General features: G+C 38.2%; 2 protein-coding genes and 1 pseudogene across 2 annotated transcripts in view; 1 reads left to right on the top strand and 2 right to left on the bottom strand.

Moving 5' to 3' along the window:
• Nucleotides 1-11911: 11911 nt before the first annotated feature.
• On the bottom strand, nt 11912-25429 carry LOC133765137 (UDP-glucuronosyltransferase 2B16-like). Its single transcript, XM_062198756.1, has 6 exons — nt 24700-25429; nt 23462-23610; nt 18082-18213; nt 15369-15456; nt 13891-14110; nt 11912-12191 (listed from the first exon to the last, which is right to left on the bottom strand). Exons 1-6 carry the CDS (start codon nt 25424-25426, stop codon nt 11912-11914), a joined length of 1596 nt encoding a protein of 531 aa, XP_062054740.1. The 5' UTR covers nt 25427-25429.
• Nucleotides 25430-40948: 15519 nt separating this feature from the next.
• On the top strand, nt 40949-42439 carry LOC133765696 (E3 ubiquitin-protein ligase XIAP-like; annotated as a pseudogene).
• Nucleotides 42440-64902: 22463 nt separating this feature from the next.
• The window catches only part of LOC133765133 (UDP-glucuronosyltransferase 2B16-like), a 15645-nt gene continuing 8458 nt past the window's right edge, over nt 64903-72089 (bottom strand). The window contains exons 4-6 of the mRNA XM_062198753.1: nt 71874-71961; nt 70132-70351; nt 64903-65815 (exon numbers count right to left, since the gene is read on the bottom strand). Coding sequence (XP_062054737.1) covers nt 65536-65815; nt 70132-70351; nt 71874-71961 — 588 coding nt within the window. The 3' untranslated portion in view covers nt 64903-65535. The remainder of the gene's footprint in view (nt 65816-70131; nt 70352-71873; nt 71962-72089) is intronic.

The following is a 72089-nucleotide window of genomic DNA, read 5'->3' as shown; positions in this document are numbered from 1 at the left end:
TGAGAGAGAGAAACAGAGAGAAAGGATTACATTATTTCTTATAACCCCTGAACATGGAAGATTTTTCCATTTTTCCAAGTTTTCTTCTATAATGTTATTCAATTTCCACTGTAGAAGTCTTTCACATCCTATATTAAATTTATCCTAAGGCATTTTGATTTTTGTAGATATTTTGAACGGGGTTAATTTTATCAAATCATTTTTATGCAGAAACAAGAGAGAGGAACTCCTTCCATGCCACACTGTTTGTGACTAGGAGAGATGGAATGTAGAAAGCTCCTTCCTACTTTCTTCAGTGTATTTTTTTTGACAGGCAGAGAGTGGACAGTGAGAGAGAGAGACGGAGAGAAAGGTCTTCCCTTGCCATTGGTTCACCCTCCAATGGCAGCCGCGACCAGTGGACTGAGGCCGGCCGGCGCACCGCGCTGATCCGATGGCAGGAGCCAGGTGCTTCTTCGGGTCTCCCATGGGGTGCAGGGCCCAAGCACTTGGGCTATCCTCCACTGCACTCCCGGGCCACAGCAGAGAGCTGGCCTGGAAGAGGGGCAACCAGGACAGAATTCGGTGCCCCGACTGGGACTAGAACCCGGAGTTCCAGTGCTGCAAGGCAGAGGATTAGCATATTGAGCCGAGGCGCCTGCCCTTCAGTGTATTTTTTGTTTGCTTTGCTAAAGCTAGGTACTCTGACAACCCAATTTTCCTTAGCTCTTCTGGAGGTACTTTGTTCTTGAAATCGGTATTTCCTTAGGTAGTAAATCTCTTAGGAGGAGGTCTAACCCCAACATCTTGCATTGTTCTTTTTCCATTTAACATTTTTGATGCATTTCTCCAAATGTCTTATCCTTCAAGTTATACAGAGGAAATCTGGAAGTGGAATAATTAAGGGAAAATCGATTACATACTTGAAGATGAGATGATGGACTCCACAGTTCTTGCTGTGGATTCACATCTTGTTCTGCATCTTAAATACCGCAGTTACGAATACCACTGATCCCAGCCACACTGCTATTCTGCCTTCTCCTTCACCTCCTGCTTCTCTCTCTGCTGCCCCTGCCGCTGTCCCCTAATACAAAGGGGAAGTCTTTCCAAGACAGGGTTTTATTGCGTGGACTTTTCGTTAGTCTTACGTTAGCTTTTGTACCTTTGGAAGTTACCATTTTTAATCCCAAAAAATATTTTAGAAATAGATTTGGATATTAAACTTTGAATAAGCTCTTGGTTTTATATGCTGTCAATAAGAAGGCAGACAAAAATAATCTCTTAACTGGTTATTTAATATGGAGTAAAGAATGATTGTTGGAGCCAGCATTATGCCCAGCAGATAAGATGTCAGTTAGGATGCCCGTATACTGAATTTTAAATGATTACTTAATGTAAGATAAAAATATTTCCTGGTATGTTTCTAACTCTACCATTTGGGGCAAGTCAGCTTGAGCATGTCCAAAATTGTACATCTCTTCCCTCTCTTATTCCCACTCTTATATTTAACAGGGATCACTTTTCAGTTAAGTTGCAACACTTAAGAGTAACTGTGTATTAATTATAGATTTCAACCAATAGTATTAAGTGGAACAAACAAAAAATACTAGGAGGAATAGAGTATTAAGTTGTTGATCAACAGTCAGGGCAAATGCTGATCAAGTCACCATTTCACTTCAACAGGTTTCCTTTTTGATGCTCGATTAGTTGTCACCAATCAGGGAGAACATATGATATTTGTCCCTTTGGGACTGGCTTATTTCATTCAGCATGATGTATTCCAGATTCCTCCATTTTGTTGCAAATGACCGGATTTCAGAAGCATACCAGTGGATTCCAATTCCATCCCATGAAGGTAGCATGTACCAATGCCATCTCACTAGTCCAAATGATCAATTTCTGTTCACAATTGTTCATAATGATAGAACTAAGAGTTCAAAGAGATCACATAAACAAGACTAGTATCTGAAAATACTAACCAATAGAATAAAAAAGGGAGAGAAGGCCGGCGCCGCAGCTCAATAGGCTAATCCGCCACCTGCGGCGCCGGCACACCGGGTTCTAGTCCCAGTCGGGCGCCAGATTCTGTCCCGCTTGCCCCTCTTCCAGGCCAGCTCTCTGCTATGGCCCAGGAGTGCAGTGGAGGATAGCCCAAGTGCTTGGGCCCTGCACCCCATGGGAGGCCCGAAGAAGCACCTGGCTCCTGCCATCGGATCAGCGCGGTGCGCCGGCCGGCCTCAGTCCACTGGTCGCGGCTGCCATTGGAGGGTGAACCAATGGCAAAGGAAGACCTTTCTCTCCATCTTTCTCTCTTTCTCTCTCTCTCTCACTGTCCACTCTGCCTGTCCAAAAAAAAAAGAATGGTGGATGTCCTAAACAGCACTTGGGCCTCAGATCAGCCCTTAAGGCATTCGGATCTGGCTGAAGAGCCCAGGAGAGTATTTTAGGTATGGAAAGCCAAGACACTCTGGCAAAAAAAAAAAAAAAAAAAATGACCTAAATTAAAGATCTCTGCGAGTGAGATCCCAGTGGAAAGAACAGGTCATCAAAGAAGGAGGTACCCTTCTCTGAAGGGAGGAGAGAACTTCTACATGACTATGTCCTTGTCTAAATAAGATCAGAGTCAGTGAACTGAAAATGCTTCCATAGCCTTGTCAACTCATGACAAGAGCCTAGGGTGATTACTGATGCCATAAACAAGAATGTCAATTTGTTAAGTCAACAACAGGAGTCACTGTACACTTACTCCTCATGTAGGATCTCTGTCCTTAATGTGCTGTACATTGTGATTTAATGCTATAACTAGTACTCAAACAGTATTTTTCACTTTGTGTTGCTATGTGGGTGCAAACTGTTGAAATCTTTACTTAATATATACTAAACTGAACTTCTGTATATAAAGATAATTGAAAATGAATCTTGATGTGAATGAAAGGGGAGAGGGAGCGTGAGAGGGGAGGGTTGTGTGTGGGAGGGAAGTTATGGTGGGGGGGGAAGCCATTGTAATCCATAAGCTGTACTTTGGAAATTTATATTCATTAAATAAAAGTTAATAAAAAAGATAAATATATTCTCCCAGTTTCTTTTTTGAATAATTACTGTAAACAATGATGTTATACATAGGATTTTTTTTACTATATTCAGTTATTTGAGCATGATAAGAAGCCAATGGCTATATATTTTTTTAAGAATATTAATTTACATTTGGTCTTTGAGTATTTTGCCAAATGTGTTATTTCTCTTTAAACAATAATATTAACCTTGAATATAAGGATTAATGCAAAGGAAAGCAAGATGGCGAGAGATAAAATCCAAGTCAAAAAGCCTAATAGGACAATGCTTCCTACATTGACCTGAGTCCGATTTTTGTTTCTAGAAATTATTAACCACAGTGTTTAATACTCATAATTTCAAGTAAACTACTACTCAACCTCTCCTTGTTCTCTTCTTCCTCATCTTCTCTGCCAGTTTCCAGTGACACTCTTACTCACTCTTTACACAACTAAAGAGACATTTCAAGAACCACTTCATATTGCTTCAAACTTCCTTTGTCTTACCTGTGATTTTGTACCTGGTCGTTACAGACTTGGCAAGATGTGTCCCCTCAAAACTCATGAACTGCTTAAGCTATAATGCCTTACCACTAATTCTTGATTAAGAATGGACACTTCACCTAATGATGGCCTTGATAGGACCTGTGTACGGGCTTTGGATAACTATAGACATGCTTGTGGAGAGTGTTTTGTGCAAGAGGTTTAAGTATTTTTGAGTTCAAATTCTATCTTTTTCCTTCCTGGCACATGGTGACCAATGCTCTCACACGTGACATCATAAGCCTCCACAACCATTCAGATTAAGGGTCTGATTAATCCTGTAACTTCCATTGTAAAATGAAATAAACCTTCCTCCCCTCAAAAAGCAGATCTTTAAATTTTAGTTAATGTAACAAATAGCAGACTAACATTGTGGTGAAAGCTGTACAGACTTATAACCTAACAATTAATCTCAGAATAGTTATTGTTTTTGAAGCCTTTAATAATATACCAGATTCATAGTCACAGCACACGGAAGTAGACAAACAGGATCTTTTAAGATGCACATAGTAGTATAAGAATAAAATCTTGCTTACTCCGTATTTCAGAAATTATATTAATTTAAAATGTGTTAGATTCCCATTTTCCTAAGACATACCTTATTTGCTATAGAAATCCATGATGAATGTGAACTAAAGGGTTGTTTTCAGGTACAAGTGGAATGAATTGCTGGATCCTCATTCCAAACGCAGTGGACACTTTCCCTGTACTCATGCTGTGACACAGCTATGATGTCAACACCCATAGCCCTCAAGGGAGCTTCACTGAGGTTGCCTGTTGCCTTGGGCCAAGACAGAAAACTTGTGCTCTGTTATGGTAAATGATCTCTGACGTTCTCTAAGATGGAAATCCTGGAGCTCCAGGGAGAAATGCTGTCACTGTTCAAGTAAAAACAAGGACATACTGAATTTTGCTGCTAACGTTGTTGCAACCTCACTTATGCAATGTTCAGGAAATGCTTTTCTTTTAAGCTAAAACACCCCTAGAGCACATCAAACCTCACAATAAAGTTTTAGTATTTTATTTGCTAACTCAATTTCCAGACCTCAAACATCTGTTTTTAAATGAAACAACTAGAAATCTCCTCTATAAGAGTTTGCTTTTGCATGTAGTTTTGCTCTATTGGGAAATCAACTCTTACATGATGTGAAATTATATCTAAGGTGTGTGGCACATGTCAGCCAATTAATGGTGTTGTAGTAGAAGAAAAAATGGGTGAAATTAAAATGTAAATTAAATTGTGCTAGAGACATTTTAAGTGTTTGAGCTCTATTAAGAATATGTTTTCAAAGAACACAATATAAGTGTATGAGATTGGACTACTTAAAACAGTAGGCCTTGTCATCTTTATGAACATTTTCATTTAGGTTTCCATAGTCTGTTCCCCGAACTTTTTCGACAGCATCCTACCTTTTCCTCCTTTCCAATTTGTCACACTATAATTCAACTCAGTGACTGCATTTTGGAGGTTTGTTTTGGTCAGGAAAGCTGACTGTCTCTTCCTTGTGGGACTCTCTTCTTAGGTTTTGATTTCTCTTATTAGATGTTTCTGGCTCTTTATGATGGACTGGCTTCAGAATTATTTTCCTGTTTGGAGCTGTGTTATTCTTCCCTTTGCTTCCTCCTCTCCCCTCATTTCTTTTTCTGTTCCTGCACTGGGTTCAAATGTCAATTTCTTTATCAGTATTTCTGGGAAATTTCCTCTGATTCCCCTGGAAGTATCCTTGGAATTGTGGTCTTTCCATATAACATTTTCTTCCCTTCCCTTCCCTCCCCTTCCCTTCCTTTCCACAGGCAGAGAGTGGACAGTGAGAGAGAGAGACAGAGATAAAGGTCTTCCTTTGCCGTTGGTTCACCCTCCAATGGTCTCCGCAGCCGGCGGGCTTCAGCCAGCGCACCATGCTGATCCGCAGGCAGGAGCCAGGTGATTCTCCTGGTCTCCCATGCGGGTGCAGGGCCCAAGCACTTGGGCCATCCTCCACTGCATTCCCGGGTCACAGCAGAGAGCTGGCCTGGAAGAGGGGCAACCGGGACAGAATCCGGCGCCCCAACCGGGACTAGAACCCGGTGTGCCGGCACCTCAGGCGGAGGATTAGCCTATTCAGCCATGGTGCCAGCCTTCCATGTAAGATTTTCACATAATTCTATTTGCTTGCTTCAAGTCTCTGTTTCCAAGTGGAATGTGAGATGTGTGGGGCAGAAACTTTTCACACAGCTTTTCTCCAAATTTCTTACTTGCCTCTGGTGTATGAAACTATTTTATAAACACTCTTTGAAAAAATGACTCATTCTTTTTGAGATGTTGAATAATGAAAGCCTTACTTTAACTTAACCGACAGTATTCTCTTGGTCTCTATTATTCCACCTCCTTCTGTATTGGTAATACATGGAAAATGTGTGATTCTAATTAACAAGGTACTTTACCCCACCTCACATGTCACTCTCACAAGGACTAAAAAATTGTGAATGCAGTATCCAGAGTGTTTCCCATTGAGCATACAAAGAAAAAAAAAACAAATTGGACACTAAGGTAGGTATATCTTAGGTAGGGTTTTGGCAAGTAGGTTATAATGTCCTTCAAGAACATAAAAATTTTAGAAGAGTGTACAATAAGTTCGCATCACTGTAAGGTAACGTGAGCCATATTTCAGTCTTTCCCAATTTAATTGGTCTTCCCAGAATTAAAAAAAAAAGAATAGTTAAGCTATAGGACATGATACAATTTTCAGAAAGGAGACAGGGTACAAACTTGCAGCCAGAACAAATTTATTCAGAGAAAATAAGTCTGCAGAGATGGCTGAACAACTACCAGTTTGCACACAGACTGAACATGTGGCAGAGGGCCCAGACCGCAGCAGGCTGGGCCTTTTTAGATCATAGGTGGGCTAGGGAGAAGGGTGGGGGGCAGTAGGTAGAACTAAGTTTCTTCATACAGGTTCTTCAAGTTTGGACCACTGGCTTTCAGACATGGATAAGAATGCAGGAGGTGGGTTAGGAATCTATACAGGATGTGAGACTGAGCTGATCTCTTGAAAGAAGGCAAGTGAGGGCGGCGTCAAAAAATTCTAAAATACTTATCTGAGACAAATCTGTATATAGTAAAATAAATTGAAAGATAATTGTTTAAAAGGAAATTATCCACCTCCAATTTTAGAATCCCATTCAGTGTGGTAAGTAGATCCAATCCTTTCCTTGTGCTGTTCCAACCACATGCATGTTCACTATCAAAAAGAACATTCATAGTTATGTGAAAACCAACAAAAATATTCACCAATTATTTCAGCAGATGAGAGAGGTCTATGGATAAGATCATTGTAAGAACTCTTTTTTTTTAAGGGGAAGGGTTTATTGGGGAACACCCTACAGATCAGAGTGAAGGGGCGGCGAAGGAAAAAGAGAAAGAGAGTATAAGAGAGAGAGAGACAGAGGAGAGAAGATAGAGTAGAGAGACAAGCCAAGAGAGAGGAGAGAGTGCAGGAGAGAAGAACCAAGAGCCAAGAGAAAAGAACCAAGAGAGAGCACGTGTTCAGGAACAGGCCCTTTTAAAACTTCACCTGAGGGCAGGCAGGGAAGCAGGAGCAGTGAATCCCATTAGGATGAGGGTGAAGCCTGGCTCAGGTAGCTGGGCAATGCAGCCACCTGGCTAAAACTGCCCCAGTTTCCTAACATTCCCCCCTTTTGTTTTTTATAAAGCAGGATTTGTATGGGATTACATTAGTCCCAAAAGTCCAGGAGGGGTAGAGGGACGATGATCTGTCTTTAGAGCTACTTCCTGGTGACACGGGGCAATGGAGGTACTCTTCGCTGGCATGGGGTGATGTCTCAAGTTGCTGTCTCCTGGGTGGGGAGCCGAGTAAATCCTTGTAGCAGCATTTGTGGACTGCCTGGTTGTTGAAGGCCTTTGTTCGTTCCCTTATCACCTGCTGTAAACACTTAAACAGACACTGTAGTATAAAAGACAGGGTGAGACTAGTAACCAATGATCGTAAGAGTAACATTAACCAGGTAATGAGAGGATTTCATAGAGGAAATGGGGGGGGGGTGTCTCTGGACCCCTATGGGGACAGTCTGATGGATGTGCTTTAAGCTGATTCCAGCCAAGACTGGGAGAAAAGCCACTCATCTTTTGTGGGTAGAGGGGTTGTCTGTAGAGAAATTATGAACAATCATACAACATTAAGTGGGGAAGAGGACCATCAGTACACAGGTTGGGAGTAGAGCCATTGGTGGTAGAGTAGAGGTTATGATTACGAAGGAATGAGGCCCAGGTGTGCTAGACAGGGTCTAGAACAAAGGACAGAGTCATTATTAGAGGAGCTAAGAAAGGTGCTGTCTAAGCTACAATTAAGTTTTCTGATTGAGAGGCAAATAGAACCTGATAGAAGGGGCTTGATAATAATCAGGTGGGCTTTAAAGCTTTGTAAATTATGAGGCCCAGACTCATCCATCTATCTCTTTATATAGCCTACATTCTAAAGGAGGTGTGAACCTCCTTGGGGAAGGCACCCTGTTGACTTACATTATCTAGCTGGCCTGGGAGGAGAGCTGGCCAGGTAAAGGCATGTGGCAACTCTAACAGGAAATTTACAGTTCTGCCTGCAATGTTACTGACCCTACTTGGCCGTCCCCTCAGCTTTAGTGGTCACCTTGGAAGCTGGACTCAGTGAAGGGCTTTTCAGCTTAGAACCAATAAGATCTGTGGCTCTGACCGGGGCGTCCTTCAACTCCAGGGCAGGTCCATTTCCAGTGACCGAACTCTTGGCTGGCAGAGTTGCCAGGGCTCATTACAAGCTGACTTCTGCTGAAGCCCAGGCTTACCACATTGAAAGCCACTGCAGTGGACTGGCCTGTGGTCTCCTTGAGGCAGATCACTGTACAGAGTAGCCTTTATAAGAACTATTTTTAAAAAGTAGCCTTTAGTAGGAATCAAATGAGACAAAGGCCTTAACACTAGGGGCTAAAATTTTCTCACTCAAAAATGTGGTGTAACCTTTATTAAAAATTAAAAGAGGAATGTGTGTGTGGTACAGCAGTCAAGCTGCTGCTTATACACTGAGGTACCATTGGAATGTTTGATTTGATTCCTGGCTACTGTACTTCTGATCCAGCTTCTTTTTAATGTACATCCTGGTACTTAGTAGGTGATGACTTAAGAACTCGGGTCCCTGCCACCCTCAAGGGAGACTAGTATTGAGGTCTAGGCTCCTGATTTTATCCTCTGGATCGGAAGTGGAGCAGCTGGAACTCGAACCAGTGCCCATATGGGATGCCGGCACTGTCGGCAGCGGCTTTATGTGCTACGCCACAGCACCGGCCCTGTTTCGTCAACTATTTAATGTTAAACTTCATTGGTAGAGTATACTTCAGTGACCCTGCAAGATGGTAGAGGTAAGAAGATATATTCTTTCCAACCTTCCAGTCTTTAAATCATAGTTATTGAGGGAGGGTGAGAGGGAGAAAGGAAATATGATTATATTCTTAGAATTGTATCTATGAACTACTTTGAATCTGTTAAAAGTCTAAAAACTTCTAAATAAATTATAAAAAGAAAAAGGATAAAACCAGAAAAAAATAAATTTTAGTTTTGCTGAATGTTAAGAACATATATGTTAAATGCTATACTTAAAACATCAAAATATATTTAAAGAAAACAAAATAAACATTGCTAGTTATCACATCTCTATGATCTGTCCCCTAAAAACGTATTCTATATGGAAATTAATTGAAGAAACTCCTACTTATATAATTAGTCTCTGCCATACAAAAACAGACTGGAATTTGGTTTTAGCAGTGCATGTAGAGCTTCATCGAGTCAGAGTAAGGATAAAAGAGATTTTTCCTCTTTCTTTAAAAAAATACCTCAAAATAATTAAACATCACCAATGCATTATATTTTTCTCTCATGTATTTTGCTCTGTATTATATAATTCGCTTTTTTATTTTTTATTTTTATTTTTATTTATTTATTTATTTTTATTTTTGACAGGCAGAGTGGACAGTGAGAGAGAGACAGAGAGAAAGGTCTTCCTTTTGCCGTTGGTTCACCCTCCAATGGCCGCCGCGGTAGTGCGCTGCGGCCGGCGCACCGCACTGATCCGATGGCAGGAGCCAGGTGCTTCTCCTGGTCTCGCATGGGATGCAGGGCCCAAGGACTTGGGCCATCCTCCACTGCACTCCCTAGCCACAGCAGAGAGCTGGCCTGGAAGAGGGGCAACCGGGACAGGATCGGTGCCCCGACCGGGACTAGAACCCGGTGTGCTGGCGCCGCAAGGCGGAGGATTAGCCTAGTGAGCCGCGGCGCCGGCCTGCTTTTTTATTTTTTTATAATTCCCTTTTTAAAAATGATTTTTTCATCTACTTGAAAGGCAGAGCAAGAGACAGAGAGTGAGACACATGTGTAGAGTCCTCCCATACTTTGGTTCACTCTCCTAAATGCCCATAATATCGAGGGCTATGCTAGGCTGAGGGCAGAAGTCCAGAACTCCATCTAGGTCTTCAACATGGATGGCAGGAGCCCAAGTACTTGTGCTATCACCTGCTGCCTTCCAGGAACAGGATGTCTTCCATGTGGGATGCTACATTGGAAGCAGAGTGCTGGGAATTGAACTAATACTCCAATACGGAACACAAGAATCCCAAGTGACAACTGAGACCATTGCACCACAAAATCTTCCCCCTACATTTGATTCCTTAGTGGTTTGATTATTTGTTCAAAGTTTAATAAAAGAAAGTATACATTGTCTATTTTCTGAACATTATTATCATAATTAACTTTCCTGAAAATAAATGCTAAAAATAATTTTATATAGAAGAGTGTTATAAAAATATTTCTGTTTTAAAAATAATAAGGAAGCCTTTTTCCAATCTAACTATTTTAATATATCTCCTGTCAGGCAAAAGCACATTTTAACTGGTTTTCTTTCTTTTTCTTTTTTTTTTTTCTGTTTGATTTGCAATCTGTCTGTTGTCCAAAGGCTGTACTTAACAATATATAAAGGTAAGAATTGGAGATACATTTTCCATTTAAACTGCTCTTTCCAGAATGGGCTTGAAAAATTGCTGCACATATTTGTCTCTTTATTCCACCTACTATATAATTTCCTATGTATTATGAGGGGAGGCTACATAAAAAAGATGATTTAAACTGCTGGTTTCCATATCTTCAGTATCCTGGATGTTAAAGCAGTTGAAAGCATCCAACTTGACAAAGCCAGGCTTTGAAATGGGAGATCTTACGTAGGAGATGGGAAATCTTAGTAAAACATTCTAGGAATACTGGACTGAATGTGCTGGTTCTGAGCTACAACTCCTAACTAAAAGAAGCTAGTTTTTCCTTTTATATCCTCCCATACTATCTAAGTCACATAAGATCATTCAATAAAGGGAAAATGTAACTCAAGCATGTTCAAAGCTTCATATGGAAAATATATTTGTCTTCCTAACCAAATAATTTACAATATCACAGAGATTTTGATATGAAGCAAATAGAGCAACTCTTAATTTATATATAAATAAGTTTACATGATAACTCTTTTTTATTTCATGAAAGATGTAAACAGTAAACTTCATCTAGACTCAAAACTTGCCTACCAAGGCTAAGATCGTCATGAAGCCTGTCTTCCATCTGAACTGGGTCATGAGTTGCATTCACACTTATTCTGCTTAAGAAAACCCAACCCTGTCAAATTTCACAATGTGCTATGTTTAACCCACCTTGCAAAATCATTTTTACTATTTTTCCAGTTCATTATTCTGTAATTTTCCACTTACATAAATTTTAGTATTTAATTTTATATACATTCTTTACTAATTAATTCTCACTTTTCATTATTTGCAAAATTACAATCACTGTTGTCCTAGTTGAATTTGAGGCAAGCTCATCTTGGAGTCTTTCATCCATCCCACAGAAGTCTGAAAAAATCTATCTTGTCACCTACAATGAGGCTCCAGTTCTAGTTCTGTTCAGCAAGGACACATAGGCTTTATTTGACTGCGTTGTGTTAAAGTAGATGCTGTTTCTGAAAGTTCACAGGAAAAAGTCGTCGTGACTTTTCTGAAATCAATAGACTGAAGATCCAATGAATCTCATTTTCAGTTATTATTATATGTATATATAACATACAATTCTACATGAAAGAGAAATACACAAGGATTTCTGAAATTGGAATTCATAAGAATCTACATTCTTAATATAGACTCAACAGTAAAACATTTGGATAAATCAGGAAGACACAGATCTAAAATGTGCAAAAATTCTTCCCAGCCCTGGATCCATATGGGTTGAATTAAACGGTATGTTCTCACCTTTCAGGGCTGCTACCCTGAAGTCTGAAAGAGCTCTAATCTCGCTTTGTTTTATTTCCTGTTGTTATAATCTTTTGATAAGCAAACAAACAAAATTTTATGAAAAGGTAAATAACGATTGTCACACAAGCCAGCAGGAACCCAATCACATCCAGACAGTAGTACTGGAACCAGGTGAGGTCGTGGGCTGCAACCCGAAGGTGTTTGGCTCCTTTGTGGCGCATGACGTACTCAATCCAAAAGACTGCTCGGTCCAGGGGCTTCATGAGCTGATCGTGGTGAATTCTTGATAACTTCCTGACATTCTCTTTATAGCTGAAGAAAAATCAATAGACATCAGCTTATAGAATGCACAGAAAAGTAGGTATGTGAAATTTTTACACAGATGGTGAAGATGAGTGTTACATTTAAGTGGAAGAAAAGTTAATCATATTATCAAGATCTGAGTTTAGAAATTGGAATTAGTTGGGTGGATTGGATTATAAGTCATGAAGGAGAAATTGGGAGAGAACAAGTATTTCTTTTTTATTTATTTATTTATTTATTTTGACAGGCAGAGTGGACAGTGAGAGAGAGACGGAGAGAAAGGTCTTCCTTTTTGCCATTGGTTCACACTCCAATGGCCACTGTGGCCAGTGTGCTGTGGCCAGCGCACCACGCTGATCCGATGGCAGGAGCCAGGTGCTTCTCCTGGTCTCCCATGGGGTGCAGGGCCCAAGCACTTGGGCCATCCTCCACTGCACTCCCTGGCCATAGCAGAGAGCTGGCCTGGAAGAGGGGCAGCTGGGACTAGAACCGGTGTGCCGGCACCGCAAGGCAGAGGATTAGCCTAGTGAGCCGCGGCGCCAGCCGAGAACAAGTATTTCTAATATGCCAAACTAGAAATTGGAATCAGTTAACTCTCAAAGGCAAACAAAAATAAAATCACCACTGAAGTCCAACTACTTTCAAACATAAGGGTCTACAGTACTATTATTAGCAATACATTCCTTCACAGTTCTTTCATTTCCATTTAAGTGACATATATCAAGCATTATTGACTCCAAGAGTATAATGGCAACAGCAAAACCAAAAGTAATTTGTATACCAGAATAACTCGAAATGTCAATATTTCTTGTTACAAAAGTGTTCACTATCAAGCCAGAATGTTCCAATTTATCCATTTAAAGTCAATTATGTCTTTGTTTTATAATTATTCAAAATAAGACTAAATTAACCATAACCATAAAAATCAACAGTATGCCCTTATTTATAAGAAGTATTTTTTTTGTTGTTTTCAATTGGTTTTCATTTAATAAATTTGAAAGTCCTAGTTATTTAATTATCAGTCACAGAAACAAATATCTGAATAGGGGGGGCTGGCATTGTGGTGTAGTGGGTTAAGCCACCGCCTGTGACATGTTCATCCCATTTGGGCACTGATTTAAAATCCAGCAGCTTCGCTTCCAATCCAGCTCCCTGCTAATGTACCTGGTGCATGGGAAACAGAGGTTGTTTTACGTCATTCCAGTTTACTGAAAACATGTAATTTAGAACAATGTTTAAAAAGAAAATATGTGAATACTATCAGAGATAACAGATATGCTAATTTGTTCCACTATAGTGTCTTTTCTTACTATCTATATAAATTGCATACATCTTTTTATCTAAAATATGCACAATAAAATATATTCAAAATAATAGTTTACAAATTCTCATGCTGAAAGTCTTAACTGGGCAGAATGTTATTGGAGCTAGTGCAGTATTCCACACTCTTGTAACATGGTTACCTTCTTCACTGATTCCACATCCCACTTACTAACAAATTCAAAATGTGTGCACTAACTTCAAACTTCTGAAAACAGTTTTATAAAACCATTGGGAAAAATTATTATGGCACTCATCATGAATTATTAATGAGAGTCTCTTAATTGTAACCAAATTTGTACACAACATAATGTTCATTTTTAGAAAAAATTAGTCCTTGAGTGAAAACTCATCTATAAGTACTATGTAGTTAAAAAATAGTACTCACGAAGGATCATTAATGACTGTCTTCAAGGCATTGAACAAATCGGCACTTGACATTGTTCTCCAGTTCAATCTAAGAGCTGCTCCCTTGGCCGTGATATGAGCGATATTATCAGGTTGCTCCCCAAACAAAGGAAGACCCACCATAGGGATGCCATGGTGGATAGCTTCATAGATGCTATTGGCTCCACCATGAGTTACAAAAACTTTTGTCTTTGGATGACCTAGGATTGAAGGATTTTCATAAAATTATGAATGATAAGCCTTAAAAATTAAATGAAAAATGTACCATAATAAGCACTAAAAGGACAAGTGCCCTCGACATAACAGATCATAATAGTTGTAAAACTGCATTTAACCTGCTTTCAGATAAGAGGAACAGGCAGCTAAGTCCACCTGGTAGATAAGTGAAGGCTGAATGTAAAGGGTGATGTGTGGCTTGAAACTTGACAAGCGAACTCTTGATTAACAAGGGGGCATGTAAAAAGGCACATACTGGTAAAGGAGACTACATATAATAATAACAACAAAAAAACTCAAGTGAAAGGTAGACCATTTTCTTTTAAAGAAACAGTGTATTCAGTGAATCTGATATGTAGGATGTGCAGCACAGCAAGAAGTGGCACAGTGCAGTGCTGTAATCAGGGAAAGGGGAACCAACACTTCATCTTGAAATGCACTATCACTTCATGAGAGAGGCTGCGGGTTTTCCCAGAAAATGCAGAGTTATTCATATCAATATGCTAATTATTTTAGTGGCATTTCAAATTCCTATATTATGTGAAAAACAGAGGTGATGACTATAATAGGAAACAGAGATAACCCAGGAAATTATTTTAATTATTTTAAAAAGTTTATTTGAAATACAGATACAGAGATGGAGGGAGGAAGGAAGGTGGGAAAGAGAGAGGGAGGGAAGAGGGGAGAGAGAGAAAGAGATAGAAAGAGGGGGGGAGAGAGAGAGAGAGAGAGAGAGAGAGAATTTCTATCTGATGATTCACTACTCAAATGCCTAAAATGAGAGATGAGTAGCATAAAGCCAGAAGGCATGAACTCAACCCAGGTCTCCCATGTGGGTAACAGGGACACAGGACTTGAGCCTGCTACTTCCCATGGTACAAATTAGCAGGAAGTTGGAATCAGAAGCAGAAGTGGAACTTCAACCCAAGTACTCTGATATGGAATGCAGGTATTCCAATTGATATTTTAACTACTCTGCCAAATGTCCTCCCACCAGGAAATTATTGAAAAAATTCTTTGTATCAGATAACATCATATAAAATAAGGATATTGGACACGAAGAATTTATGTGTACTAAAGTGGCAACTGTTATAATTATTATAGTTCTCATGGGACTAGAAAATAAACTTAGAGGTGTTTGATATTGTTTCTCAGCACTAAATGGTCATCCAGTTTCCTGTTGAACTGTTATTCTGATTGTCTGCTGCTCGTCTTTTCAGCATTTGTTCTCCAGGATCTTACCAAGAAGGTCATTCTGGGGGATCCACTGATAGAGTCGAGTATTAGGTCCTAAGGTTTCTGGTTTTCTGCCATCAAATCGCCAAAGAACCTGTTAGGTAAAGAAATTATTTCATTACTTGAATTTCAAATGAGAGCTTGAGAGAGGTTGAGAGATCAGCTAGTTAAATGTCTTCCATAGGAAAGTTAAGGGAAGGAGGACAAAAAAGATAAAGTAAGGAGTACTAAAAGATTCTGGTAGGTAGAATAACATTTCTGCAGTGTTTTTATAATCAGTCAGGCATGGAACATAATCATGAGATTACAATACAGTATATTAGGTGAGATGAGTGAAAAATTCATTATTTTACAAATTTATTAGGTGATCAAATTTCTAGTACAAAGAAGAGTAACTCATTACTGGCAATACACCCTTTTAATTATACTAATTGCTATGTTGGCCTAAAATGCCAAACAATATCTTTTTTATTTAAGAAATAAATATTTCATTGTAATTTGACATTTTTGAGTTCAAACATATAAATAAATCCATATCATAAACTATGTATGAGAAACAAATCAATTCTATTTAAGAAGTATATTTAACTTGTTTTGGATTACAAATGATTAAGCTCTATTTCTAGAAAAAAATTTAAGTTACATTTTTAATATTTATTTATTCATTTATTTGCTTAGCAATTATTTGAAAAGGAGAGAGAGGGAAGAAGGGAGGAACAGAGAGAGAGAGAGATCATTCACTGGTTCACTCTCTATAGTTGTGGCTTGGCTGGGCAGAAGCAAGGAACTCCACTTTAGTCTTCCATGAGAGAAGAGGCAGGGGCCACATATCTGAGCCATTACCTGCTGTTGCTCATAAGCAGGAAGCTGGATTAGAAAAAGAGGCAGGGGTCAAGGATTGTGGTGCAGTGGTTTGAGCTGCCACCTGTGATACCAGCATCCCATTTGAACATAGGTTGGAGACTCAGCTGTTCTGCTTCTGATCCAGCTCCCTTCTCATGAGCCTGGGAGGGCAGCAGAGGATGGTGCAAGTACCTGAGAACCTGTCACCCATGTGGGAGACCTAGATGGCTGGATGGAGTTCTAGGCTCCTGGCTTTGGCCTGGTCTACATCCTGTCATTGTGGCCATTTGGGGAGTGAACTAATGGATGGAAGATTCTCTCTCTCTCTCTCTCTCTCTCTCTCTCTCTCTCTCTCTCTCTCTCTCTTTCTATTTCTCTATCACACAGACATACACACACTCTGCCTCTCCTCTATCTGTAATTATGCCTTTCAAAAAATAAATCTTTTAAAACAAGGAGAAGCAGGATTCCAACACAGGCCCTCTGACATGTGTTGAGGGACTCCCATATCAAAGGCTTAATCCACTGAGCCACAACACTCAACCATAAAGTGGCATTTTTGAAAAAAATCCAGAGTATTATCTTATTGCTAGGATTGGGAACTCTTTAAATTAGGATGTAAGAGTCAGTTTGTAGTCATTCAGTGGCTGAAAAAGTCCCAAATTGTGATGGTGCTAAATTTTGTTCAGCTGATTTATCTCTTCCATGATGCAGTATAAAACACTGATGGCCAAGATTACTCATTTCTGCTATAGCCAGATAATTTCCATACCCAATACCAAAATAAGGTAATGACCTTGGAACTTCCAAGCTATTCTCATAAGCTGAAGTATAGTCCACAAGTATTTCATTTCAGTTGGTTACGTGAGTGCAAAAAGCAATTTCAGATTCTCAGCAAAAAAATTAACATAGATGATTATTGGAAACCTGTATCATATAAAAATCTAAAAAGTATTTCATGACTACCCAATGATCCAAGTCAATTTGAAAATGAGTACGTGTTATATATTTCAGGGGGACATCTGAAACTCTTCCCATGCCAAGCCAGCTTCTGCTAAACTCCTTTCTGTATTCCCTTCTCCTCCCTCAGCTGGAAGAGCTGTTAATCTATTGAGCAAGGACCCCAATAAAGTGGGGTCACATATTACAATGCACAGGATTCACAATTAGAGTAGGACCCATTTCACCCTTTCTCTTACACCTTCCTGCTTCAAACACTGGTAGGGTCCAGCCTGCAGGACAGTCTCTCTCTCTCTCTCTCTCTCTCTCTCTCTCTCTCTCTCTCTTTCTCTAAACTACTTAGCTGAATTGAAATCTGAGCTTAGGGCTGATGAGCCTTGATTTTCTTTCTCTAAATAGATTCCTGAACAGCACCTAGAATGGGGCTAAACCTAAATCAGGGGAAATAAAGAGTCAGATTCTTTGGAAATCCTTAACTACATGTCTCACTTCAGACCTTCCAATTCTGTTGTGCTTGTACAGTAATCAACTACAATCTAATTCCTTTCTGATAACACTTTTTGTGTATACAGTGACATCAATAAACCTGCAAGGGAAAACAGCACATGACATTGCAGATTTTAGTGATTTCTTTGTCCCTGCCTGCAATGTCATTATGATAAGAAAAGTTCCTTCTGTGCGTGTTAAATGTATTTTTTCTAATCAAATATTAATGTCAAAGTTATTTACCATTAAAATCACCCTCTATGCTATTTTAGCACATGTCAAGCCAAAACATTTCTGAGCGAATATCTGAGATAAATATCAGCTTTCATAACAGGTTACCTTTCATAGGGGGCATTTCTGTAAGCAGTCACTTTACAGAGTTTGTCAGACTCACCAAGTCGCTGCCCACCCTTAGGACACTTTTTCTTACCTTTTGTGGAAGCTGGGCAAGGGCTGATGTGATCACATTGGTCCTTTCTTCTGTCATGTTACTGACCATGGACCCCAGGGAAAACACCACCACTCCCTCTTCTCCAGAGCTCTGCACAAAGTCTTCCATTTCCTGTGAAAAAAATAATTTACTCCAAAATGTATAGTACATTAAGGACAGAGATCCCACATGAGGAGCAAGTGCACAGTGACTCCTGTTGTTGACCCAACAAATTGACACTCTAGTTTATGGCGTCAGTAACCACCCTAGGCTGTCGTCATGAGTTGCCAAGGCTATGGAAGCCTTCCAAGTTTGCCGACTCTGATCATATTTAGACAAGGTCATAAAAGACAGAGTGAGGATAGTAACCAATGATCCTAAGAGTGGCATTTACCAGGTCTGAACAATTCTACAGCATTAAGTGGGGAAGAGGACCATCAGTACACACAGGTTGGGAGTAGAGCCATTGGTGGTAGAGTAGAGGTTATGATTACGAAGGAATGAGGCCCAAGTGCGCTAGACAGGGTCTAGAACAAAGGACAGAGTCATTATTAGAGGAGCTAAGAAAGGTGCTGTCTAAGCTACAATTACATTTTCTGATTGAGAGGCAAATAGAACCTGATAGAAGGGGCTTGATAATAATCTGGTGGGCTTTAGGCCTTGTAAGTTAAGAGGCCCAGATCTTCTGTATATAAAGAGAATTGAAAATGAATCTTGATGTGAATGGAAGGGGAGAGGGAGCAGGAGAGGGGAGGGTTGCGGGTGGGAGGGAAGTTATGGGAGGGGGAAGCCATTTTCATCCATAAACTGTACACTGGAAATTTATATTCATTAAATAAAAGTTAAAAAAAAAGGTTAATTGCAAATCGCAACCAAAAAAAAAATAATTTACTCCATCACAAAAGAGCTGCAGCAAACACAAGTGAACGGATTTGTGCAATCAACTGAGCAGAAAAAATCAAGTCTTATCAGAAATTATTGCAGTGGTCATTGTGTTTAAAGACATGGCTGACAAAATTTTTCCATCTTATCCATTTGTAAGTATACATATGTTCTTGTTAATTACAATCATATTGATTTCTTTTTCTTATAAAATTGAAACTTTATACTCTATGTACATTATAAGCTACAAAGGTAGGGAATGGTAATCCTAATTTATATTCTATTTGTCCTTCTATGGGAAAAAATCTGATCTGATTTGTCTTCTTTGCTCCTGTTTCCAACTAAACATCCTATTATGACTGATTTAATGCTATTAAAGGTTTTTGTTAAACCACATGTAATGGTGTGATATATACATATATGTTATTTGTTCATTACTAAAATTGGATTTAACATACTTTCAATGATTATTTTTATAGATAACTGCTATAAACACGGATTTTGCACATCTTAATTTCTTCTCTCTGTAAAGTTCAATGCCAGTATCTTTTTTAAAGGTTTATTCATATATTTGAAAAGCAGAGATACAGAGAGAGAGGAGAGACAGATTAAGAGAGATCTTCCATTCACTGTGTCACTCCCCAAATGTCCACAATGGTGGGAGCTGGGCCAATTTCAGAGCCAGGTGCTAGGAGCCTCTTCCAGGTCTCGACTGTGAGTGCAGGGGCCCAAACACATAGGTCATCTTCCATTGCTTTCCAGGGTGCATTCACAGGGAGCTGGATCAGAAATGTAGCAGCTGGGACTCAAACAAATGCTCAAATGGGATAGCTGCACTTCAGGCAATGGCTGTACCTGCTACGACACAGTGCCAGCTCCACTAATATATTTTAAAGCCAAAAGTTCTAAAAGTTTTTAAATGTATTCAAAAATCTGTCAATTTTCTTATTTCACTTTTAAAAAGGGACAGATATTATCTGAGACTTTAATAAATAATGGTAAAGCAAGTTGCTAGAGATAAGAAAGATATAGTTAGCATAGAATAAGACAGGTTGTACAATCTGGGATTAAACTGTATCCGTACAACCAAATAACAAGACACATATTAATTATCATTACAGTGCTATGATTCTTTTGCCGTCCTGGTCCTGTTCCCCCTTCTCCTATAAATACTGTCACTTTCCCTTTATGCAAATCATAAAATAATTAAGAATAAAGAAATGTTGAGTAGATTTTCTCTAATATTGCCTCAGGCTTTGGACCTGTGAAAGTTACCATATAAAGTCGAAAAAATTCATTCAGAATAGATATTTGGCTCACTAGGCTAATCCTCTGCCTGCAGCGCCGGCACCCTGGGTTCTAGTTCTGGTTGGGGCGCCGGTTCTGTCCCAGTTGCTCCTCTTCCAGTCCAGCTCTCTACCTGGGAAGGTAGTGAAGGATGGCCCAAGTGCTTGTTGCCCTGCACCCGCATGGGAGACCAGAGGAAGCATCTGGCTTCTGGCTTCGGATCGGCGCAGTGCACCGGCCGTAGCAGCCATTTCGGGGGTGAACCAACAGAAAAGGATGACCTTTCACTCTGTCTCTCTCTCTCTCACTGTCCACTCAGCCTATCAAAAAAAAAAAAAAAAATAGCCGGCGCCGCGGCTCAATAGGCTAATCCTCCGCCTTGCGGCGCCGGCACACCGGGTTCTAGTCCCGGTCGGGGCACCGATCCTGTCCCGGTTGCCCCTCTTCCAGGCCAGCTCTCTGCTGTGGCCAGGGAGTGCAGTGGAGGATGGCCCAAGTCCTTGGGCCCTGCACCCCATGGGAGACCAGGAGAAGCACCTGGCTCCTGCCATCGGAACAGCGCGGTGCGCCGGCCGCAGCGCGCTACCGCGGCGGCCATTGGAGGGTGAATCAACGGCAAAAGGAAGACCTTTCTCTCTGTCTCTCTCTCGCTGTCCACTCTGCCTGTCAAAAAAAAAAAAAAAAATAGATATTGGATTTTAGTCATTTAATATCAATTGTATGATGCTGTAATAAGAAGGTAAATTAAAAAGTATCACTTAGGAGACCATAATATAGCAATTATAATACTTTCCACATATGTCTTTATAGTTCAATATGAATTTAAAATAGATTAAATCTTCATGTTCTGTTATTAAAAATGCCATCCTATATACTGAAAGAATTCTATTCCAATTATCTAAAAGACCTGTCTAGATGCAAGTAGTAAGCATTTTTGCTGTTTTCATTCCAAATTCACTGAATGTTTCCCCTGTTATTCTGTCAGGTCGCTGGAGTGCCAAGATGCCCTCAAGGGCCTTTTCCTGAGGTGTCCTGTAAACTCCGTGTAAGGCAGATACCACGTGTTGGTGAGGTAAGCTCCTTTTATGCTGTATGTAAACCTCTAAGATAGCAGTGAAGAATGGTGTAATGCAATGGTGAAAAACAAGTAAACACTGGTTTTGGCCACAAACATTTTGATTGCTACACATTTATGCTGTTGAAGAATGGTTTCATGTGAGCCTAGAATATTGGTGAAGAACCTCAATACTTAAAATTTTAGCTTTCATCTTGTTTATCATCTAGCCAAAATTTATATATGCAATTTTAAATAAGTGTATATTATTTTCTTTTTTCTTTCTATGATTTTGCTTGAGAATGTAATTTGATTCTGTTGGAAAATTAGTTTATATTGAGTGATGTTACATTCAAAGTATTTGGTACATTTTAGGTTATTAATTCTACTACTAATAAAAATAAAAGCAGCAATAATGTCAATGGTCAATGTTAATTTTGGATTACTGACTTAAGTGCTTGGAATTTTATTTTGTTTATTTATTTCTAAGGGCACAGAAATATTTTATACTTATTTGGTATCATGTGATATATTAATACATATAAACCTTTGTAATGTTAAAATTAGAGTAAATGTATCTGTCTTCTCAACATGTATTTCTTTATAGTAAAACAATAAAGATCCTTTATTCTTCTACTTATTGAGAAAAATATGTCAATTGTCATTATGTACACTCACACTATTATGCATTAGAACACAAGAATTTTTCATCTCTGTCTTCCTACAGCTTAGTTTTTGTTTATGAACTTTTCTCTTTTTCTTTCTAGTCTCTTGTAAACATCATTCTGCTGTCAACACCTATGTGATCAATTTTGTTAGATTATGCATGTGAATGACATCATGCAATACTTGTCTTCCCATGCCTGGCTTCTTTTACTTAATATAATGATCTCCGGTTCCATCAAGGTAGATTTGAAAATCATAAGATTTCGTTGTTTTTACAGATGAGCGTATTCCTTTGTGTATATGTGCCACATTTGCATCACCTCTTCATCAGCAGATGCACACACAAGACGGTGCCTCCTTCTTGGCTACTGAGAGTAGTGCTGCAGTTAACATGGAAATGCAGATGTCTTTTTGGGAGACTGAATTTTGAAGCGTTTATTGTAGTAACATTTTTTTTTCAAATCATACACAGGGTGGCATTATTATTATAAGCACATGAATAATCATGTCTTTGAATTTGTAGTCTAGTCCTCATTTATGTTTGCTGAACTCTTATGATGACCTCCTCAATTCTCACTCTCTGCAATATAATCCAGTGACTGCATAAAGTGTTTTGTTTGTTTGTTTGTTTGTTTCTGTTAAAGGTAATCTCTTCATACCTCTTCCTAGGTCAGTTCTTTTCTCTGATTCCCTACCCAGTGAATTTTAAACTTTTTGATATTATGGGATACCAAATTACTTCTCTAACAAAATCAGCCTCTTTATTCAACTTCTCCTCCTAAGCTTAACTTGCTTTAGTAAAAACAATTCTACATGCTTGTCTTTTACTGTCTTATTCTCTCTCCCTTCATCCTTGCCGTGTTCCTGTGCATATTCATATCTGTTTTATTTTCAGTGACGTTGGGATAGTTTCTATATTCTCTACTGGATGTATTTTTAGCATTCTGTTCCTTTTTCAAAGCATTTTCACACCACTTTTATTGGCTATCTTTCCAGAATTAACAAAGGATGTTGGGGAGAGCAAAAACAATATCTACTTTATTTCTATACAAATCTAACATCTGCCTCTCTTGTATCCTAGTCGCTTTATGAATATACACTGAACTAAGCAATATTTTCTTATTGTTGAATAATGAAGTCCTTAATGTAACTGACTCTAAGAGACTACTATGTAAATGACTCTAACAGACTCTTGTCTCCTAGATATTCTGTGTAATTCTATCATGACAAGGAAATCTGGATACATGCAATAGTGCAGAAATATATAAAGGAACTTCAAAAATTCATAAAAATGAACATTATGGTCTAATTCAAAATTTCTATGCTCTTTGTTCAGTTTTCTCATATGAGTTTCTGGTTGGCAGGGCATTTTATCCTAATTCCAGTATCTCTTCCTGTGTGTCAAATGCTCTGAATGAATAATGCAGAGTCATTTCCATGGAAAATGCTAAGCAAACAAAAGAGAAAGAAAGCACACAGGAACTTATTTACCTTGGGCAGAGGCTGGGCAGGTTTGCAGTGGAGCCCTCCAACAAATTCAACATTTGGCAGGAGTGGGCGAGGAAACTCCAGATCCCAGTAGCTTCGGATGAGCCACATAGCAGCTTTCCCCACCAGCTCAGAGAATCTGACAGGTCTTCCTGAATGGAGAAAAAAATGAAAAAAGGAAGGGTAATGAGAGGACTCTTACATGAAGAACCACATGTATTCTCTGTGATGTGTTGGAATTCTGCAGTCAACGATGTAATTAGTGGACACTGGTAGTGTAAATATGCTTACTTATGCATAAGATACATACACAATTTATGCGTTATTCATATAATAGATTCATGCAAAGGAATGTCTCTCATGCCAACTCAGTAGGGTTAATCCTTGTCATTAAAATGAATACTAAAAAAATAAACATACCTTATTTTTTAATACTCTGAAGTTGCAAAACTAGCAGATGCAAACACGAACAACTAGTTTAGCTCTAGAATCAGGAAATCTTACCAAAATCATGAATACAGCTTTCCTAGGAGAATTCAGTCTGTTTTCTACAATTCATCATTTTCCATGTGAATTGAAAGGTTTTTAGTTTGGCTTAATTTATTTGACCTATGACTGCTTTTGGTTCACCCTTGGGGTTTAAAATATTTATTACATAGAAATTTGTATATAAATATTTGCAGATATCAAGTGGAAAGTTTTTTAGTTATGGAAGTAGAGTTTTTACTCACCCTTATTTTGGATCTTATTCGTTAAAAAATGGAGAAACAATTTAAACATTAGAGACTGGTTGCACACATGTTCACATTTAATCAAGATGTATGCCTTACACAAAATATTATTAATGATTTAATGAAGAAATGTGAAACTTTCCAAACCTGAATTTGTAGGTTTCTGTGTCTCCCTAATTTTAAATAATAATTTATATAATACAAAAATTTAAATTTAAATAAAAACAGAAAAAAATTTTTCTCAAGGTCCATTAATCATTGTGCTAGATATGTATGCAACAGGACAATCTACATGTTTTCATCCATCAACAAATTTAAGAAGTGCCCAACAACATTTATAATATGAAAAAAAAGTAAAGTAGATGGGCAAATAATTGGCTAGAGAAATCCTAAGTGGTTTTGTAGTTGCATGACCTCTTGGAATACCCTATCATAGTGACAGGCAATTGGCTTCTAGCTGATTCTGTAATGGAAAGTTAGAAGTCACACAAGCAACTTAAAAAGGCTTACCAAGAGTTTCACTGCAAAACTGATCCCACCTCTTCTCATCAAATGTTTGGAACCAAAAGTCAAAATAAAGCATCCATAGCGTATTTTTTACCCTCTCCATGAACGTCATTTTACCGCTTAAATTGGACCCAATAATAGGTACATAGGAAGGAGGAAACAGAAGTCCACCACTATACTTTTCATAGGTGTAGCCAGGAGTGAAGCGGAGACTGTACACAAGGGGTACTTCCAGAAGCTCAGCCAGCAGCTCACCACAGGGACCAATGGCATCTGCAAGAACAACATCAAACCTTGATTCTTGAATCTTTGCCAGGATTTTCTTGTTCAAAACTAGGTCTTTGCAGAGACTTTCATAAGTGTTAGAATATTCTAAAAAGAATTTATGCCATAATGGAAAATACTCCCAATATTTTTCTCTTGACACATCATTTATCAATGTTTTTATCCAATACATGAAAAATTCTTCCATTTCTTCTTTAGTAGAAGCTGTAGGAAAAGTTTCAAATTTAATCCCAGATTCATTTTTGGTATCAATTAAAACAGAAGCAGAAGATCTCAGAACAGTTACTGCATGACCTCGCTGGACAAGTGCATCCAGGATTGTCTTCATATTCATCCAGTGACTGAATTCCATAGGCCACACCAGCACCTTCCCACAACTCCCAGAGCTGAAGCAGCAACTCAGCTGTAGCAGCAGCAGCAGAACTGAACTGTGCTTCATAGACATCTTGGTCAAATGCACTTCTTCCTCTTCAATCGCTGTTTCTTTATTTCACTACTCATGCTTTTACGCATGAGTAATCAGGAAGTAATTTATCAAATAGTTAATATATAAATTATACTGGTCAAAATAAACACATCATAAGAGCAATCAGAGCTTGTGGACCAGGATGGCAGGTGGAAAAAGCAAGATGGAAAAAGCAATGGAAAGTAAGAGGTGACTTGCATCTGTAGTCTCCCTGAGACAGAACTAAAAATAATTAGACAGCCCATCCACAGTTCTTTGAAAATGTGCATCAAAGGATTGTCTGTGTGTATGTATATAAAAATTTTGATAAAATATAATTCACATCTATACAATTCACAATTCAAACATTATAATTCAGCATTTCACAGGATTGTGTAATTATCAACACTATCAATTTTTGTCACTTCATTGCTCCAAAAAGAAACCATGTACCTTTTATCCTTTGTTCCTCCAACATATTCCATTTTTTTATTCTTCCAGTCCTACATGAGAATTAATTTGCTCTCTCTATCCATAGATGTTCCAGTTGTGGGTATTTCATGTAAATTGAATCCTATGCTGCTTGGGGCAGGTACAGGGGCACAAATCTCTCTGAGTGACATCCCTGCTGGAGTAGTAAGTCTCTAGGTTCCAGTCTTTTCTGGCCTCTCCCATCATGGAACTGCTAAGCTATGAGTATGCTGGTCAATATCTATTTGGTAGTTTTAATTCTCAGTGGGCTATGAATCAGTACAACCTCTGTATTACTTATGATTTACGGAAGAAGTGGGGAGGGAGTGTTCGTCCATATTTTCTTGGGAGCTGAAAGTCCAGTGGTATAATGTGCACTTGCCTCTGATGGAATTGCTTTGACAGTGGGCTAGGAAGATGCAGCAGAAACAGACTCTCATTGTTTCTTTACCATGTCTTTGATAAAGTTATTTCTTCTTTTTTTTTTCTCTTGGTCTCAGTTTTCTCAATTTAGGTTCTATAGCACATAACATACCTGTGCTTGATAAAAAGAGAGGAGGCCTGATGTTCTTTTGTTCCATAGGTGTAGGGGTTATTTCACAAATTTCAATCAGCAGCTATTAGGAGAAGGAACCTGATATCCTTGTCTGCAGTGCAAGTGCTGTTACACTGGACTACAAGGGGCTGAAGAAGATCATATATTAAATGCAACAGACTCTCACTGCTTTCACTAAGTCTTTGATAAGTCTGTCCGTCACTCCTCCCTTCCCCTCTCCCTCCCTCTCTTCCTTCCTCCAGCCCTCCCTTCCTTCCTTTCATCTTTCCTTCCTTCCTTTATCCCTTCCATCCTGTTTTTGATGGTTTGTGGCAACAGTAGCGATATTCAGAGAAAGCCCATACTGATCTCCAAGGCCAGTAAACAAGTGCAGGTATCCAGGGAACCCTTTGCACTCATTTTGTAAATGCACCAATATCTTTTCTCTACCATCGTAGCTTTTGAGCTGTCCATTTACCATGAACCATTACTAAGTTTTTGGCTATCCAAGCTCAGGTGTATCACTTTTTCCTGTTTAACAAGATTGGAAGGGGAGAGAGGAATCTGAGTTTCCCTGGATCCCCAAAGAGAAGCTCCATTGTTTAGTCTCCTCTCAGCTCTCCTGACACAAAGAAATTCCTTGCAGTCCAAGTCATTTGAAAATCCTACATCTGGTTATATCTTTGCTTTTGAGTACTTTGGTTTAAAAGCATTTTTCAAACTCTTATTATTATCCTTCCATTCGTCTTAGTGATAATATCTCTTGGATATTGTATTATTTCAAGAGCCATACTCTTATGAGCAGCCATTAACTGGACCAAGGACTTCCATGTGTACTGAACAACAAAGCCTGATTAACAAGATTAATTCCCTGGCACGTTTATAACTCTACCATTTGGGTCAAGTCAGACTGAGCATGTGCCGAACTGTACATCTCCTCTGCTCTTATTCCTACTCTTATATTTAACAGATATAACTTTTCAGTTAAATTTAAACACCTAAGAATAATTGTGTGTTAATTACAGAGTTCAACCAATGATATTAAGAAGGACAAAAAAATACTAAAAGGGATAAAGTATTAAGTTGTTCATCAACAGTCAGGGCAAGGGCTTAACAAGTCACTGTTTCTCATAGTGTCCATTTCACTTCAACAGGTTTCCTTTTAGGTACTTGGGTAAATGTCACCAATCAGGGAGAACATATGATATTTGTCCCTTTGGCACTGGCTTATTTCACTCAGCATGATGTTTTCCATGTTCCTCCATTTTGTTGCAAATGACCGGATTTCATTTTTTTGACTGCTGTATAGTATTCTATAGAGTACATGTCCCATAATTTCTTTATCCAGTCTACTATTGATGGGCATATGGATTGATTCCAGGTCTTAGCTATTGTGAATTGAGCTGCAATAAACATTAAGGTGCAGATGGCTTTTTTGTTTGCCAAATTAATTTCCTTTGGGTAAATTCCAAGGAGTGGGATGGCTGGGTTGTATGGTAAGGTTATATTCAGGTTACTGAGGAATCTCCAGACTGACTTCCATAGTGGCTTTACCAGTTTGCATTCCCACCAACAGTGGGTTAGTGTCCTTTTTCCCCACATCCGCTCCAGCATCTGTTGTTGGTAGATTTCTGAATGTGAGCCATTCTCACTGGGGTGAGGTGAAACCTCATTGTGGTTTTGATTTGCATTTCCCTGATGGCTAGTGATCCTGAACATTTTTTCATCTGTCTATTGGCCATTTGGATTTCCTCGTTGAAAAATGTCTATTGAGGTCCCTGGCCCATCTCTTAAGTGGGTTGTTTGTTTTGTTGTCATGGAGTTTCTTCATTTCTTTGTAGATTCTGGTTATTAATCCTTTATTTTTTGCATAGTTTGAAAATATTTTTTCCCATTCTGTCAGTTACCTCTTCATTTTCCTGACTGTTTATTTGCAGTACAGAAGCTTCTCAATTTGATGCAATCCCAATTGTTAATTTTGGCTTTGACTGCCTGTGCCTCTGGAGTCTTTTCCAAGAAGTCTTTGCCGGTGCCTATACCTTGCAGGGTTTCTCTGATGTTCTCTAATAATTTGATGGTGTCGGGTCATAGATTTAGATCTTTAATCCATATTGAGTGGATTTTTGTGTAAGGTGTAAGGTAGGGTCTCGCTTCATGCTTCTGCATGTGGAAATCCAGTTTTCCCAGCACCACTTATTGATTAGACTGTCCTTGCTACAGGAATTGGTTTTAGATCTTTGATCAAATATAAGTTGGCTGTAGATGTTTGGACTGATTTCTGGTGTTTCTATTCTGTTCCGTTGGTCTATCCATCTGTTTCTGTACCAGTACCATGCTGTTTTGATTACAACTGCCCTGTAGTATGTCCTGAAATCTGGTATTGTGATGCCACCAGCTTTGTTTCTGTTGTACAAGATTGCTTTAGCTGTTCAAGGTCTGCTGTGTCTCCATATGAATTTCAGCATCATTTTTTCCAGATCTGAGAAGAATGTCTTTGGTATTTTGATTGGTATCACATTGAATCTATAAATTGCTTTTGGGAGAATAGAGATTTGATTGATATTGATTCGTCCAATCCATGAGCATAGAAGATTTTTCCATTTTTTTGGTATCCTCTTCTATTTCTTTCTTTAAGATTTTGTAATTCTCATTGTAGAGATCTTAAATGTCCTTGGTTAAGTTTATTCCAAGGTATTTGATTGTTTTTGTGACTATTGTGAATGGGATTGATCTTAGAAGTTTTTTCTCAGCCATGGCATTGCCTGTGTATACAAAGGCTGTTGATTTTTGTGCACTGATTTTATATCCTGCTACTTTGCCAAACTTTTCTATGAGTTCCAATAGTCTCTTAGTAGAGTTCTTTGGATCCACTAAATAAAGAATCATATCATCTGCAAAGAGGGATATTTTGACTTCTTCCTTCCCAAATTGTATCCATTTAATTTCTTTTGCTTGCCTAATGGCTCTGGCTAAAACTTCCAGAACTATATTGAATAGCAGTGGTAAGAGTGAGCATCTGTGTCTGGTACCAGATCTCAGTGGAAATGCTTCCAAGTTTTCCCCCTTCAATAGGATACTGGCTGTGGGTTTTTCATAAATTGCTTTGATTGTATTGAGGAATGTTCCTTCTATACCAATTTACTCAGAGTTTTCATCATGAATGGGTGTTGAATTTTATCAAATGCTTTCTCCACATCTATTGAGATAATCATATGGTTTTTCTTCAGTTTGTTAATGTGGAGTATCACATTGATTGATTTGTGAACACTGAAACATCCCTGCATACCAGGGATAAATCCAATTCAATCCCATCAAGGTGGCATATACTCACTAGTCCAAGTGATCAATTTCAGTTCACAGTTGATCATAATGATAGGTCTAAGAGTCAAAGGGATCGCATAAACAAGACTAGTGGTCTGCTAATACTAACTGATAGAATTAAGAAGCAGGGAACGATTCAACATGGGAAGCGGGATACACAGCAGACTCATAGAATGGCACATGTCCTAAACAGCACTCAGGCCTCAGAATTAGCGCTTAAATCATTTGGATCTGGCTGAAGAGCCTATGAGAGTATTTTAGGCACGGAAAGCCAAGACACTCTGGAAAAAAAAAAAAAAAACCCTAAATGAAAGATCTCTGTAAGTGAGATCCCAGTGGAAAGAATGGGCCATCAAAGGAGGTACCTTTCTCTGAAGGTAGGAGAGAACTTCCACTTTGACTATGTCCTTGTCTAAATAAGATTAGAGTCAGCGAACTGAAAATGCTTCCATAGCCTTGTCAACTCATGATAAGAGCCTAGGGTGATTACTGATGCCATAAACAAGAATGTCAATTTGTTAAGTCAACAACAGGAATCACTGTACACTTATACCTCATGTAGGATCTCTGTCCTTAATGTGCTGTTCAATGTAAATTAATGCTATAACTAGTACTCAGAGTTTTACACTTTGTGTTTCAGTGTAGGTGCAAACCGCTGAAATCTTAACATATACTAAATTGATCTTGTATGTAAAGATAATTGAAATTGAATCTTGATGTGAATGCAATGGGAGAGGGAGCTGGAGATGGGAGGGTTGCGGGTGGCAGGGAAGTTATTGAGGGGAAAAAGTCATTGTAATCCGTAAGCTGTACTTTGGAAATTTATATTTATTAAATAAAAGTTAAAAAAACAAACAAGAATAATTCAAAGAACCTACCAAGATTCTAGTTTATACTCTAAGAGTGTCTACAGAAAAAGAAATGTATGGTGTCTGAGAGTAATGCTGGTAGTTGATCAGATTTTCCAGTTGAAAAAATTAGCAAACGAGGAAATTGCTGAAAAAATAAAATAAAATTACCATTGTGAACAACTGGAACTCAGCAGGAGACCACAGCGGGAAGGAGGGAACGTTTTTAGCAGCTGCTATTGCTCACATTGCCAGTTTATGCCTGTGTGAGTGAGTGCTAGATGAGGGCCCTCAGGGGTTCCGGGTGGAGGTTCAGAGAAGTCCCCATGCAGAGGGTGGGCATTTGGGCCATCAGACGATGACTGTGCAGAGCTCCTTGCAACTGCAAAGGCTGAAGACAAAACTCGGCTAAAAACTTATGAGATGAAGCATAAGATAGGTGAACTACTCTATAACTCTAACCTTTAATAGTTTCATTCTGTGGTATGTATTATTTTCCACTGTCCTTGAAACACACACAAACAAGAAAAAACAAACAAAAACAGAGAAAAACATACACAGCCAAGTACTAGCATATGAGATGCTCATAAATAGCTTCATGTAGGAATTCTAAAAAAGTTGAGAACACAAATAAGGATATATTTTAAAATAAGAGCCAAAATTTATTCTATCTACAGAATATAATGACTACAAGCAAAAAATAAGAAAGAAGAGAACATTCAAATAAATTGTAATGAAACTGCTGATTCCATTAACACACAGCAGTGGAGATTAAATGAACCATTCTGAAGAGATGCTGCCACAAGGCAGAACACGTTCAATGTTGTCAGGAATCCAGATTAATTCTGAAAACCACAGAGGAAGTAGCAGATCACACACAATAATATCCATGCCCAATGATTATAGACAGAGAAAAAATAAGAATAGGATTTTAAGATAAGCAAAGTAAAAAGTTTTAGAAATGAAAATTTATGATGTAGGAAAACAATAAAATGAAGTGATAAAAATAAAAATAAAGAGAATCATTTGTGGAAGAGGCTTTTGTGCAGTAGGTTAAGTCACCACTTGGGATGTCAGCATCCCATTTCAGAGTGCCAGCTGAGTCCCTGCGCCTCCACTTCTAATTCAGGTACCCACTTAGGCATGGTGGGCAGTAGAGCTTGGGCCTCTGCACTCTTTGTAGAACTCAGTGGATCTTGGAGCAAATTCCCTAAGCCATCATCTGCATGATGTGTAATATTTGGTAACACTGATTCTAAGATGTTGAGATATTGTAAGATGAAAATTTGGAGAAAGAAAACATAAGTGCCTTACACTAATCTATACAGACTATATAAACAAAGGGACAGGATGATAGAAAGCAGGCAAAATCCTGTGATAGGGAAGTCCAGAAAGAGAAGTACTTGCTGCTGCTTGGTCAATTCTACATGCAGTTTGTAAGTTAATTAATGGTGCCTATTCAACATACGGGAATGGAATGAAGAACAAGTTGTTTTTTTTTTCTTTTCTTTGTTAGCTTTGAGCAAAGATATCAGTTTGATATACACTCTTCTATTTTTTGAATTTTTCATTAATGTCTTTATTTTAAAAAACATAACTGAATGACTATTATTAATGAACTACACTAGGTCCAATGATATTAAACTGAAACATAAAACTACTTCAGAGTCTGAATTTTACAGTCATTTTCTTTCTTTTTAAAATATTTTTATTTATATAAGGACATAACTTCAAGTATGTCTTACAGATTTAGTATTTCATATATACAGATTTAGAAGCATAGTGATGCTTCCCACCTTACCATCCCTCCCACACTCCCACCCTTCCTCCTCCTTCTTTTCTTACTCTTTCTTTTAATTCTTATAATGACATACTTTCAGTTTATTTTATAATCATCAGCTTAACCCTCCACTAAGTAAAGAATTCAACAAATAGTAAGAAGCAGAAAAAAGAAAGTACTATTCCTCAACAGTAGAGACAAGGATTGTAAACGATAATCAAATATAAAAATGTGAGTTTCACTCATACACATTACATTGTTTGTACTCTGTTAACACAGATGAGGGAAAACATATATTTGACTCTTTGACTGCCTTATTTCACTAAGTATAATGGCTTCCAGTTGCATTCATTTGATTGAAAAAGAGGAGTTCATTCTTTTTTATGGCTGAGTAGTGTTCCACAGTGTATATATACTTTTTCTATATACAGTCGTTGGTTGCTGGACATCTGGTTTGATTCCGTATCTTAATTATTATGAACTGATCTGTAATAAATATGTGGGTTCAGATAACACTTTTATAAGCCAATTTCATTCCATTTGTGTAAATTTCCAAGAATGGTATGGCTGGGTCATATGGTAGATGTACTTTCAGATTTCTGAGGAATCTTCATACTGTCTTTCACAATGGTTATACTAGTTTACATGTCCATGGTGTACTGGGGTACCTTTTCCATCATACCCTCATCAGATTTATTGTTTTTTTCTGATTTCTGTAATGAGACCCACTCTAACTGGGATGAGATGAAACCTCATTGTGGTTTGATTTGCATTTCCCTGGTGGCTAGTGATTTCATGTGTCTGCTGGCCATTGATTTGAATCGTTTGAAAAATGCCTGTTCGAGTCCTTTACCCACTTCTTACCTGGTTTGTATAATTTGTTGTTGTTGACTTTCTTTAATTTTTTTATTGATTCTGGATATGAACCCATTATCAGTTACATAGCTTGCAAATATTTTCTCCCATTCTCTCAGTTGTCTCCGTATTTTTAGTCTTTCTTTTGCACTGTAGAAGCTTGTTAGCTTGATGTAATTTCATTTGTCTGTTTTTGCTTTTACTTCCTGTGCTCCTGGTATCTTTTCCAAGAAGATTTTGCCTATGTCAATGACTTTTAGAGTTCCCCCAATATTCTCCTTTGATGATTTTCATCTTTGAAGTACAGCTCTGTGACTTAGTGGAGTGTCTGCTCCTTCAGTGGATATCAAGAGGCACGTGCTGGCTCTCAGAAAATGACAATGTCTTTTCCATGCCCTGGCTGCAGGAGTTCTGGGTGGTATCCCTGCTCGCTACTGTGTGTCCACACTTTCCATGCTGCTCTAAGCCATCTCTCTTCTTTCTGTAAATTTCCACAGCAAACCTCTCTCTAACTCTCCCTCTGGGAATGCACTTCAGCAACGTTTCTTCTGCTATCTTCCCCTAGTCAAAATCAGCATGTCTTTTCCCTTTTCAGTCATCTTGGAAAACCATATGATATAAGCTCATCTAATCTCTTCATTCTTTCCATCTTCCCAGCTTTAATTTAACTTATGATATCTCAGAATTATTTTCCTAAAGCTTCTGGATATTTCTTGTTTCTAACTGTGTTCCTTCCACTTTCCACTGATCCTATGCTTTACTGAAGAACTTGTAGCTGATTGCATGTGTTTGCCTCAATTCTGATTTCATTCTATCCTACCCCTTCAACTTGAATGTCCTTACAATGGCAATTAATCCTGCTCCAAAGCTCACCTTCTCTGACCAGGATTTCTGATTAATTTTTAACTCTTTATTGGAACTTCATTGACATTATGTGTTTGCCAGTCACTCTGAGGCCCTATATTATTGACTTGGAATTTTTGACTTGTTAAAAAGAACACATTTACACTTTGTAACTTCTCTGCATCAAGGAAGAGCTGGTATAAAAAAATCACAAAAGAAAGAGAGTATGGGCCGGCGCCGTAGCTAAACAGGCTAATCCTCCACCTTGCGGCGCCGGCACACCAGGTTCTAGTACTGGTCGGGGTGCCAAATTCTGTCCTGGTTGCCCCTCTTCCAGGCCAGCTCTCTGCTATGGCCCGGGAAGGCAGTGGAGGATGGCCCAAGTGCTTGGGCCCTGCACCTGCATGGGAGACCAGGAGAAGCACCTGGCTCCTGACTTCAGATCAGCGAGATGCGCTGGCCGCAGCGGCCATTGGAGGGTGAACCAACGGCAGAGGACGACCTTTCTCTCTGTCTCTCTCTCTCACTATCCACTCCACCTGTCAAAAAAAAAAAAAAAAAAGAGAAAGAGAGTGTGGAATGTGAATAAAATCTTGAATGAATCATGCAATGAAAAGGTAGCCAATTATGTTAATAATTAGCTCATCCCTTTTTACTTACCTATATTCCTGTTTTGTTCCTTATTTGTTCTCCCTTTGAAAACTAAATTCACTTTTGTGTTAAATGAAGATGAACTCTGTTTACACTGGACTATCCTGCCCTATTACTGCATTGTTGCCTGTATTTAATGCCCAGTTGTTTTTCTTGGAGGTGGATACATATGAGGATATGGTGAAGTCTGTAGAAAAATGGAATGGAAAGACATGTTTGGGTTGTTGAAAAAAATTTGCAATCTATGACTACTTTTTTGCCATTAACATTTTGAAGTAATAAATTTTCCATTAACATTTTGAAGAACCCTTGTATATTCCATTTGATTATACTTCAAATAATAAGGTTTTTGAAAAATCTACAGTAAAAATATTAGTCTTCCATCTAAATCCATAGGTTTAATTTCTATTGAATCATATTTTTAGTTATGCAATGACATATTATTTTATAGAAAAATTATTTAAAGAATTCTGGAATTGCAACTGCACTTTGCTAAATGTTCATCAACTAGTAAATATTTAAGCAAGAAAGATTTTATTCCTGTATGCTGTAAAGCATATTCTTGTCACACCCACCACTTAATTTCTAGTGGTTACATTAATGGACTGACCACATCTACTATCCTTGATCTCAAAGAACTCTTCCTCTTTTTCTTCTTTTCTGTCACAAACTTTTGTCAAAGAAGGAATATTTTATGATAAAGAAATTAAGATTACAGGGGCCGGTACTGTGGCGCAGTGGGTAAAGCCACCACCTGCAGTGTCAGAATCCCATACGGGCACCGATTTGAGTCCCAGCTGCTCCACTTCCAATCCAACTCTCTGCAATGGCCTGGGAAAGCAGTGGAAGTTGGCCCAAGTCCTTGGGCCCCTGCACCCGCATGGGAGACCTGGAGGAAGCTCTGGGCTCCTGGCTTCGGATAGGTGCATCCAATTGCAGCCAATTGGGGAGTGAGCCAGCAGATGGAAGACCTCTCTGGCTCTCTCTCTGGCTCTCTCTCTGGCTCTTTTTGTCTTTGTGTAAAACTGACTCTAAAATAAATAAAATTAAAAAAAAAAAACAAATTATGATTGCAACACAGATCAACAGCAACAGTCACATATAAAAAAAAATTAGTACTGGAAACAGGTGAGGTTGCAGGCTTTTCGCTATTGGTGATTGACTCCTTTGCTGATTCAACAAACTGCTAGATTCAGGGTCTTCACAAATGATCATGGAGATTGGTTGGTACCCACCTGGAATTCTCATGATAGCTGAAGGAAAATCAAAGACGTCAAAATATGGAATCAATTAGAACATACAAAAGCAGTGAAATTTTTATGCAGATATTGAAAATACATATCACACATAAATAGAAGATGTAACTATTTTTCAGTTGTGATTATAAGGATATTAATCTACAGGCTATAATTTTTTGGATACACAGCATTTCAACTCGTGAAGACAGAAGTTGAGGAAGAACAAAACTGCTAACCTAAAGAATGGAATGAGTTTAAATTCCAAAGGAAGAGCAGAGAAAATAGCATCATTTTAAAGTGTAGAGATTAAATTATCCACTAAGCAATAGATTAACTAAAAGATTAATACCCTGGTGTGCAAGGTTTAAAACAGTATCAAAATACAGAGATAAGAGGCAACTCGATGATGAGGTTCAGGTACATACTGAAAATTGACAAGTAATACTATTAACTAGGGTCTGATATTATTTTATATCAGTAAATTCATATTTGAAAGTCTGAAAGTATATTATCTTTGTTTGAATCCTGGCTCTGAAATTAATTACTGTTTTTTGGTTCTTCTTGCTCGTCAGTTTTTCATTGTGAAGTGGAATTGATAGGAATATGTGATTATTGTGAGCCCTAAATACTTAGATTTTAATACTTAAACTGCTTAGAATTAGTTTTATTGTACAGTTGACTTGTATATTATAACAATTTCAGTAAACGTTTATTATTTTATTTTTTGTTATTTTTTTCTTGTCAGTATTATTATTTTAGAGTCCATAAATTGTTTAACACTGTCTTTTAGGCAATGCAATCACATTAATACAAATCTTGGGAGGCAATAGCGATGGCTCAATTAATTGTGTTATTTTGAACTCCTGAAAGTGTGCTCGCTTACTCTCACTCTTTTTTTCTTTCTCCTCTTAATCTTTCTCTTTTTCTTTCCTATAAAACTAAAAAGAATAGCAATAACATAACTGAATTTTGTTGTGTTTTGAAATAATTTGGAAATCAAAATTTCTGCTTTCAGAAATTTAGGCTATAAACAAATAATATTCCAACAATTTTTTTTTAATTCTGTAGTTTCTTAAAAATAAGACAAAGATAACCTTAACCAAAATAATTTAGAATATATTCATATTTATAAGTAATATCCATTTGTTTCCAAGATATTTAATTGAATAATTTGAAAGCAGTAGTTGTTTATCTTTGGGCTTTAAAAGAATAAATTTCTTCTGGTGTAGTCTAAGATATTTTTAAATTATTTTCCTTCCTGATTCAAGAAGCAGAAGGACAAAGAGACAATACCCTAATTGGGTTGTTCAGTTTGCAAATGACCACAATGGCCAGAACTATCTGGGCTAAAGCCAGGAGCTGGGAACTCAATGCAAATCACCCACATGGATGTCAGGAATGCACTCTTTGAGCCACCACTCAGGTTCTGCTGAGTAAGGAGCTGCCACCAGGTACTGAACTAAAGGACGCCAGTCTATGAGAAGCAGGTGCCTTAGCTGACATCTTAACTGATAGGCCAACATTCCTCTACTTTACCTGACTTCAGCTTCCTGCTAATGCAGACCTAGGAGGTCCAGTAATTTTTGGTCCCTGCCACCCACATTGGAGACAACTTTTGGCTTCAGCCCCAACTGGGTGTCATTGCATTTATGGAGTAAATCAACAGATGGGAATTCTCTTTGTCTGTTACTCCACCTCTATCTCACCTACTAACAAATAAATAAATTTTTAAAAATGAAAATATCTAATGGAAATTAGTAATCATTACATTCTGCTGATTTTTGAAAATAAAACTATATTGATGAGTTTAAAACATTTAAACTTCTACGAGGTGGTAACTGCATCTTAGTACTCGGTTCTGATATTGAACAATCTTTAAAAAGGGTTGGAAGAGTTGCTATAGAACAGCCCAGACTGGGTCTGCTAGCTTTACATGCAGAGAGTCACTCACTGGCATTTGGTTGGTGATAGAAAGGAGGTGCTGATTGCAAAGACAGAGCAAGGAGCAGTGCACCTCACCTACTGCGTAATCACCAACTCCTTGTGAGGTTATGGGTAAAGGCTATTATGGGTTGAAGTTGGGGATGAGAGTAGTGTTCTCCACTCCTGTCCAGTTCCTGGGTGTAGGCAGTGTCCATAGTCCTCCTTTGATTACTCAGCGATATTGTGTCCTTCAGGAAATTTTGATAATCAAGTGCACTTCTGTCAACCTGGGAGCTACAAGCAGGCGGCAATTGCAGTCTGTTCCTGGCCTACAGTTCCTGTAAAAGAAACCTCCTGAGACAAGAAAGAACATTAAACTGTGATCTATTGGAGAAACAAATGGCTTCATGAGTCTGATTAGAACCCTGTAGGACTTAGCCCTGCCACTCCCTCAATTAAGGGAGCTTGTTTCAGTAAGAGATTGACTTGCAATCAAAAAGGCAGGGCAAGGTCACTTTAAGCTACAGCAAAGAGGCTGAGAGACTGACTGGGTGCTGGTGATGTATAGCATCTGCCCTCAAGGCCCAGTGCAGGGGCTCTGTTTCAACCCCCTACTTTTTTTTTTAACTTTGCTTTTAGTGATTGTAATCCGGCTGTGATCCTCTTAAGCAATTTTTCTCATTCTACTTATTGGCTGTTTTAAAATTCATGCACTGGGAAGAGAGAGTATTGATGAATCTCTTCAAAGCAAAATCGAATCTGTACTTAACATTGTGTTCATTGTGAGGCAAACAATAGCATTTGTTCTTCATGAAAATATGGCTCATGAAAGGTGAGGAAGTCAAAGCAGGGCTGATTGAGGAATTCCTAGAATTCGTATAAAACATCCTGACTTATTGAGTTGTGAAATCCTTTCTTGAGTAATTTGAGTTTTTTTCTTTCTTTTGGCATTAAATCAATGGCATATAATATGGTTTTGAGCTAAAATTATGCCTGCTTTGAGAAATGTTTTGTATCAGTCTGTGGTATATGTACTTGGGACCTCAAGATGGAGAATAATTTCCTTTGAGTGGCATTTAGCATATGTTGGTGGGAATAAACATCAGTACATCAGCCTAACTTATGCCATAGAGAAATGTATACCTTGAAGCAGAGGGTGGGGATTGAAAGGAGTGATGTGTTTAAAAAAATCTACCTCACTTCCTTAAAAATTGTTCAGTCTAACTGCTACTCTATTGGCCTTCACAAGAGAAATTTTATCAGGTTGCTTTTCAAACAGTGGAATGCCCACCCTTTGGATGCACGGCAGACCAGTTCACAGAGGCCATTGGTTCCAAAGTTGGGTATTAGAGCTTTGCTTTTAGGTGACCAAGTATTAGTTGGATTTCAGCAGAATTATTAACTATAAATCTTAGAAATAAAATGTGTAATGTAAGACAATCAAAGGAGTGGCACTCCCAGTGTTGGGTAAGAAGGAAGACTTTAGCCTATGTATGTGAGAGGGCTGAAGGAAAAAGACATACAGCAGGGACTTCTTAGGAAAGATCAAAGAAGCCCTTAGAAGCATGCTTAGAAAGCAGCTTGGCATTTAAACATCAAATGTCCTGTTATGTCCTATAAACCTACGAATCTTCCTGGCTCAGTCCCAACATGGATATTCAGTCCAAAAACCTGCGTAATAAAGCCCCAGGAGGCATGTCACGAATTTCACACCCAGAAAGCTCTTTACCCAGCCATATCCCAGGAGAAGACAGAGGTGAGGTAGAGAAACAACAGAAAAGTTTTGCCCTATACTCAGATAAACCACAGTCTAAATGCAGACTGGGATCTCAGTTCTTTGCTGAGTTGCCAACCTGGCCTAATAGTTGTACTGCTTGTTAATCTTTGCTAGCTTGCTTATTGTCAATCTCTTTCTCACATCAGAAATTCTTTTCTTATGGGGGACAAGAACCTCTGTTCCAGCCATCACCCATAACATCCAGATAACAGACAATTAAAGATCTAAAAGCACATTGAAATTAATTTCATAACTCAGAGCAAAAGGCACAGAAGCTGACTGGAGACGTAGGTGAAGACTCCATGCAAGAAGTTGACTCGAGATTAATAATGAATAGATTGACAGCTGGACAAAATGAAAAAGGCACATTCTGTATAAATAAGCAATATGAGCAAAAAAATGCGGTAATTATGTTCAAAATTTATTATCTTAAATAATAGTAAAGTCAATGATTCTGGTGTGCAGGGTGTCCAGGGTAGTAGACAGTGGATTGGAGCTGAAATTAGAAGCAGAGGACAGAGAGAACATACTTCATCATGAAAATTATCAGTTTGTGATAAAGACTGAATGTTTTCCCAAAGACAATTGAGTCACTGGGAAAAATGAGGAATTGTCATTTTTCACTGGACTCCAGAATATTCCCATAATATGAAAAAGTTTGGCATATATTTGAAGAAAAAAAAAAAAGAGACAGAGAAATAGTCCAGGGGGCAGCTTTGTGGCTCAATTGGTTAAGCGGCCACTTTCAATTCTGGCATCCTGTGTCTGATTACTAGGTTCAAGTCCTAGCTGTTTCATTTCTAATCCAGCTCCCTGCTAATTGCCAGAAAGAGTAAATGAAGACAAGCGTGCTCTAAGTATTTGGATTCCTGCCCCTGACATGAGTCCATGGAATTCCTGGCTCCTGTCTTCTACCTGGCCCAGATCTAGGGGTTGTAACCCTTTGGAGAGTGAACTAGCTGATGGAAAATCTCTTTCTCCTTCTATGCTAGTCTGCCTCCAAATAAATATATAGATTTTTTTCTGGAAAAGAAAAACAAAAAAGCATGGAAAGAATCCATAACAGAAACATTCTCTGTGATAAATAACTAGATTTGAAATAAGATAGCCTGGGGAGGGGGTGGTTGTGGGGGGGAGGGAAGAGGGCTTCGCTTTTTCTGGCTGCCCCCTTCCGGCTCCGGGAAGTGGCGGGACGTTGGCGACACCCTGACCGGGCGAGGCGCTAATCAAGGGAAGCCCTGCTGAGCGAAAAGGTGGACAAGTCCTAGTTTCAAGAGAAGATGACTTTTAACAGTTTTGAAGGATCTAAAACTTGTGTACCTGCAGACATCAATAAAGATGAAGAATTTGAAGAAGAGTTTAATAGATTAAAAACTTTTGCTAATTTTCCAAGTAGTAGTCCTGTTTCAGCGTCAACACTGGCACAAGCAGGTTTTCTTTATACTGGTGAAGGAGACACTGTGCGATGCTTTAGTTGTCATGCAGCAGTAGATAGATGGCAATATGGAGACTCAGCAGTTGGAAGACACAGGAAAGTATCCCCAAATTGCAGATGTATCAACGACTTTTATTTTGAAAATAGTGCTGCACAATCTACAAATCCTAGTGTCCAGAATGTTCAATACAAAGGTGAAAACTACCTGGGAAACAGAAATCATTTTGCTTTAGACAGACCATCTGAGACTCACGCAGACTATCTTTTGAGAACTGGACAGGTTGTAGATATATCAGACACCATATACCCGAGGAACCCTGCCATGTGTAATGAAGAAGCTAGATGAAAGTCCTTTCAGAACTGGCCAGATTATGCCCACCTAACCCCCAGAGAGTTAGCTAGTGCTGGGCTCTACTACACAGGTATTGATGATCAAGTGCAGTGCTTTTGTTGTGGTGGAAAACTGAAAAATTGGGAACCTTGTGATCGTACCTGGTCGGAACATAGGCGACACTTTCCTAATTGCTTCTTTGTTTTGGGCCGGAACGTTAATATTCGAAGTGAATCTGATGTTGTGAGTTCTGATAGGAATTTTCCAAATTCAACAAATCCTCCAAGAAATCCAGCCATGGCAGATTATGAAGCACGGATCATTTCTTTTGGGATGTGGATATACTCAGTTAACAAGGAGCAGCTTGCAAGAGCTGGATTTTATGTAGGTGAAGGTGATAAAGTAAAGTGCTTTCACTGTGGAGGAGGGCTAACTGATTGGAAGCCCAATGAAGACCCTTGGGAACAACTTGCTAAGTGGTATCCAGGGTGTAACTATCTATTAGAAGAGAAAGGACAAGAATATATAAACAATATTCATTTAACTCATTCACTTGAGGAGTCTCTGGCAAGAACTGCTGAAAACACACCATCACAAACTAAAAGAATTGATAATACCATCTTCCAAAGTCCTATGGTACAAGAAGCTATACGAATGGGATTCAGTTTCAGGGACATTACGAAAATAATGGAGGAAAAAGTTCAGATGTGTGGGAGCAACTATAAATCACTTGAGGTTCTGGTTGCAGATTTAGTGAATGCTCAGAAAAACAGTACACAAGATGAATCAAGTCAGACTTCATTGCAGAAAGAAGTTAGTACTGAAGAGCAGCTAAGGCGCCTGCAAGAGGAGAAGCTTTGCAAAATCTGCATGGATAGAAATATTGCTGTAGTTTTTATTCCTTGTGGACATCTGGTCACTTGTAAACAATGTGCTGAAGCAGTTGACAAATGTCCCATGTGCTATACAGTGATAACTTTCAAGCAAAATTTTTTTATGTCTTAATCTAACTCCACAATAGGCATGTTATGTTTCTCTTATTACCATGATTGAATGTGTGGTATGAGCTGACTTTAATCCACACTGAATTCCATTAACATTTGCTACCAATTAGGGGGAAAAAGTCATGGGTTAGTTGGCAGTCTTAAATTTGAATTTCTGGATTTTTCAGGTTATTAACTGTATTATTTTTCCAGTTGTTTTACTGTTATTTAGTTGAAACCTTAGACTAAGAAGCATCACATTATAACTGATCACAGTGTGTATTGCTAGTACACTGACTTAGTTTCTAAGTGTAAGTGAATTAATTGTCTGAGTTTTTCATTCTTTTCAGATAGACTTAGCAAAGGGAGCATTCTGTAGAAACTTGGAGATTAGAACTAATCTCCCCAATCACATAATTTGTTTTGTGTGAAAAAGGAATGAACCGTTCATCTGGTGGAAAGATAGAGATTATTTTTAGAAGCTTATCTTTGTGTTTTAGGATTCTGTTCTTTTTAAAATTATGAACACACACTTGCATGAATAATTTCAAAAAGTGATTTTGCCATTTTTCATAGGGTATTCAATGATACAATGTCATCTGATACATGTACTGACATGGAAAGAGGTCAAAGATATTTTAAGTGTAAAATGCAAGTAGCAAAACACTGTGTATATTATGAGCCAAGTCAAGATATGTGTGTTTTGTATATGTGTAGAACAAAACACCTGGAAAGATAAGCACCAAACTTAAATGTGATTTCTCTTGAGGGGGGTGGGAGGATGGGTCCCACAGAGGGTATACAGGGGCCTTTCACTTTCTGTTTTTTTCCTTTTATTCTGTTTGAATTTTTATAAGTATGTATTACTTTTGTAATCAGAATTTGTAGAAAATATTTTACTGATTTAAAGGCTTAGGCATGTTCAAATGCCTGCAAAACTACTTATGGCTCAGCTTTAGTTTTTCTAATCCAAGAAGGCAGGGCAGTTAACCTTTTTGGTGCCAATGTGAAATTTAAATGTTTTTATGTTTTTCCTGCTTTGTGGATGAAAAATATTTCTGAGTGGTAGTTTTCTGACAGGTAGACCATGTCTTACCTTGTTTCAAAATAAATATTTCTGATTTTGTAAAATGAAATATAAAATATGTCTCAGATCTTCCAATTAATTAGTAAGGATTCATCCTTAATCCTTGCTAGTTTAAGCCTGCCTAAGTCACTTTACTGAAAGATCTTTGTTAACCCAGTAGTTTAAACATCTGTCAGCTTATGTAGGTAACAGTAGAAGCATGTTTGTATACAGCTTGTAGTTATAGTGACAGCTGTCCATATTGAGATTCTCATATCATCTTGTATCTTAAAGTTTCATGTGAGTTTTTACTGTTAGGATAGTTAAGATGTACATAAGACAAAAGGTTAAGTCTTTCTTGTACCTATATTTTTGTTGTTGTTTTGACTAGTAATAGTAATAGATACTTATGAAGTTAATGTTCTCTCAAGATCCTTTAAAGTCTCTTAGAAATTATAAAATACTGACAAGAAAAGAATAGCTTTAAAAAAAAAAAACCACTTGAGTATAACTCAGTGTGATTAAGAAATAGAAGTTTAAAAATGCTTCATAGAGCACCCAAGGTTTACATTACAAGATTTCTTGCATTAGATCTATTACAGAGGTCAATGAGGCATTTAATGCAACGTTTGAGAGTGCAACTTTTTAAAAATGATCTTTTTTGTTGTATTTTCTAAGAGAAGCGTATTGTTATGCTTTCCGAACCTCTGTTGATTACTACATTGTGATATTCATTTAAAACCCTGTAGATTTCAACGACAGTTTAAAAAAATGAAGTGACGATGACTGCCCTGTTTTTGTTTCATTTCTGTAAATCAGCAGTTCTTCACCTTTGCACTAGTTTCCCCTTAGCTTTACTGAGATAGTCATTAAGTTGAATTTGACCTCTGTAGTGTAAGCCTTAAATTTTAGTTTCAATTTAAAGCATTTTATAAGGGGGAAAAGGTGTTCAAGTATTTAAAGTATGTTTTCCAGGACACTTCAACTGTAAGTCAGGTAGATAGTTCAAGCTAGCTGTTAGGCAAGGACTCAAGGACTGGATTGTTTTAACATAAGGCTTTTCCTGTTCTTGGAGCCTCAGTTCATTAAAACTCTTTTTTTAAAGCTTGTGTGCTTTAGAGTTAAGCAACTCATTTTTTTTTTTTCCCTCTCCATGAGTTGCGAAATTTAATGCATGAAGCTGATGTGGCTAACAAGTTCATTTTAAGAATTGTTTAGAAATGCTGTTGCTTCAGGTTCTTAAAATCGCTCAGCACTCCAACTTCTAATCAGATATTTGGAAACCTACCAGTGTGTTTCTGTGTTCGCACTGCAAAAAGCACCATATTCTTTCCAGCTAATTGTGTACAATTTGATTGCTTGCATGATCAGAACTATAACCGCATCTGAATCTACACCTCCCCTCTTCTGTCACCCCCATTACTCCCCATAGTTATCAGTATTTCCATGTAGACATTACCCTGCTGTATAAAATTCACTCTAGAGTTTCAAAGACATCACTCATATTATCCTATTTTGGTCATGTGAAAATTCATGTTATTTTGTAGTGAACAATTGTCTTTATAATATTTAGTTGGCTGATGAAAAATCTTGTCTTAATTTTTGAGAAATGAGTGTAGCATTTATAAAATAAACTGGCTTATCAATTAAAAAAAAAGAAATAAGATAGCCTGGCCATAAAAATGTGACTACATATAAAAATACCAGAGCTTATAGTTTATAATATCTATATCCACTTTAGGAATGAAAATTTTCTGGATAACAGACAATATTTTCAAATGTTGAAGCAAAATGGACTAAGTTCACTAGATAGGTATGTGGTAGTCACATGGAAGAGGTGATGTGAGAATTCAGACTTAAAAATTGAATACAAGATTGCCTGGTAAGCAAAATGGGAATAAATCCTGAATAAAAGAAAGAGCTCATTAAAAAAAAAAAAAAGAAGCACAGAAAAGCACATTCATTAAAGACATTACTCATTAACACATACTCATTAAAGGCATAGTGAAGTCATTGAGTCTCATTTGTAGGCAGGACAAGGCAGTGGGGAGTAGGATGTTGATGGTGCTGAAAGAAAAGGAAGGAGAGATTATATTTCATCATGGAATGGGCTGTCACTTCATATAAAACTTGGATTTTTTTCATAGAAAATGCAGAGTCACTGGTAATAGAAGACGGTTTTTTTTCAATGACCTTTGAAATATTCATGCATATAGATTTAAAATTGTTAGAATAAGTAGAGAGATAATCCAAGAAGTTATTAAAATCATGTGTTATACATAATTACACCTGAAAAGGGGATACTTTGATTTTGCCCATCAAGACTGTGATTATGTACAATAAAATGTCAATGGTTTCACTATAAAGAAATGTTAAATGCTTGGAAAGATAAGCATATTTACCTGATTGACCACTGCACAATGTATTATATGTAATAAAACTCTACATAGAATCCCATAAAGATGACTTTATGGAGTCAATATTTACAAAATCTCTTTGGAAAAGTTGGCTTGGTCCCCTATTCACATTTTCACTGCATTGTAGCTGGATAAACAAAACCCTTACTGGTATGTCAAGAACATTTAAAATTTCACAGGGACCTGTAAAAGTAATTTATTCTAAAATCTATTTCTGAAAGTGAAATGAGATTTGTGGTTCTTTTCTTGACTTCTTATACTTGGGAGATTGTTGTAAATCTAATCTTATCTCCCTTGAGAAATGTTTGAGCTTTGCTCTCAAAATTCAGAAAGCCCCACCTTAAGGTATACAAGGCCCAGCCTGCTGGAGGACTGTACCCTCTACCATGTGTTCAGTCTGTGTGCATGCTGGCAGGTGGTCACCTCTGTGAATGCATTTTCCCTTGAATAAATTTGTTTTGACTGTGAGTCCGTGTCCCATCCCCTCTTTGTTCTGCTCTCCTGTTCGTTACACACTATATGTTTGACTACCATTCTTTCTGCATTTTGGTAACAGTCAGCCAAATCAAATTTTGTGAATAAGTATGACCTTACTTTGTTGCTGATTGATGCTAATTAGAGGTGATTGTATGTAAAGTTTATCTTTTAATATTTTACCACAGCCTTTGTGTAATTACCTATAATTACATGATGTTAGTTCTTACCAAATTTGAAGTATTCTAGTTTCCTTCAGTATCTGGCTAAAACTCAGTAAGCTAATGCCACCGGCTATGGCCAATTCGCCTCAGTTCTTGCTGCTGTTAAAGTAATGGATTACACTTCAGTGAAACAAAAGCAGGGATAGTAAAGCAAAGTTTATTAAAGTATGTTCCAAGAGAGGAACAGACTAGACCAGTAGAGAGAGCAACCTTCCCTTTCTTCGTCATTTGGGAGTTTTTATCCCTAAATTATGAGGTTAACTGGCTCACAATGTGGTGGTTATGTATATGACTGGAATTTTTGTATTGAGTTCTGAGATTTGTCTACCTTTGTGCTCACTGGACGTATGCCAAAAACTAGACTTTTCAGGTTTTACTGAGTTTTCATTTTATTAGAACACTTTAACTGTAAATTCTAAAAATGAGTTACGCTTGAAGGATCCCAAAGTTCGGATGTCAGGAAGTCTTGCAGTTGCCTCTTTTTTTGAATCAAAGACAAGAGAGGAATTTTGCCAGAAATGATCCCAGGATTGTGACAAAGTGGGGAGAAACATTACACTTTAAAACATAGGGGATGGCACTTACAATTGTACAGTACCCTCTTCACTGAGAAAGAAGGACTAGATAGAGTCCAGAGCTGCCCAGAAAGAACTATTCTGATGATTGTAATTCCTGTTGTCAACCTCAAAGCCAGATATATGTATGGTTTGGGTGTAATGAGGAATAATTGTCTAGTATGCTTGGGCCTCAGGGACACCGGGGATTAAATAAGAAATGATGGGTCCCTAGAAAGAACTCATCCACATACAGGGGTTTGGAATTTCTGGAGCAATTAAGGTGTTCCTGGAAGGCCAGATTGAAAAAGAGTTGAGTTAAAAAGGGAATATTTGGAGGCCGAGTGACTGAAATTTTCCTGGGGTGAACAGATTGGATGGCTGATGGGGGCTCCAGCAATTTCCATTCCTACAATGGTTTGGGTAGTTGGTTCATTTAGAGGCAGAAAAGAAGTGTTAGCAAAATGTCCTGAGAAGTTATGCTGCATTTCACCCAATAGAAATTGAGAGATACCTTATAGTCAGCAAAAGCTGTCCTATTATCCTGTTTGGGTTCCCAGCCTGGTACTCTCAAGGAATTGTCCCAAATGAAGGTGAGTGGTATATTACTTTATTGGGATTAATTTTAGAGGTGAGGAAACATTTCTTCTACTGAGCTGCACGAGCATGAAGAACCAAAAAGGCATATTTAGAGTCAGTATAGACTGCAACCATTTCCCCTCTGCCAATTCAAGGGCCTTAGTAGGGAGTTGGAACTTACTATTGTCTCCTTTTCTATTCATTGGTCTTGAACCAATCAGTAAGACCCATCCATTTTTTTTCTTTGGTAAAATGGAATTCTTGCAAGATCTGCTAGAATATATTAGAAGCCCAATTCTAAGTACTCAGAGATGAGAGATTATAAGTTTATTTTTATTGTAGGCTTTAAGTGATAATATTTCTAATTGAAAATTGAGTTGGATGCCTGCAACTAATAAGAATGGACATGAAATCCTCAAGGGATGCTTTTATCTCATACTATGGGAAAGATGGCAGCTTCCCAATCCTCAAGACTTGAGGAAAACTTAGATCCATATCAGAGACAAGTAAGTGGAAGGGAAATTTAATTATAGGGATTCCTCCCAAAACAACTTTTGTTCTTAGCTTGTGTAGAATGCCTTTGCCCAATGGGGGTGTGGGAATTCTAGCATTATCAGAGGAAGGCATGATTGAATTGCAGCCATGCCACAATCAGCGTTGCAGTGGAATAAAAGTATACTGATAGATTTACTTGATAGTCCTAAAATTATACAGGAGTGAAAGAAGAAGGATCTGAAGAATGAAGTCAGAAAAGAGTAGATGGCTCTGGTATCCATAAGAAATGTCATTTTCCTACTTGCGGCATCCATTTTTACCTTTGGTTCCAGTCCAGTGATGGTGACCTCTTGTGTGGAGGCTGACTAAAAGAGCATCCTCAGTCTTGGACAAACTGGACATTGGCACTGGATTCTGACAAAAGTGTCCTTCAACTCAGAGGTCAGGAAAGCAACTCAATAACCCATTTGCTTACATCAAATGCAGGCAGACATGGTCTGTCCTCATTATGACATTCTTTTGCCCTATGGCCTGTTTGATAGCAGATGGAATATTTGAAATTGCCTTTGTTTGCCTTGAGTTGGGTAACTTTGGAAATGGGCTAGCCCTGAAGAGCTGGCTATGTCTATCTTGTTTTTGTCTATTATTCTCCTGAACCTTGGCCTCAATATCCTGATGTCAATAATGAAAGACCAAGGTAGCTGTGGTAAGCAAGTCATCTAGACCACTTCAGGTTTTGGAGTTTTCATCTTAAATTGGAGCTTTTTGGCTACAAATCTGTTTTTAAGGATTGTTTTTCCTTCAAAGGAAGATAAATCTAGGTTTGCAGATTTCATAAGACCCTCTTTTAGATGCTCAAAGAAGGCCATGGGATTTCTGCTTAGGCTAATCCTCCGCCTAGCGGTACCGGCACACCGGGTTCTAGTCCTGGTCGGGGCGCCGGATTCTGTCCCGGTTGCCCCTCTTCCAGGCCAGCTCTCTGCTGTAACCAAGGAGTGCAGTGGAGGATGGCCCAAGTTCTTGGGCCCTGCACCCCATGGGAGACCAGGAGAAGCACCTGGTTCCTGCCATCGGATCAGCGCAGTGCGCTGGCCGCAGCACGCTGGCTGCAGCGGCCATTGGAGTGTGAACCAACAGCAAAAAAAGGACCTTTCTGTCTTTCTCTCTCTCACTGTCCTCTCTGCCTGTCAAAAAATAAATAAATAAATAAAAATAAATTTAAAAAAAGGATTTCTGCTTGCTCCTGACTGAAGGTTGCTGCCTTAGAATAGCTAATAACCTTTTGGTGGCTAGCTTAAAGGACATTTTTAATATAAAACAAATATCATCCCTAGAACTAGTGTGTTCCTTGGTGTTAGAGACTCATAGGGTCTTTGTGGGTGGCAGTGGGTAGTTAACACCCATTAAGAATGACCACACACTTTCTATCCTCTCATTGTACTCATCATGATCCTCTATGAGTTAGAGTACGATTCCCTCCAAGTAAGGTAAAAAACCAGAGTAATTGGTTTCAAGGCATTGTACCCATTGGGGTTTTCAGAAAAGCTTCCAACATTTTCCTTACTTTGTTTAAATTCTGTCAGTGAGAAAGGCATGTGTAAGAGCTATGGAACAACTGAGGGTGCCTCTACCACAGGGCATGCTCTAGATGTGGATGGTTATTGGGCATTGCATAAAATAGTCCCTACCAACATGGCACTTGGCGGATGATCAGGGGGCGTGTCTGTGGCCTCTGCGGTTAAACCGCTCAAGATCGGACCACCTGCAGGGATAGGTCTGATTTAGTTGCAGACATGTGGACAGTGTGTGATTCCTATACCTCCCTTAAGGTGCCCCTGTGCGTGGTCCACCCGTGCCTGCATGACCTTTTCGCTGATTGGCTCCCCTACTGCACATGTCCTTTGTAAGCTTTATAAGCCTGTACACTTCCTCAATAAAGTGGCTCCTGCTTCAGCAGAACTCACAGGTGCTTGCTGTGGTGTGCTTGACCCGTCGACCTTACCTCTCCCATTAGCCTTGTCAGGGAGTGCATGTACTGCCCCCTGCTGGTCAGGGGACAGTCTCAGGCTTAAGACTGATGCCACAAATGGGGGCAGCAATTGTGCCCCAGAGTATTGAGGAAGAGCAGGATAAAGAAGAGGCCTAGGGATTGTAGGTTTTATGGGAATTGGCATGGAAAGCCTGAGCAAAAAAGTAGGGGTGGAGTGTCCTATCTGTTGGGCTGCACAACTACTAGAGTGATTAGTTTGTGTCTTCTAAGGAGGTCTTCTCTTTCTGTTAGTAAGGTAAAAAATTGAACACTGGAGATCTCTGTCTATTTACCATGCCATTCACAAAATACATCTAACTAGAGTTTGGTATTATAGTTCATGCTCCCATTTCGAGGCCAGAATTCCATATCAGAGAGTTTGTATTGTGATCAGGCAGTGTTGTAGGAAAAGATAATCCTCTTTTCATTTAAACTCTGTGAGTCAAACTGTGACCAATTGGTCAAGATGCAGGCCAGAAGGCTGCCATGAGGAACACATTGCTTGTTGCCCATCTGGAAAAAAAATACTGATACTTAGACAGCCTGGCTATGCACAAGGCAATAATTCCAGGGTTAAGTGGCTCTCCAAGCCTGTGCAACTGAGAAAGGATGTCTCCCTTCATCATCTTCCACAACAGAAGGTGATAGTTTACTGTCGGGGTTCCATGGACTTATGGAGATGAGAGTACCATAGATCTGTCATCTGATGCACTAGGGAGCAGGAGAGATTTTCTAAACCAAAAGGGCAGAGGTAGAGGAGAAAAGCAAGGTAGGGGCTTTAGAGCCCATCTCAGACAAACCAAGGGAGTTTGGGAAGTGGTTATACAGGGGGTGTTAAAACATTCCCCTGTTAAATGCTCCAGAGAGAGTATTTGGCTTCAGCAATTCAATATTTAGCCAAAAGAACCAGATAGTAAAGAACATGGGTGTGACAGAATTTTATTTAGCTGCCCCATTTAGTGGGAAGGAGTGCCAGAAAATCCACAAGAGGGCACTGTTCCACAATGAATGGTAACAGACCTGTGCTGGGGAGGAGGAATGAGTGCCTTCTTGCAAAGGAGCCAGCAGGAAGACCCCCTTACAAGGAGTCCCTTCAGAGAGGACAGAAAGCAGCAATAGCAATGGAAACTTCTTCATGATGGACAGCAGTGTTGTGTTGACCCTGCCTAAGACTGTCACTCCACAAGGGGCTTGGGTTTCCCAAGGTTATGGCTGCAAAGATACAGCAGGTGGTGGAGACTCAGAGAAGAGGAAAAGATCTGTTCCAAAAATAGCTGTCTATGTTAGCCCCAGAACTATAAGTATCCGCAGATGGAAGAATTGGATGTTGAAAGAGTTATATTACCATTTGGAAATGGATCTGTTGTATTCTTAAGGAGAAAAACTGAGTTATTTTGTTCAAAAGTGGAGGCCTAAGTGTTAGAGCAAGGAGAGGAGACAGCAGATGACATACTAGAGTCAAGAGAACAAAATAGAAGCCAAGTTCTTCACCTGGGGGTTGAGAAGCCAAACCTAGGGTTGCTAACTTCTTTCTAATATCAGCCAACCTAATCTCACACAGTATTAAATGTCCACAAATCATCTACAACATTCTTACATTTCCTAATTTATTTGTCTTATATTTTTCTTTCTAGTGTATTTCTAGTTATTCTACGTTAAGACAAAAAATACACGTACTATAGCTTTCTTTGTCCAAAAATTCTCTTCCCTTAACCTTCCTTAACAAGAACACATTTTAATGATTATTGGTTCATTTCTATTTCTCTCTCTATTTTCCCTCTACCAGTTCCTTTAATTTTGAATAATCTGTTGCTACATATAACATTTTCTGGCCAGTATACACAAGCATAAATGTATATTAACAAGTTTGAAAAGCAGCTTATCTATCAAAAATTTATTTAAATTGTGTGAGTCAACACACATTTGGATTAGTATCACTTCTTTTTTTTATCTTTTTTTTTTTTTTTTTTTTTTTTTGCTAGTGAGAGAGAGAGACAGAGAGAAAAGTCTTCCTTTTTGCCATTTGTTTACCCTCCAATGGCCACTGTAGCCGGCGCATCGCGCTGATCCGAATCTGGGAGCCAGGTGCTTCTCCTGGTCTCCCATGCGGGTGCAGGGCCCAAGGACTTGGGCCATCCTCACTGCACGCCCAGGCCATAGCAGAGAGCTGGCCTGGAAGAGGGGCAACCAGGACAGAATCCGGCACCCTGACCAGGACTAGAACCCGGTGTGCTGGTGCCACGGGCAGAGGATTAGCCTATTGAGCTGCGGCGCCAGCCTAGTATTACTTTCTAAATCATTTTTAAAGTATATTCTATTGGGGCTGGCACTATGTTACAGTAGTAGTAAGCCTCTGCCTGTGGTGCCAGCATCCCTTATGGGTACAAGATCAAGTCATGGCTGTTCCACTTTCAAGCCAGCTCCCTGCTGATGGCCTGGGAAAGCAATGGAAGATGTCATAAGTGCTTGGGCCCCTGCACCCATGTGGGAGACCTGGATGAAGCTCCTGCCTCTTGGTTTCAAATGGACCCAGCTCTGGCCATTGCAGCCTTTTGAAGAGTGAACCAGTGGTTGGAAGACCTCTCTGTCTGTAACTCTGCCTCTAAAATAAATAATTAAATTTGTAAGAACAGGTATATTCTACTTACTCTCTATTAGCTTGGCTTGATTGAACAGCATAAAAACTTACATATACAGAAATTAATACACATATGTGTTAGTGAAAATGGTGCCTCTTTATCTGAGATGCCATCTTAAGCCTTGGGCACCATCTTAGGCTCTGGCCCAGTCGCTATCCGTTGAAATATGTTTTGGTTTCTCCAAGACAAGTTTCAGTCCCAAGCCTCGTCTGATTTACCAGAAATCAGGTGGCCAAATGGCCCAACCATATGTGTTGCCGTCTCCCCACCCAGTGGAATTTGTTGCACTTACTTCCTATCTCTGCTAAGGATAAAACCTGTCCTAGTACAGGCTGCTGTTCTCTCATGCACTGGGAGGCAGCCTGTCAGGTTTTCTTCCCTTTACTCCGGTGTTTGGTGTGTTTTTGGTGGCCACATGCTATGCCTGGAAAACAGCGACATAACCCAGAGGTCACCTTACCTTATGGGATACTAGGCCAAAGCACTAAAAGAGTTTTGGCTTTCCTTCGACTATTCAAGTATCATTTCTGAGCCATGTGGGGCTAGTTATACCACTTCCTCAATCCAGTGAATTGTGTTTAGTGCTATAGTGGGACCTTTCAGGATTGGAAGAGAGGAAGCTATACACATTATCTTCAAGAAAACTCTTATTCATGGTGGAACTGAAGGGATTTTATAAACATCATGAGAGGGCTTAGCTCAGTGAGTTTTTATATCTTGCAGGTGTATCATAATTCCATAGCAACAATAAAGTATTCCTATATTTATAACTAAAATAAAGATGTTAATAGCTTCTGTCTCCAAGGATTTCCAGTCCAAACCAGGCGGAACTACTTTGATTTAGAATTATTGTGGGGTGATACATGGTACTGTTGCAGGAAAACTGGTGAGATGAATCCGGGTTTGTGTCCTGGTGTCAATGACAATTTACAAGGCCAGACATAATTGAGTGAGTAGGAAAAATGAAGTTTTATTTAAGTAAGAAAAAGATAGACTCTAACTAAATGGAAGGGCTTGTAGGAAGACAGATCAAGCCTCTGAGGTCTTGGAGTCTAGGGATATTTGTGTATCCTTAACAAGATATCTCCAAAGAGCAAATACAGTGGTTATACACCAGCTTGTGAAGGCAGGGTAAGTCTTAAGGTAGACTTTCTAACTTGTTTTTGTTGAAGCCTAAATCTTGTTGTCTGTTGGCAAATATTCGTCACAATAGACTTCCAACCTGTTTTGTTTAGTATGCACCTGCTGGCAAAGAGCTGCATGATGGAGCCAATCTGGCCTGCGTCTAGTCCTAAGCTCCCCCAGTGCTAACTACTACCCATGTGAGAGCCCTGGATTGAATTCTTGGCTCTTGGTTCTTGGATCCTGCTCTTGTGCTGGCCCAGTTCTGGTCAGTGTGGGTATTTGGTGGTAGGGAATGAACTAACTGGTGAAAACATTCTCTCTTTCCTTCTCTCTGCCACTTAAGCAACAACAAAAAAAAGAGTAATTCCACATTTCTTGATTTTTGCCCCACTCAAAATTAAAATGGAGAGCCAAAAGTTTCTTGGGTATTTTGTCAAAACTACATGCTCATAGCTTGTGAGTCCTTCTGTTTTCAATTTATTATTTTCACTTTTCTCCTGTAAAATAATGGCCTTCTAACTTAGGAAGTATATTTTCTCTTCCTAGATAGTGGCGACAGTTTAATTTTAAAAATGTTTCGTGGCCGGTGCTGTGGCTCACTTGGTTAATCCTTCCCATGCAGCGCTGGCATCCCATGTGGGCGCTGGTTCCAGTCCCAGCTGCTCCTCTTCCAGGCCAGCTCTCTGCTGTGACTCAGGAAGGCAGTGGAGGATGGTCCAAGTGTTTGGGCCCCTGCACCCGCATGGGAGACCAGGAAGAAGCACCTGGCTCCTGGCTTCAGATCGGTGCAGTTCTGGCTGTAGCTGTCATTTGTGGGGTGAACCAATGGAAGGAAGACCTTTCTCTCTGTCTCTCTATCTCTCTGTCTATAACTCAACCTGCCAAATAAATTTAAAAAAAATTTCAAAAATGTTTCACAGATGATGAGAAAATCATGTTTTCGAATTTGACTATGTAGGTGATACATTTCCAAAATCATTCTTTTCTTTAAGATTTATTTATTTATTTGAAAGGCAGGGTTATAGAGAGGCAGAGGCAGAGAGAAAGAGATTTTTCATCCACTGGTTCACTTCCTAAATGGCTGCAATGGCCGCAGCTAGGCTGATCTGAAGCCACGAGCCAGGAGCAGCCTACAGGTCTCCTGCATGGGTGCAGGGGCCCAAGCACCTTCGCCATCTTCTCCTACTTTCCCAGGTGGTAGCAGAGAGCTGGATAGGAAGTGGAGCAGAAGTAAAGCAGCCAGGACTCAAATCGGCGCCCATATGGGATGTCGGCACTGCAGGCAGTGGCTTTACCCAGCACACCACAACGCTGGCCCCTGTATCATTCTTTAAAAAAGAATTGTACCTTGTAGCATTAGTTTCTTTTTTTATTTATTTATTTTATTTATTTATTTATTTTTTTGACAGGCAGAGTGGACAGTGAGAGAGAGAGACAGAGAGAAAGGTCTTCCTTTTGCCGTTGGTTCACCCTCCAATGGCCGCCACGGTAGCGCGCTGCGGCCGGCGCACCGCGCTGTTCCGATGGCAGGAGCCAGGTGCTTATCCTGGTCTCCCATGGGGTGCAGAGCCCAAGCACTTGGGCCATCCTCCACTGCACTCCCTGGCCACAGCAGAGAGCTGGCCTGGAAGAGGGGCAACCGGGACAGGATCGGTGCCCCGACCGGGATTAGAACCCGGTGTGCCGGCGCCGCAAGGCGGAGGATTAGCCTGTTGAGCCACGGCGCCAGCCTGTAGCATTAGTTTCAATACCTACTAGCTTGTATTCAGTATTATGTCTTGTTAACTTATTGCTCAATTTCTTTCATCCATTCTGAGGAAAATGTTTCACTAAACTATTAATATCACCTCTTTTTAGAGAATAACAGCATTTTTGAAACACTTGTCATTCTTTCTGTAACGTCTTTATTGAAGTAAAAAAGAAAATCAGAAACAAGCATTTGGCACAGTGGTTAAATTTCCAGCTGGGCTGCCTGCATCCTCTATTGGAGTGCCTGTTTTGAGCTTCATCACCTCTGCTTCAGATTCAGCTTCCTGATAACATATCCTGGGAGCTCTCATGTGATTGTTCAATTAGTTGGGAGGAGACCCAAATGAGCTTCAAGCTTCCTGGCTTCAGCCTATCGCAGCCCTGGCTGTTGATGGCATTTATGGAATGAACTAGCCCCTAAAAGATGACTGTCTGTCTCTTTTGCTCTTTCACGCACTCTGTCTCTGTTCTTTAAAATACATTAATTATTTAATTAAGTCAATGCAAGAAAATTTGGAAATTTATTTACATTTATTCTGTTCTTTAAATATATATAAACATGTATGTATATATGTAAAATATTGTGATCTTATCGCTTGCCACTTATCTTGCAAAAAATAGTGAAATCATTACGTGTATCATTTTTATCTTGAGTTTTCAAATAAACTTTCATTATGACTGACAGTTTAGGTAAATATTCTTTTATAAAATGATTGTGGTAGTGTCATATGAGCACAGTATAGGTTACAAAATCCTTTATTATATACATATTAAACCTACAATAATTACCTTTAATTATTGGAATTTTTATTGTTACATGTTATTTTTCCCATACAGTTTCATTGAGTTTGCTGTGAAGTCAATGGAAATATGAATTTTTACTTTATTTAATTGACATAAATTTGCAGATTTTTTAGATACTGAATTACTTGAATTTCTTTTATATTCTGCACATTAACTCTTCATCTGATGAATCATTTGTGAGTATTTTCTGCCTTTCTGAATATATTTTCTTCACTGTTTTAATAGTTTACTGTGTAAACTAGTTGTACTTTTCTTCCTCTTTTGTTGTCTGTGCTTTGGGGGTCTTATCTAAAATCATTTTCTCCAACACCATAAAGCATGTTAATTATGTTTGTTTCTAAAGCTTTCATTAATTCAGGTTTTATAATTCAGTCTTTCACCTATTTTGAGTTTATTTTTCTATATAGTGAGAGACAGGGCCTAATTTCATTCTTCTTCATTTGAATTTCCAATTTTCCCAACACAACTTATTAAGATATTGTCCTTTAGCCAGATCGGAATGCCTTACGGGCTGATTCTGAGGCCAGACATAAGATTATGTAACTTGAAGAAAATTTCGATTTGGCTTCCTCCTTTCCAATCTGGATCCACTTTATTTGTTTATTATTTTTTCTGTTGCCTGATTGCTTTGGCTGAGACTTCCAGTACTATGTTAAGTAAAAGTTGAAAAAATAGAAAAGGTCATCATTCCTATCTTGTTTATAGAATTTAGAAAAAAAGCTTCCAGCTCCTCTCCATTCAGTTTTATATTAACTGTGGGTGAGTTACCCTAGTATTTAGTATGATGGGATACAATTCTTCCTACCCTAATTTGTTTATATTTTTTGTGTAGTAGTGTTGCTTTTTATCAAAAGTGCTTTTTCTTTCATCTATTCAGATGATTTATGGGTATTGTCCTTCATTGTCTTGATGTAATATATCCTGTTTATTAATTTGCATATGTTGAACTGTCCTTGTATTCTGGGGATAAATTCCACTCAAGCCTAATGAATAATCTTTTAAATGCCTGTTAGTATTTTGAGGAGGATTTTTGCATTCATGGTTATCAGGGATGCTGGTCTGTAGGTGGTTGTCTGGGTGTGTGTGTGTGTGTGCATGTGGTTTTGTCATCAGGGTAATATTTGTCTCATAGAATTAATTTGTAAGAATTCCCTCTTCAATTTTTGGAATAATTTAAGGATAGTTGTTATAATTCTTTAAGCGTATTATAGATTTCTCAGTGAATCCATCTGGTCCTGGAATTTTCTTTACTAACAAGTTTCTATTTCTAATTTAATAACCTTACTTGTTATTAGCTGGGATTTCTATTTCATTTTTTATTATATTATTTATTTGAAAGGTAGAGTTACAGAGAAAGAAACAGAGAAAAAAGGAGAGAGAGAGAGAGAAAGGGAAAGAGAGAGAGAGAAAGAGAGATCCTCGATCCCCTGGCCTACTTCCCACATGGCCTCAACGGCCACAGCTGGGATACCAGCACCAAAGGCAGCTGCTAAATCTGTTATGCCACAGAGCCAGGCTCTTTCTATTTCTTCCTGATTTAATCCTGGTCAAGTATGTGTGTCTAGGAGTTTACTATTGAGTTTTTCTTGGTTACCAAATTTGTAGTTGTATAGTTGTTTTTGACAACCTCTAATGATGTTTTGTATTTCATAGTGTCAGTTTCCATGTCTCCATATCATCTCTGATTTTATTTGTTTTGAGTTATGTGGTTTTTCTTTTTCAGCTCATCTAGCTAATGTATTTGGTTTGGCTTTTCATTTTGAAAACAAACTTGTAACGGTGCTGTGGTGCAGCAGGTTTGGCATCCCATATAGGCGCTGGTTCGAGTCCTGCCTGCTCCACTTACGATCCAGCTCTCTGCTATGATCTGGGAAAGCAGTAGAAGATGGCCCAAGTCCTTGGAAGTTTTATTTGCTTAGCACATTGGATATATAAACATCCTTCTCCTATGAGTAGTCAAATGTCAGGTGTTTTTGAACACTCATATTTTATATGTCAACTTTGTTCCTTTCAGAATTCTCTTTTTTTCTTTAAGGTTTGAGTTTATGGGGGAGTTAGTTGAGTTTGTAGTGGTAAATACTGAAATTCTTGTATCTGGATATTTGTAACCTGCTCTATGTTTGGGACATTTTCTTTATTATTGACTTGAACATGTTTTCTATCACTTTGGCATCTTCTAGTCTCTTTTTGAACCCCTGTAACTCAAATATGTCCTTCGAATGTTGTTCCATAGTTCTCTTATGCTGTCTTCATTTTTACTTATTCTTTTTCCTTTTGTTTTCCCCTCTGGGGCTTTATTTTCAAATAGCCTGTCTTCAACCTCATTGGTTATGTCTTCTGTTCAGCTGTCAATGCTTTCTATTACATTATTTACTTATTTGCTTATATTTTGGGATTGGACTTTTCATATCCAGATTTGGATTGTTTTTAATTTTTAAATTTTTTATTTACATAAAGTGAACGATTTTCATACATTGATAGTTTTAAGAGCATAACAATAAAACCCGCCCTACCCTCCCTCTCTCCCTCATTGCCACCCTTCCTCTTGCCTTCATTCTTATTTTTCTTTAATTGTAAAAATGACATACTTTCAATTTACCTCATAATTACAAGCTTAACCCTCCACTAAATAAAGACTGTAAAGAATTCAGGAAGTGGTAAACAGAAAAATCATTGTTCCACATATGTATAGACAAGGTCTATAAATAATCAAATATCAAAATGTGAATTTCACTGTTATACATTACACTATTTTCTTACTTTTTATATAAGTTACCTTTATTGCCTGTCCATCAGGAGTTTTATCCAAGAAGTCTTTGCCTACATGATTGTCTTGCAGAGTTTTCAGTTTTCTTCTTCTTCTTCTTCTTTTTTTTTTTTTTTTTTTTGTATAGTGTGTGAGATAGCGGTCTTGTTGCATACTTCAGCATGTAGAAATCCAATTATCCCAACACCATTTGCTGAAGAAAATGTCTTTTCTCCAGGGAGTGATTTCAGTTTGTTTGTCAAGGATTAGACATTGTATATGCTGTATACCTTTCCAGAATCTCTAATCTCGTCCACTGATTCACTATCTATTCTTGTGCCAGTACAAGGCTGTTTTGATTATAACTTCCGTGTAGTATGCTTAAAAGCTGGTATTGTAATGTTTCCATTATCGGGGCTAGTGGCCCTGGCCGGACATGAGATGCAGCAGGCTGAGGCTGTCCCTTATCTAATTCTGTCTCCTGTGCTTATTGTTCTGAAGGCACAAGACACATTCCTGCAGGCAGGATGTGACTTCTGATGAAGGTGTATGATGTTCTTTGCTCTATCAGCAGAGCTTGTACCCTGATCTTTGCTACCTTGTAAACTTGTTTCGTTCCTGTGCTATGCATGATTGTACACAATGAATGTTATCTGTATGGGGCCTGGGGTATATATCCTTGTGTTTCTTGGTGCTCGCTGCTGGAGGCTGAAGGGTTTCCTTAGGGAGACTGCCTCCAGTCCCTCATCGCCGGGCCCCCTACTTTGGCCTGGAATGCGACGAGGCAATAAATGTGGTGATGAATTGACTGAGTGCTGCGTGTCTCCGTGTGGTTTGTCGGGTGGCCTCCGACATTCCATCTCTATTTTTATTGTTCAGGATTACTTCAGCCTACTCAGGGTCTCTTTTGACTCCATACATATTTTAGGGTCATTTTTAAAGATCTGAGAAAAATGTCTTTGGTATTTTGATTGAAATCACATTGAATCTGTATATTTTCTCTGGTTAGTATTAATAGTTGATGACATTAATTCTTCTAATACATGAACTTGGAAGATTCTTCTATTTTTTCTTATCTTTAATTTCTTTCCATAATATTTTGCAATTTTTTATAGAGATCTTTCACATCCTCATGGAATTTATCCCAAGGTATTTAAATTTTGTACTAATGTAAATGGGACTGATCATAAAAATTCTTTCCCAGACACTCATTGTTTTTGTATACAAGGTGTACTGCAACATTTAAAACTCCCTCGAGTTTCAATAATCTAGTGGAGCCTTTTAGTTGCCCTATGTATAAGATCATATCATCTGCAAACAAGGATAATTTAGCTTCTGCCTTTCCCATTTGTATTCCTTTCATTTCTTTTTCTTATCTAATGGCTCTGTCTAAATCTTCCAGAACTATTTTTTTTTTAATTTTTCTATTTTTTTGACAGGCAGAGTGGACAGTGAGAGAGAGACAGAGAGAAAGGTCTTCCTTTTTGCCGTTGGTTCACCCTCGAATGGCCGCTGCGGTAGCGCGCTGCGGCCGGCGCACCGCGCTGTTCCGATGGCAGGAGCCAGGTGCTTCTCCTGGTCTCCCATGGGGTGCAGGGCCCAAGCACTTGGGCCATCCTCCACTGCACTCCCTGGCCACAGCAGAGAGCTGGCCTGGAAGAGGGGCAACCGGGACAGGATCAGTGCCCCGACCGGGACTAGAACCCAGTGTGCGATTAGCCTAGTGAGCCGCGGCACCGGCCTTCCAGAACTATTTTAATAATAATGCTGAGACTGGGCGTCCTTGTCTGGCTTTATATGCCAGTGGGTATCTTCCAGATTCTCCCATTCAATATTATGCTCACTGTGGATCTGTAATATTTTTCCTTGATTATATTGGAATAGCTTCCATCTATCCCCAATTTCTTAGAGGTTTTTATTATTAAAAGAAGGTATATTTTATTAAATGCTTTCTCTGCTTCTACTGAGATAATAATATGATTTTTATTCTTCAGTTTGTTAATATGATGTGTTACATGTATTGATTTATATATAATGAACCATCACTGCATACAAGGGATAAACCCCACTTGCTCTGGTTGAATATTTCTAATGTGATGTTTAGCTAGTATGTTAATGAGTATTTTTGCATCTATGTTCATTGGGGATATTGGTCTATAGTTCTCTTTCCTGGTTGTATTTTTTTTTTATTTTGGAATAAAGGGGATGCTACACTCATAGAAGGAGTTTGGTAGAATCCCTCTGTTTCAATTGTTTTGAAAAGTTTAAGAAGAATTGGAATTAGTTCTTTAAAAGTATGGTAGAATTCAGCATTGAAGCCCGCTGATCATGTTTTTCTTTGTTCGGGGCTTCTTCATTATTGATTCAATATCTTCCTTGGTTATTGATCTTAAATAGATGATTTTCTATGTCTCAAAAAACCAGTTCTTCATTCCACTGATTTTTTTTAAAGTTTTGTTGATTTCTTCTCTAATTTTTATTATTTATTCCTCCTACTGATTTTCAGTTTGGCTTATTCTTGTTTTATTTAAGATCTTTGAGATGCATTGTTAGATCATTTATTTGATTGATAGAGACACTAATTGCTATTACCTCTTTTCTTAATACTGCTTTTGCTGTATCCCACAAGTGTGGATATGTTGTGTTGTCATTCATGCATTTCTAGAATATTTCATCTCCTTTTATTAAACATTTATTTATTTATTTATTTGAAAGTCAGAGTTAGAGGGAGAGAGCGAGCTACAGCTAGAAATTGCATATCCATTGGTTCACTCCCCAAATGGCCTCAATGATTGGAGTTTTGCCAGGCTATATCCAGGAGCCTAGAGCTTCTTTCAGATCTCCAATGCAGGTGCACACACCCAAGCACTTTAGTCATCATTCATTGCTTTCCCAGACCATTAGCAAGGAGATTGGTCGGAAGTGAAGCAACCAGGATTCAAACCAGCTCCCATATGGGATGCCAGGTTCACAGGCAGTGGCTTAACCCACTATGCCACATCACTGGCCCTTTGATTTCCCTTTTGATTTCTTCTATGGAACCGCTGTCATTCATGAGAATGTTGCTCAGTTTTCATGGGTTTGCATATTTCTTAGAGATTCTAAAGTTAAGTTGTTTTCTAGCTTTATGCCATTGTGGTCAGAAAAGGTACATGGTATGAATTAAATTTTCCTGAGCTTGTTGAGACTTGTTTTGTGGCCCAAGATATGGTCTACCTTAGCGAAATTTTCATGCACTGATGAAAAGAATGTGATAAAATGCCATTTACATATAAATTGGATCCATTTGGTTAGGATAGATTAGCTCTGCTCTTTCTTCATTGATTTTTTTTATCTTGTTGATCAGTTCCATGATGAAAATAGGGTGTTGATGTTCCAAATTATTATCATATTAGAACTTATTTCTGTGTTTACATCCATTAACATTTGTTTTAAACAACCATGTTCCCTGTCATTGCATGCATAAACATTTATTATATTCATAACTTCTGGTAGAATTGATCCTTTAATCATGACATAATGTCCTTCTTTATTTTACCAGTTTTTGCCCTAATGTCTATTTTGTCTGATATTGGGATGACTATTTCTGCTCACTTTTGCTTTTTGTTAGGATAGAATATCTTTTTCCATCCTTTCACATTCAGTCTGTGTGTATATTTATAGGTGGAATGTGTTTCTTGCAAGCAGCAAATAGATGGGTCTTGTTTTTTTAATTCAGTCAGCCAATCTATATATTTTAATTGAAGAATTTAGGCCATTTACATTAAGGGTTATTGTCAAATAGTAATGACTTGGTCTTGCCATTTTCCCATAAATCTTCCTATTTTTTGTTTTGTATTTCCTTTCTACTTTTATGTAGGTGATTTTCTGCCTTGACATTCTTTCATGATGCAGATTATCTTTTTGTGCTTCTGTGTGTAGCATATTTTTAAGAATCACTTATAAGGCTGGACAAGTGGGTGACAAATGGTTTCAATGTGTTTGTTTTGGAAGACCTTCATTTTACCTTCAAATAGATATGAGAGCTTCCTTGGGTACAGTATTATGAGTTGACAGTTTTTTTTGTTTTTTTTTTTTTCTTATAGGATTTGGACTATGTCTTTCCATTCTCTCCCAGCTTGTAGTTTCCAATGAGAAATCAGTTGTTAATCTAATTGGATATCTTGCAAAGGTATTATGACTGTTCAGTCATACATATTTTAGGATGTTTGCTTTATGTTTTACTTCTGAATATTTGACTAAAATGTGTTGTGGCTAAGTTAAGATATTTTCTGATCCTGAAGAATTTTTGAAGCATTGTAACAGAAAAGGAAACATATCCTTACCAATATACTCCTTAATAAAAGCACAATCAAAACAAGGCCCCCAGAGATGGAAGTGGCCCAGTCAAAGCCCAAGTGGATTAATTATAACAAAATTTTGTGCAGTAGATTTAGAGATGCTTACAGTATTTTGCTGGTTGATTTCCTGGAGGGCCAAAGAACCATAACCTCTGTTATTATAAGAGCATTTTAGAAATTCAGCCATGCTTTAACAGATGCTAAGGAAAGCTTTCATGAGTCCTTACCCACCATTGCAATATTCCTGCTCATTTCTTTCATCAAACACAGGGATTTTGTGAGTGCTTTGAGGGTAAATTATTAGCATCCAGTTTACAGTCCCCACTCTGCTCCTTTTGACGACCTTTTATTCTCTATTCAAAAAAATCAGTCCCTCTTCCATCTAACTATATTAGTGTATATCTAATATGATACGCAGCAAAAACATAGCTGTGAAATTATTTAACCAACTATATGATTAACAATATTTAGAGGCATAATGTGAAATGTTGTGCCATTTAACTGCTTTCTACAGAGTGGGCTTTAAAATTGTTGTACATAATATTTAGCTCTTCATGTTATCCATTTTCTCGTCAATGTGTTGTGAAGGGAGGCTACATAAAAAGTTATTATAAATTTCTGGCTTCCATATCCTCAGTATGCCAGTTATTAAAGCAGTTTGAAGTATCTCATACAGAAAAGCAAAACTAAGATGGGAGGTATTATTACAGGAGGAGGGAAATCTTCCAGTATTATAAGCTAGAGGGATTGGACTAAACTCGTTGGGACCAGCATAGCATCCCTAACTTAAGGAAACCAGCCTCTCCATTGTTTGTATGTGTGTGTGCCTATCTAGTTACTTCTGCAGTCAAGTGCTCTACCCATGAGCTATACCCCCTCTTATCTAGTTACTTCTAACTTAAGCATATTCAAGGCCTCATGTGGAAACTTTTAATTTTTCATTTTCTAACCAAATATTTCCTTAGAATGCATAGGCTTTGTTATAAAGCAAGTAAGGATCTTCCAAAAATTTAAAGCAAAAATTCTATTATAACGTGTTTTCCATTGCATGAGAAATGTGAACCTGAGTTCACGTTGAACAAAAGATTTGTCTGAACACTGTGCCAGGAGACCTTACCAATGATAGCCTGTCTTCTATCTACATGCAGACTTGGGTTACACTGTTAAAGCTGATTCTGGCCATGATGCCTAGTCTTTAGATAAGAAAACACAAGCCACTCAAATGGCAAACAATACATCCTAGCTCACCTTGTTAAACCACTTTATTAATATTTCAGTTCATTTTTCTGTACTTTGCCATGTACATGAGCTTAGTAGTCAGTAACCTTTGGTTTATGCTTCTTAATTACCCAATGCTATTTATTAATTCTAATTAAAATGATTCACTTTTGTCTTAGCTGAAGTTGAGGTCACTTTATCCTGGAGCTTTTCTTCCATACCATGGAAGTCTAGATAATATCTGTTTTGCAACCTGTAACAAGGTTCTGGCTCTGCTTTTCTTTAATAAGAACACGTATGCTCCAGTTGATTGCATTGTATTCAGGCAGATGATTTTTCTGTGAATGCATATGAAAACTTCATGCTTTTCCATCTTCTCAAGTCAACAAGCTGAAGTTCAAGTGAATCTTATACTTTGTTAGGATTTTCTATACAAATATACACATATATTTATGTTAGCAGTAAAGCAGAACTATTTGATGATTTCTGATATTATGTGTGTTTTAGTTCTTAATATAATAATAAAATATTTGGATGAATCAAGGAGGAACAGGTTTTGTCATGTGAAGGAAAATCTTGCCACAGGTTTACCCATAGTGATGGGATTAAATTGAATGATCTCATCTGTCATAGCTGCTATTCTCATGCCTGAAAGAGTTCTAATCTCTCTTTTTCTTTTTTCCTGTCATAACAAGCTTTTGATAGACAAACAAGCAGCATTTTATGACAAGGTAAGTAATGATTGTCACACAAGCCAGCAGGAACCCAATTACATCCAGAGAGTGGTACTGATACCAAGTGAGGTCGTGGGCTGCAACGCGGAGATGCTTGGCCCCTTTGTGGCGCATCACATACTCAATCCAGAAGACTGCTCGATCCAAGGGCTTCATGAGCTGATCGTGGTGAATTCTTGATAACTTCATGATATTCTCTTTATAGCTGAAGGAAAATTAGTTGATATAAGTTTATAGGATGCACCAGAAATGGCAAAATGAAGGTCACATTAAAGAGTAGGGGAAAAAATTCTTTTCTTCAGTGAACATCACAGAGATCTGTGTTTCCTCATTAGAATTTGTTGGATGTACAAGACTACAAATGTGTTGAGACGGGTTGGCAGAAAACAATATTACTGTCCTTCAAAACTGGAAATTGGAATCAGTTAATTCTTAAAAGCAAAGAGAACTGAAAATGACAATAACAACAATAAAACTCATCTGGTATGCGAAGCATGAAAACAAAACAAAACTATAATCTGAGTTGTGGGGCTTCAATTATTATATGAGAAATGGTTAATGGACTTGATGTACAAGATTCAAATCAGTATTGAAATTCATATATAGGAGACAAATCTATGAAAAGGTTCAGATACTTTCTGGTTAAAGATGATAAGGAGTCCATATCAACCAGGAATTCATGTTGACCTTAATCATGAATATATCAATTAATAATTAAAACTATGAATATGAAGCCAATTGTCTTACTTTGGTTCCTGAAGCTGAAACTTTCTGTCCTTTTCATAAATTTTCGTTATCCTACTTTTTCATTAATTAAAGAAAAGAAAAAAATACAGTATCATTATTATCCATTTATTATGATTATATATTGATTCTCAGAATACTTGGAATTATTCTTATCATACAATAGGCCAGCAGTTTTTATTATTATAGTTGTTTATTTTCATAGTTCAGTGACTTCAGAATCTGGTGACTTCTCAAATCACTTCAACTACTGTTGTTTCTTGTGTTGAAATGACCAAGGACTTATGGACAAGACAGTAGGATACAGGTATAAACCACAAAGTATATACCTTAACACTGTAGCAATCACAAATGAGGTAATTTTAATCCTGTAATAAAAATAAAATGGTGGGAGGACTGTTTCAGAGGAGTACAAGACTCCTAATATATTTTGGCAACACAATTGGGAAAGGCTATAGTGAAGAAGTCACAGGGTATGAGCAAAAAGCTAGTACAATATGTGTCATAACAAACACACTCAATTTATCAACTAATTACCACATACTCATTCCTCAGCATTACATTTATTAACAATTTAATTATGTGAAAAGACATCTCTAGAATAAATTAGCAATTGAAAGATATATTCCTTTTCAAAAAAGAAAAATAAATGTGCTCTTCAGGGTGCTCAATAGGGTGAACAACATTTGTAATAAAATTAAATTCACTGGTTGCCCCTCTTCCAGGCCAGCTCTCTGCTGTGGCCAGGGAGTGCAGTGGAGGATGGCCCAAGTCCTTGGGCCCTGCACCCCATGGGAGACCAGGAGAAGCACCTGGCTCTACTGCCATCGGATCAGCGCGGTGCGCCAGCCGCAGAGCGCCTACCGCGGCGTCCATTGGAGGGTGAAAGACCTTTCTCTCTGTCTCTCTCTCACTGTCCACTCTGCCTGTCAAAAAATTTTAAAAAAATAAATTCACAACACTTTTAAAATATGTGTCCAGGGTCTGGGATAGTAGATAAGCCATTGCCTGTGATGCCAGTGTGCCAGCAGGACAAGGGGGCAGACACTCTTGTCTCTCTCTCAGTACTAAGAACAAGGCACTGGGTATCACATTCATCAGGAACACTCACACTGCCCTACTGTGTGCCAAAGAAATACACTCAAGGGAACCATTATCCATCTCAAAGCCACACTTCAAGCCCTACAAACTGCAACAGAGATCAGACCACTGTGTTAGTTGTAGCTAGACCTGACATTGATTATGATAAAAGAAGTCTCAAAACTACAATTCTGGGCTCATGTGGAACCAAAGTCAACACAACAAGCCAAGAATACCATGCATTTCAGCTAAACCATAATGTCTTTTCTTATTCCGTAAAGAAGAAGGGGCCTGTACACCAGATGGACAGACATCGACATAGGGACACAGGAAACATGAAGAATCAAGATAGCATGACACCTCCAACTCAAGAACACAATATTCCCTTAGAAATGGATCCTGAACAGAAAAAAATCTAGTAAATGAGAGATACATTTCCCCCCAAATGTGTTAAATTGGAAATAGCATAGAAAATTAATCAATTAAAAAAAATATCATGTAGGATCTCTGTCCTTAATGTGCTGTACATTGTGATATGATGCTATAACTAGTACTCCAACAGTATTTTTCACTTTGTGTTGCTATGTGGGGACAAACTGTTGAAATCTTTATTTAATGTATACTAAACTGATCTTCTGTATATAAAGAGAATTGAAAATGAATTTTGATGTGAATGGAAGGGGAGAGAGAGCGGGAAAGGGGAGGGTTGCGGGTGGGAGGGAAGATATGGGGGGGGAGCCATCGTAATCCATAAGATGTACTTTGGAAATTTATATTCATTAAATAAAAATTAAAAAAAAAACAGTTTGGACTTGCAAAGAAACTGATACAGAGATCAATGGAACAGAATAGAGCCCAGAAATTAATCCACATACATATATCCAACTGATTTTTGTCAAAAGTGTTCAGAACATACAGTGATCTAAGGATATTCTCTTCAGCAAATTGTGCTGGAAAAACTGGATATATATATATATATATATATACACATATATATATACATATATATATATACACATATATATGTGTGTGTGTGTGTGTGTGTGTGTGTGTATTCCTCTCATCATATACCAAAATAAATGCAAGATGGTCAAAGAATTTAAGTCCTGAGACTATAAAGTTGCTGGAAGCAAACAGAGGTAAAATACCCCAAGACATTGGTGTAGGAGACAACTTAGAAAAGGCCCCCAAAACACAGGCAGCAAAAGCAAAAAATTAAACAAATGGGAATGTTTAAAATGCTGAAGCTTTTACACAGGAAAGGAAATTATCAATAGAAGGAAGAGACATCCAACAGAATGGAAAAGATATTTGCAAACCACCTATAAGACAAAGAATTAATATGCTGAATACATCAATAACTTAAAAAATTCAACAATGGCCACAAAAAAATCCAACCTGTTTAGGAACAGACAAAGGACTTCAATAGACGTTCTCAACAGAAGAAATACAAATGGCCAAATGTTGAGTGAAATAAGCTGAACCCAGAAAGACAAATAATACATCTTTTTCCTTATATGTAAGAGCTAAATGTAATGCAAAAAAACTAAAATAAAGAGAAAAAAAATAAAAAGTACGATTTGTGTTTATCAGTGTTGTTGCAAATATAGGTTTGTAAAACTTTGCTTTATACCTCTCAAACCAATGGCTAAGAATTTTATACTACTGTAGTTAATGATCTGTCATTAGTAAAATGTAGTATATGTGAGTGAAATGGTCATTTTTCCATTTAATTATTTTTATAACCATGATCTATATTCCCACTAAACTAAGAGACTTTTTGCTCTTCACTTCTTAAACTTATTCAGTGAAGTATTAAGTTTTTGTTACTGGAATCTAAATTTAAAATATGATATCTCAAAAAACTAAAATAATGTCAGAAAACAAGAAGGAAAGAGGGTGTGAGAAAAAGGTAAGGATGCATGGGGGGATATAGGTAGGGAATATCATTATGTTCTTAGAATTTAATCTTCAAATCACATCAAACCTGTAAAAACTAATCAAACTTTTAAAAATAAAATAAGCATACATGTAAAAAAATGAAAAGAAGTACTGCCTTTTTTTTTAAAAAAAAAAACTAGTTTTAATGGAGCAAATTTTAAAACCCTAGTTGTTTACTACTTAAAAGAGATAGAATCAAAATACTAGAAGAGAAAATTGGGGACGTATTAATTGTCAAGGGAAGAGGATATTGTTTCAGTTATACTGGTTTACTGAAAATAAATCATTAGAATAATTTACATGACAAAAATATGAGTAAGTATATGAGATAATGGATAGGTTAATTTCTTTTTTTTCTTCTACTATCTATATATTCCATGCATCATGCTTTATAAATGAAACATATACAATATAATTTCTTTTAAAATAATGAGTGGTGAGTTCTTATGTTGTAGGAAAGCTATAACTGCTGAAAGTCAGAACTATTATAACATTCACAGTTCCCAGCTTCAGCTCTGTTCCTAATGCTTCCTTGTAATCCTGCTACCTTGTTCTGTGATTCCCCTCATTCTATTTATTGGCTACTGCACACATTTTGTACTGTATCTGAACTTCTAAAAATACTTCTATAAAACCATGATGAGTTATTCATGAATGTCAACATATTGTTCATCTTCAGAATAACTACTGTCTCCTTAGACTTCAAGTGAAAACTTACCTATAAATACTATGAAATTAAAAGAAAGCAATACTTACGAAGGATCATTAATGACTGTCTTCAAGGCACTGAGCAAATCTGCACTTGACATTGTTTTCCAGTCCAGTCTAACAGCTGCTCCCTTGGCTGCCATGTAGGCAATGTTATCAGGTTGCTCTGAGAACAAGGGAAGCCCCACCATCGGGATTCCATGGTAAATCGCCTCGTAGATGCCATTGGATCCACCATGCGTTATAAAAGCTTTGGTTTTGGGATGACCTAGAATTAAGCGATTTTCAGTAAAATTATTAATGGTAAGTCCTAGAAATGAAATGAGAAATTTATAGCATGAGGCACTAACAGAGCCAGAGCTGACTAGAAAATATTAATAGCCATGAAACTGCATTTAAATTGCTTTCAGGTCAAGAGGAAGAGACATCTAAGTCCCCTGCAGAGGTAAGTGAGGGCTACATGGAAGAGATGGTATATAAAATAGAAACTTGAACAGCGAATGCAAGATTCTCAAGTGGGAAAAATTAACAGATTCTGGATAAAAGAAATTTGCATATGCCAGAAAAAAATTAAAAATGGCCAAGTGCCTGTTAAAACATTTTCTCTGAGTGGTGCATCCACTGAGTATTGCATGGAGGATGTGTAAGGCAACAGAGGGTGGCATGGTCATGGTTCTGGAAGCAGAAGGAGGAGAGGGGCTGGTGCTGTGGCACAGTTGGTTAAAGCCCTGGCCTGAAGCATCGGCATCCCATATGGGCGCCGGTTCTAGTCCTAGCTGCTCCTCTTCCGATCCAGCTCTGTGCTATGACCTGGGAAATCAGGAAAAGATGGCCCAAATCCTTGGGCTCCTGCACCTACATGCAAGACTCGGAAGAAGCTACTGGTTCCTGTCTTTGGATGTGCTCAGCTCCAGCCATTGGGGCCATCTGGGGAATAAACCAACGGATGGAAGACCTCTCTCTCTGTCTCTACCTCATGCTGTAATTCTTTCAAATAATTTTTTTTAAAAAAAGGAGGAGAAGCCAGCTTTCATCTTGAAATGTATTATCATTTTATAATAGATATCATAGGTTTTTCCCTTAGAAAATATAATTTCATTCATAATGGGTGACAGATCGTTTTTGGTGGCATTTGAAAAGCATCATATTAGCAGAAAAGACAGATGTAATAACTGAAATAGGACACAGGAAGACAACCCAAGAGATTATTCTTACTGTTACTTTTTAAAGTTTACTTATTTTACTGAGAGAGATTTTTGAAATGTTCCACCTGCTGATTTACTGTCTAAATGCTTACAACCACTGGGGTTGGGACATGATCTAGGAACCCAGGCTGGATTTCCTATGTGGCAACAGCAATGTAAAGAATTGAAGCATCACATACTACCTACCAATGTATACACGAACAGGAAGTTGTAGTTGTAAGTGGATCAGGCACTTGAACCTAGGTAGTCCAATGTGGGATGCTGGTATCACAAGAAGCATCTTAACAGCTGTGCCAAATTCCCTTAGCACAGGAATTATTGAGCAATTTCAGTAAGAGGTAACTATAGTCAATATAAGTATACTTTGCTTCTGCACATTAAGAATTTGATTATGTATGATAAAAAGTTTTTAAACAAGAGTTTACTTCATTATATTTTCCCTAGAACTGGAAAACAAGCAGGAAGTCATTTGCTTTGATTTCTCCTTTTTTTTTTAAATAAATGGTCAATGAGTTTCCTGTTGAACTACTCTCATCCTGTTTGGTTTTTACTCATGTTTTCAGCATTTACTCTGTAGTATCTTACCAAGAAGGTCATTCTGAGGCATCCACTTATAGAGTTTAGTATTAGGACCTAGGGTATTTGGTTCTTTTCCATCAAATCTCCAAAGAACCTGTTAGGTTAAAAAACAAAATTCCTGTTTCAATGAGTTGAATTTCAAATTAGAACATGTTAGAATTCTACAGAGGTCGAGAAATTCCCTAGTTAAATGCCTCCCACAGGAAAGATAAGGAAAGGAAG

This window comes from Lepus europaeus, chromosome 8 (assembly GCF_033115175.1).
Source record: "Lepus europaeus isolate LE1 chromosome 8, mLepTim1.pri, whole genome shotgun sequence".
Lineage (NCBI taxonomy): Eukaryota > Metazoa > Chordata > Mammalia > Lagomorpha > Leporidae > Lepus > Lepus europaeus.
This window is presented reverse-complemented; position numbering and strand designations above follow the sequence as displayed.

Coding starts and splice junctions, on each gene's coding strand:
- LOC133765137 (XM_062198756.1), bottom strand. CDS start 25,426: ATGTCTATGAAGCACAGTTCAGTTCTGCTGCTGCTGCTACAGCTGAGT. Junction 18,214..23,461: donor CTGCCCAGCCTCTGCCCAAG/GTAAATAAGTTC, acceptor TTTTTTTCACAG/GAAATGGAAGACTTTGTGCA. Junction 12,192..13,890: donor ACAGTCATTAATGATCCTTC/GTGAGTACTATT, acceptor ATTTTTCTTCAG/CTATAAAGAGAATGTCAGGA.